Genomic DNA, 52712 nt, shown 5'->3' on the forward strand with positions numbered 1-52712 from the left:
ATATTCAATTGTTTTTACAATACACCATTATTGGTGCATAAAATTATTCGATTCTCAAATGAACCGAAACGGTATATTTTGTGCACTCTCTTTGGTGTAGGAAGTACACCCTGTGGAAAAAAAATTCACCAGACTGCATAAGTGGGAGACGTCATATTTTTCCATGGCAGCCATTTAAATAATGAAGACAGCGATTAATTATTTTACTATAATAGTACTATATCGGCCTAATTATCCCGCATTCTTACTTTTTTTCGATTCGTTTATATTATAATAAGAGAACGCTTCTAAAAAAATGTAAAAACAACAAAAAAATTATTATTTTTGAAAAACTGATTTTTAAAATCAAAAAAAAAAAAATCATTAATTCATTGAAATTTTTGAGGCGCTCGATTTTTAGACGGGGTAGTATCTAAAATCAGTAGATGGAATTTGTTTCGTTCTTTAATTAGGCACTCAAATTCATATTTAATCATTAGTTAATTGTATTGTGATAGAGAATAATTTATTTTCACTTATTTCATAAGAAATAGTTAACATTTTAATTCATCAAACTATTTAAGGTTAAAAAATAAACTTTGGTTCAAATTATAAATCAGAATAATTTAAATGGTGTATTTTATCCATAGATTTATTGTGTATTTTTCAATTTCAAAGGAATAATTTTTCACCAAAAAACAGTTCATTTTTTACACCACTAGCTCTATTTATATACCAAAATCGGTTTAATTTTTTAACCAGCGGAGTTTATTATATACGAGAAAATGGTATATTTTTTATATTCAAAATGCATATCACGAAAGTGCAAAAAATACTCCAAATATTTTGGTGTATATTAGACTTTTGTGCTACTTGAGAGTTCAATAAGCAAACACTCGTGACTTTCTTTTTCTGATAGGTATGCGAAGTGTTTTGGGATGTGATTTCCCCAATTCATGTGCCAGAGTTGAACGCCAGTCAATAAGTTCCCAATTCAACGATCGTTGGAACATTCCAAACTGCGTCGGGACATCCTCCAAATTCAGGTTTGAATTGCATTACTTAATTATTTTTATATGTTTTCAGTGTTTGCTTTTGACTAGGATGCAAATACATAAATTATAAAGGATTTTTCAGTATCGTGCTTCTTGCGGTGTGTGATGCAGATTATAAATTCATAGTTGTGGATGTAGGAGCTTACGGATCTCAAACCAACGGTGGAGTTTTAAGAATTCCACTTTGGCAAAAAAGTTTCTCTTGAAGATGTGCATTTACCACCAGCGAAAAAAATTCCAAACTCCGCAAAAATACTGCCATACTACTTCGCGGGGATAACAGCTTTCCACTGCGTGAAAATTTAATGAGGCCATATCCTGGCATTCTGTTGGATACACCAGAAGAAGTTTTTAACTTCAGGCTATCCAGAGCACGTCGAATAATCGAAAATACATTCGGTATTTTGGCGAATTTTAGGTAAATCGATTGAGTTTCACCCAAAAAATGCCGATAAAGTTATTCTGGTGTGTACCATATTGCACAACTTCATCCAAACTACAGATACTTTGAACAATTTAAAGTCGTATTGCCCAGAAGATTTTTGTGATTCCTATGATAGTAATGGAACCAGAATTGACTGAATGTGGCGCCAGTAAGAGGAAGGGAATTACTTTCCGTAAGAAGATGCGGAAGTAATAACCGAGCAGACGGAGCTTTTGAAGTCCGCAGAAAACTTACACACTACTTCTTGAATGAAGGCAAAGCTTCTTTCCAACCGCAATAATTACACTGTGATAGTTCGATTTTGCAACAGAAGCGAGACACATCGATTCTAGTTAATTCGAGTATGCTGAATTCAGTGGTGGCAACCGTTTTGAAAGTTTGGCTCAGGTTTTCGAGATATTTCGAAAATAAAATCTTAGGTCGGGACTATTAAAATACTGATAATTTCGAATAATTAAGTTTTTTTATGCAGTTTTTAGTTTAGAGAAAAGCTATTCCTGTATATAGCTATATGTTTAACACTATTCCAACCTAGATTGTTATGTTTCGGTCGCTTACAAAGCATTTTATAAACATAAACTTCACTTTTTCAAGTTTTTTTTTATTTTGTTGACTTTCAAAGCCTTTAATATGGATGCAATTTGAGTTTTTTGATTCGGGATATTTTATATTATTTCCATAGCATATAATTCCAAAAATGAATAAAATACTGCAAACCTGAAAAAGTTCACTAGTGAAAATCAGCCTACTATTTTATTTTCGAAATATCTCGAAAACCTGAGCCAAACTTTCAAAACGGTTGCCACCACTGAATTCAGCATACTCGAATTAACCAGAATCGATGTGTCTCCGCTCTGTTGCAAAAAAAAAGTTCTAAAAACTATCACAGTGTTATTGATTATAATCAATAAAAAATAATCAAAGTGTTGAGAATGAGAAGGGGTTAAGTGATATTTTTAAAAATTATTGTCTTTTTTATTGCATTTCATCTAGCGGCATATGTTTAGTAGTTAGCTTTATACCTTTTTATTACATATAAATCTCTATCATTTTCATACAACATTTCTCAACACTTGAATTTTGAATCTTCTGCTAATTATGATGATTTTACTAATAATTATTTTAATGTTGAATTATAATTTTAAGAAACTGTGATTTAGGGCCAGTGTGAACACTTGATTATTTATTTTTTAATTAAGGACTTTCCTTGGAATAATCCTTGATTAAAAGATAATCGAGTGTGAACAAACTGGTCCTATAGAATAAACGAAGCAATGGAATATACAGGGTGTCCCACAGTCACCGCCCCAAACGAAACCATGGATTCCTGAGGTCGAAAAACTTAAGAGGTAATATTCTCGTTTTCGTCCCGTTTTCGAGTAACCACGGTTTTTATGATTTTTGTTCTCTTTTCCCTTATCTGGCTTTATCTTTGCCAAACTACGTTTGATTTGAAAAATTTTTTTAACAACCAATCAAGAATTTATTACAGTTTTAACCCCTTGTAGCCCCATGTGACATTTCTGTAACAAACCGAAAAAGATCACCCAAAAGCTGTAAAAAACATATTTTTATTCTATTAAAGCTTCCTACATAATCTTTAAGAATTGCTTTATCGAAATAATGCGCCATATTTCTAATAAATAGCACCATTAGTTTTTAATTGGCAGTTAATGTTGAAAGTTCGGCTTTTTTGGAAAACAAGCAAATTTATGTAAAAACTACGAAATTCAGAAAAAATATTTTTCGTGCATAAAGTAACGGGGTTTTATTTTTGGATTTTTTGGATGCGCCTTAAAATAAATATTAGATAGCTTTTTGTTTGAATTTTTGCATTTATATACAAAAATAAATTATTTAAACTTTTTTTTTACTGCGTAAATTTCGAAATAACTAAGCAAATAATGAATTTATTGAATCTTAAAAAATACGTGTTTTATTATAGCTAAAGCCCTTTCGATTTACATTATTAATTTTAAAATTTACGATGTTGGGTTACAGGGGTTAATTTGTCTCAAATTTTTTTTCTGCGGACAATCGTTTCTCCACAATTTTGCATCAAACACAATTTTCTTCGTTTTTTAAGTTGTTTTTTACACTTTCATATTATTTAAGTCAAAAAATCACGTTAATGAGTATTAATTTTTTGTGGTCTTTATTAAAGCCCAGTGTATTTTTATAAAAAAAATAAGTTTTATTTCATAAAAAAGGCTACTGAAAGTTCTTAAAAAAAATAAACAAACTGAGTGAATTAAAAAAAAAAATAAAAAAATAGTTTAAATGAATTAAAAACCTTTTCTGAGCTAATATGGTTAAGAAAAGAACAAATAGATAAAGCTCAGAAAAAGTTTTAATTCATTCAAATTAATTTTGTATTTAAAAATAATTTTATTTTTTTTAATTACTTTCAGTAGCCTTTTTTTTTAAATAAAACTTATTTTTTTATGAAAATAGACTGGGCTTTTAAGACTGGGTTCCCTTTTTCAGCAAAGTCAAATCTCATGTAAAAGCATTTGTGTGTATTAGTGAATGTGTTTCGCTCTCTCGCCATCGAATTCTCTGGTTTTTTGCTCTCAGGATGTTGGTTATGGTTTTCATTCATTGTCTCTTTGTGAGATCGCCATCGCTAGGGATGGCGGTTGTTAGTACAAAAACCGGTTTTCGGTTTTTCCGGTTTTTTTCCTTTCATTTAAACCGACCGGTTTTAAACCGGGCCAATAAACCGGTTTTTGGAAAAACCGGTTTTTGGAAAAACCGGTTTTCGGTTTTTTTTTGCTTGATTTATAAAAAGACAAAATTAAACCTAAATTGTCAACCAAAAAAAAAAACTTTTCGAAGAAAATCCCTGAGCAAAGCTTTTTTAGTTTGATTTTTTTATAAGGGCCAATTTATTGACTCTCCATTAAACTTAAATCGCCATTAAAAAAGGGAATTTCAAAATTTAAAACCAAATTCGTTTAATTCAGTCTCTTTTAAGGATTTTTTTGAAGTTTGGCATCATTAACTAATTGAGCATTAAATTTAAAAGTCGTTTTAGTTAAAACACCAAATTCGACCTTTTAAGAGGGATTTTTAGAGCAAACGAAGGTTTTAAACAGGATTTCTATTTATTCACTCTCCATTAGCGTCAAATGTCATTTCATTTATTATTTTATTAAACAAAGTTTTTTTATTTATTTTTTTTTTTTTTATAATTTAACTATATGCCTGTAAGACCTAAGGTCTTTTAAATGCAACTGCACGGCACTAGTTAGAAGGAACAGAAAGATAGGAAAGATTTTTTGTGTAAGTTAACAATTACAAATGAATAAAACATGCATGAATATGGAAAAATGGGATGGTAAAAATGTGTTCAATCAATTTCATAAGACCAACGTTTGGTAATTGGTAATTTTGGTTTACAGAAAAAGTCGTTTTTGTGTTTTTTTTAGTTCAACGACATGTACGTTATAGGAATGAATTGCTTCAGGTTTTGGTCACTACTGGCATTTCTCTCTCGCCAGTATGGTATATAAATTTTTAAATCTATGGGTATGAGAGTTAATGGACAACACTTTATTTGAGATTTTTAATAGACACAAAATTCAAAGAAATTAATTCATTTCTTATCCACTTCACATAGCGCAGAGAATATCTTCACGACTAGTGAAACTAATCAGGGTTGAGATGCTGCGTAATCCTAATTGTAACACCTTCTGTTACGGGTCATCATTTTTGTGTTTTTATATTGTTTATCCTTCAAATCTTCAAATTTAAATATATTTTATTTGACAAAAATGTAGCTTTTGACAGTTTAATTTTTCAAAAAATAACCCTGCCATATTTTTAATGGAGTTTTAAATTTAAAGTTTCCATTAAAAGTAAAGACTTTAACTAAAGCAAAGTGAATTAAATGAATTTTTAATGATGGAAACTTAAAGACGTCAATAGATTAACAAAGCTTTTAACTAAAACGACAAATTTCAAAATTTAATGGAGGCTCAATAAATTGGCCCTAAGAGTTCTTAACTCGCTCTTAATAGGAGTTTTGAGGAATTTGTTAAGCCGAATATGAATGAAAATTTATAATTATATGGTAAGTTGAGAGTGGGAATGAATGTTTTGAGGGGTTTCACTTTTTTGTCTCGTCGGATCTTTTTTTTGTTGGACGTTTTTTTTCAGCCGGTTTTTTTTCGGTTTTTCGGTTTTTTTGTAAAAACCGGTTTAAACCGCGAGGACAAAAAAACCGAAAAAAACCGGTTGACCGAAGCAAAAAAACCGAAACCGGTTTAAACCGGCCGGTTTTTCCCATCCCTAGCCATCGCACTCACGCGTGCGGGGTGACATGCAAATGGATGTAGGTATACTACATAGATCTTTATATGGATATGGTGTTTGTGGACGAAAACTGGTTTGAAATTCAATATTTTCATGAAAGATTTCTGGAGTGTATACCTATTTATTTTTGAAATGAAAAAGAAACTTGTTTCCATGTTGCTGTTGTGGATGGCATTTGAGTTTTTTGTGTATCAGAGAAATTTTTTGCATTATAATAATAAATTATAGTTGTTCTGCGGAGGAGCAGGTAGAGGATGTGTTGTGTGTGCACCAGTGTTGCCGTTATGCGACTTTAGTCGCATTTTGACCCCTTTTTTTGCCCCATGCGACCATGAGACGACCTTTTGAAAAAGTGGCTATTTTGACCCTTTTTTTTAAAATCTTGCGACTTTTTTGACCCCAACTCATCTCTAGAAAAAATGTGTAAAAAAAAATCTATTTCTATTGAAATAATATTGTTTCAGTTCCAGAATTCAACTCGAATTTTTAATTCTGCATGAAAATCTAGCAATTCCTTCTAAGTTGTGAATCGTGATTGTATTATGTACAGTTGTGTTCAAAATAACAGTAGTGCCTGCAACAAAATAACATTTGTTATATTTACGGTGCTTCTATCGTTAAAAATTTAATTTCTTTGATGTCAAAGTTTGTAGCGGTCAATTACTAATAAATGTATCGTAATTTTAAAATAATAAAGAAGGTGCCAATTCATTTTTCATTGATTTTTGGTTGTTCTTTCGAATTTGACCTGTTCAAAATAATAGTAGTTAAAGTTATTTTTTAAGAATTTAAAAGCGGTTTATAACTTAGAATATTTATTTTTGCTTTAAAAGTAAGTACTCATATAATTTGAATAATTTTTCAACAAAAAACAATTTGTTTCGGTTTTAATCTATTTAAAGTTCGAAGAGCAAAACACTGCAGTTCGGATAACAGAAACTTATACGAAAGCTGCTTGAAGAAGGGAAAACCTACTTGGAAATTCAAGTTTATATTAGGATGCTCCCCTACAATGGTAGCCAATGCAATAAAGTCAACGAAAGACCCGAAACGCGCGGTAGAAAAAGAAAAAAGACCGCCGTAGATGACAGGCGTATTGGCCAGACGAGCAAAGTTGAGCCTTCTGCATCGTTGTTTCACATCAAGAAGGCTTTAAGCCTGGATTGCAGTGCAGTGAACATTCGGAGGCGAATGTTAGACACTAATTTGTACGCTTGAAGCCCACGAAAAGTTCAGCGAAACATGTTAAAAAGCGTATCCAGTTTGTAAAAGACCACATAAACTGGCCAGCAAAGTAATGGCGTAACATATTGTTTACTGATGAGAGCATATTTGTCCCCTTTGGTGGTAATGGATCTCCACAATACGTCCGACGTCCACCCAATACGGAATATGTTCCAAAGTATACGACGGAAATAGTTAAACATGTAGGGTCGAAAATTTAAGTATTTTAACACATTTCTTTGATAACAGCGGAACTTTTCGTGGGCTTCAAGCGTACAAATTAGTGTCTAACATTCGCCTCCATATGTTCACTGCACTGCAATCCAGGCTTAAAGCAAAGATCATATACTAGTTATATGATCTTTGCTTAAAGCCTTCTGGATGTGAAACAACGATGCAGAAGGCTCAACTTTGCTCGTCTGGCCAATACGCCTGTCATCTACGGCGGTCTTTTTTCTTTTTCTACCGCGCGTTTCGGGTCTTTCGTTGACTTTATTGCATTGGCTACCATTGTAGGGGAGCATCCTAATATAAACTTGAATTTCCAAGTAGGTTTTCCCTTCTTCAAGCAGCTTTCGTATAAGTTTCTGTTATCCGAACTGCAGTGTTTCGCTCTTCGAACTTTAAATAGATTAAAACCGAAACAAATCGTTTTTTGTTGAAAAATTATTCAAATTATATGAGTACTTACTTTTAAAGCAAAAATAAATATTCTAAGTTATAAACCGCTTTTAAATTCTTAAAAAATAACTTTAACTACTCGTCGCCCGAGAGTTGTTTTGTCGTAAACGCCAAAATGGACTTTTTTAAACTGGATATGTAGTAATAGGTTTTAGAACGTTCTCTTTTCATTTCTGTTATCAGATTTGTCCTATCGTTTACCGTTACTGAGATAATTAGTGTGCATTTTGTCGTATATCCACAAAATAAGCATTGGATTAGCGTTGGTTTGTCGTAAGCGCCAACTTTTGGCGTTTACGACAAAAATTCTATGTATTTTTCAGCTTTTTTTTCTTCAGTATTGGTTTGTCGTACGTCGTACAAAACCGATACGGTAGAAAATTTCGAAAGAAATTTTAAAATTGTTTTTTCTTACATGTTTGTATATATCCGAAATAGAATATAAACAGATATAATATACCTACTAGAAAAGTATTTATTGAAAATAAGGACTTCATGTGCTATAGGGACAACGACTTTAAAAACTATGGGCTGCATTAAGCTCTGCGCTACTTGAGGTTTTGCTTTATTCCTAGAGGTGCAAGGAAGAAAAAAGTGCATTTCAGAGACATCTCAAATGTTGTGTTTAATTAATGGTTCTTGTCGTTTGTTCCTGCCGAAAGTATCTTGACCTCATCCTCGGTCGCAAGAACCGATCTGACACAATATGGAAGTGGGTGTGGCTCATAAATATGTACACTTGTTGATCTTCTATCAAAAACACAAGATCAACAAGTCGACCGTCGGTCGCGGGCGCCACTTCGTTCAAGCGCGCTGTCTTGAAAGAAGTGAAAAAAGGTTGCGGTTTTATTGTTTTATTTTTGTACACTTATTGATCACAAGATCGTTCACGAGCGCTGTCTTCAACGAAGTGAAGTGAAAAAAAGGTCGCTGTTTTATTGTTTTATTGCTCTTGTATCGATCACACAAGATCAACAAGTCGACTGTAGTCATGGGCGCCTCGCCGCCGTGGCGCCTCTTTATTCACGCGCGCTGTCGTGAACGAAGCGAAAAAGGGTTGCTGTGAGTTTTGTTATTGCACCCGCTCGCAAAAACACCTGCTGGTCGAAAATTATTTTTTTAAGGCGCCATTGTTCTTCGCGAAAAAAAGGTCGCTGTTTTATTGTTTTATTGCTGTACACTTATTGATCTTGTATCGAGCACAAAAGAACAACAAGTGAAAAAAGGTCGCGGTTTTATTGTTTTATTTGTTGTTTCTTTCATGTTTCATAGTCATAGAATGGCTTTTAGTTTTTGTTAAAAAATTTTTTTTTTAATTTTTTTTTTTCCATGTTTATGGTCATATTTATTGTTTTATTCTTTGTTTTTAATCTATTTATTTTACTACTATGTAATAAGAAACAATTTTTAAATGTTTAATTAATAAATAAAAACGAACTGTGAAATTTGAAAATTTACTTTTTTATTTGTCTTGGTATTGGAATGTCGTACGTGCGCCTACTTTGTCGTACGTGTATGGGATGGAAAAAAAGTTGATTTTGGTGGCGTTTACGACAAACTGATTTTGGGTAAAAACCCCGATAATTTGAAAGCCAAACTAGATGTGACAATTTTGACAACATAAATATAAAGAAGATATCGCACAAAATATTCTATTAAAAATTGAAAAAAATCTATCGGCCAGTTTTTTTTTTATAGAAGCTCAAACCTTAAAATGCGATTTTCCAAAATTCCAAAATTGGCGTATACGACAAAACAATTCTCAGGCGACGTAACTATTATTTTGAACAGGTCAAATTCGAAAGAACAACCAAAAATCAATGAAAAATGTATTGGCACCTTCTTTTTCATTTTAAAATTACGATACATTTATTAGTAATTGACCGTTACAAACTTTGACATCAAAGAAATAAAATTTTATACATAGAAGCACCGTAAATATAACAAATGTTATTTTGTTGCAGGCACTACTATTATTTTGAACACAGCTGTAAGTAATTTCACCACTCTCCACCAGTGTTGCCACTTCCAAACAAAATTTGCGCAGTAGATCCATAAAAAAAAAAATGCAGTAGATTAACAAAACTCTGCAATTATGTCTGTGTTTGTATGTGTTCGACTGAGGTGAAAATTTCTCCGTTATTTTACTGTTTCATTTGCTATTGCTAGGGATGAGTAATTTCAAGAGTGCATCAACGTTATTTTTTATCAAACCAGAAAATATCGATGATTTTATTAATCGTTTTCTTTTAAGGCATGTGCACATGTTCTGTAACTGAATATAGATGTTTTAAAAAACATTTATCGCCAGTGATAAAGTTAAAGAACAGGGACCCGTTAGTGATAAAAAATTTTCAAAAAAAAACTCTTGCAGAGCATACATTTTTTACAGACGTTTTGTATGGGAGCTGAAATTTAGCTCGATCAGGAAACAAGGCTTAAATCAATCTTAAGTTGTTTGAAAAGTAGTGAAAACCTATTTCAGATTAAATATCTAGCCGCGGGTAAATTTTTAACATTTATATGGATGTGAATACAAATTTATCTTTGGTGAAATTTATACATATGTCTGAATTGGGATTAATTTTACGAGGCTAATTTTTTTTTTTTTTAATCCAAAAAAAAAGAATTAATGCTGTTACAAACACTTATAAATCTTAACAATTTACTCCGGAAACCCGTTCTTCTGTGAATTTCATTTTTGATTATCTACCATTCACTAACAATTTATATTAGACGTGTTTTTTTTTTTCTTCATCTATATAGATTTTGAACAAAAAAAAATGACATCGAGATATTTGAAATCAAAACAATTTACATGTTAAAAGCAGCAAAAACTTTATCTTTATAGATTTTTGTAAAATCCAGATAATTATCCAGTTTTTACTTTCTCTCGATAAAAACAGCAGTGCTAAGGTACTTTATTTGTTGTGTTACCTATAGGTTTTTTGTACAGAAATATATAAAAATATTAACAACAAAAAAAGCGGAGAAAATGGGGTTTGAAAAACGCTCTCATCGAAAAAATAAGCGAAATTTTGTTTGACATGATTGCATTGAAATGGCAATATTTCGAGATATACGCAATGCACTTTTCATATAAAAGTCTTAAATGGATTCTGATAAGATATTTGAACAAATATATACATAAAATTACCAAAGTTTGTTTCGAAAAATTAGAAATAAAAATAAAAATGTTCCCACGTTCGATTTTTAAAAAATCGAAAAAAAAATTAAATATGGCTACCTTCAAACGCTTATAACACAAGAACGGCACAACTAATGTTAATGGTCATGGTCTTAACCATAGAATGCATATATACATATTTGTTTTTTTCAATCTTTTTTTAAAATAGGACATACATTTTAGTATAAGTTAAATAAAAGACATTAGTTCACATTATTAAGTATCGAAAAGGTTAAATACATTTTTGTTTTGTTTTATTTGATTTTTTTTTTTTTAAGTTTTAAAAATAGATTTTATTAAATAATTAATTTTTTGGGCTTAATATACCTATTTCCGATTAATTTTCTTCATACGTAAGTATACATATGTAATATGTAAATTTTTATAATACAAATGTAAATTTTCCACTAGTATTAAATAAAAATATTTTTTTTTAATTTGTTATGTTTCAATAAATAAATAAAAACACTTGAATTGATATTTTCGTTTTCAATTTATATATGTATATTTGGTTTGATTTTGATTCATACACAAAAAAATTTGAAAATGCGACTTTTTTTTCTCGTGACCCCTTTTTTTGCTTTTTTTGCGACCAGCCTAAATTTCCCAGCGGCAACACTGGTGTGCACCCATAGTGCTTGACAGTATCCTTTGTGTAGTTTGTATAAAAATATGAGTAGATGCGCAGAAGGATTGATTTTCAGGTTCTTGCTCACTTTTGAGTTGTTCTTCGTTGAGAAATTTTTTGTCTCGCACACGCGCGTGCCGGCTGACATGGAAATGTATTTACTTACAATATATAGAATGTTTAGGTTCTTATGTGTATGTTGTTTGAGGATGGACTCGATATCAATCCAATTTACTTTCAAAACCTTTTTAATAGAGATTTTTTTTAAAGTCACCAATGTAATGAACTCAGTTCGTAACTGAATCGATTTTGTTTTTTATTTACTTATACCTACATTATTAGAAAACAAAAATAAGGCAGCATTAATAACTTATAAGTTACTTTTTTTTAAACCTTGAAATTAATTTTTCAATCATGTAATCAAAGTTTAGGGAAGTTTTCAAAAATAATTTTCAAGCTCAACACTTTGAAAAACAATGATCTATTTTTTCAAACTGATATTTTATTTATAAATTCAGATAGGCATTAGCTACTTTTTTGCTTCTGTTTCCTCAGTAGGTGTAATTTTAAAAACTTTTTTTTGCTAAGGAAACATACTGAGCATCTTCACCACGACAAGGTAAGTAGTTTTCGAAGATGAAAAAATTGTGTTGTGGGCTTTTTCAATAAACCATATTCAATCTAATAATATCTAATAAATTTGTTACTATTTATCTATGTTAAGAAAAAAGGGTAACAGAAAACAAATTATTATTAAATTAAAACCTTTTTAAAAAAGCTAGTAGGAAGTAAAGACGATTGAGTACAAAAATTCCCTTTGTAACCATACCTATCTAAAAGCTGAAAGAAAAATGATTAGTTGTTATTCTATCTACCTACTAAAACCTTTGCGCTTCAGGGAATAAATTAATACTCGACCATAAGCACCCGATACATGTAAGAACTGAAAAAAAAAAATTATTTGTAGGTTCGACGATTGCGATCAATGGGTCTGAACCTCTGAAGTCTCGTTATAGCTCTCTCCCACTTTGCTGATGATTGATGTTGGTATATATTTTTATGTATTCCAAACTCGCATGTGTCTAGGGATACGAGGATCACATAGTTCTAGAAGGAAGTGGTTGTGGTAAAATGTGCTCAATTTTTCCTTCATTTTCATGTCCCAAAAGTTGTCATCTCTTTTTATTTTAAAAAATACAAAATCACATTTAGTCCAAATTCCAAAAAAGCAGAATTCCTTTTCAGCTATGTGCAGTTGACCTTGTACTTGGTAATAGTAATGATGGTTTTGCTTCAATGCATATGTCTCTCCAATTTTTTCCAAGTATTTAATTTTCTTCTTTTCTATTCCATCGCTGATTATCATATTTTTAATTGATGATGGGCATTTCACTTCACAAATGGCATTTTCTCCTACTAATCCATCAGGTGTTGCGCCAAGATAATGCAATTCTTTGTCTATGAAGAGTCCACATTTTTCTACTTTGATTCCAGCTTCCTGTTCCAATTTTTCTATCGCATTCTTTTCATTTTGTAGACCTCATAACATACTCGACGTAGAACATAAAGCGCTGTAAAAGCATGCTTTGATTATTTTATGGTAACTAGATACACTTCTTACTCTGCAAATTTTTCCAAAATTAGACGCTGTTACCATTTGACGTCTTATTTCAACCCATTTTTTATTATGTGACTGTTCTTTAGTATCTTTTTCTATCTGAATTCTCTGTTTGAAATTCTCTTCAATTATCTGCCTTTTAATTTTTTTTCAATTTCCATATTTTCTATTGCCTTATCCGGAATATCAGAAGGTGTCTCCACATTGCCATAGTGGGAATCAGCAGTCGCATTTCTTTTGCGTTTTCTTGGATTAATCTTGTTTTTGTTTGAAAACAACAGCCTTCTTTTATTTAATGATACCTGCCTCTTCTTTTCTGTCCTTACTAAGAGGTTTTGTTTTGGCTTTCCTCCCGTGTGGTTGTTTGTCTTTATATACTCTGTAAATGCTCTTTTAGTGTTGAATTGGACGACTGCAGCAGCACATCTGTTGGTGTATGACTGCCCTAATGAAAAGTTAATTCTTTTCCCACCCACAAATTGGCATACAACACTGTTAAATTGCTCGCATATATTTGAGTCGTACCCGTGGATTAGGCTAATGGAATTGCGCACCATTCTTTGCAGGAACAAATTAATGCAATCTAACACACCATATTCTTTTAATTGCCCTATCATATCTGTGCCTTCAATTTCATTCCCATTGCAAAAATATTGGGTAAAATTTTTGTGACAGCCAAAAACGTGATATGGCACGTTTTCTATATCTTTTTGGAGCAATTGTCTTTTTTCTTCCAAATTATTTTCGCCTTTTTTCCTATGTTGAACTGCACATTTAATACCTTTAACTATGTTGTCTAGTTTTGATAGAACCGTTTTTCTGCCTAATATGTTAAATTTGGTATTTTTTGTTAATTCTATAAGTTTCTTTCTCAGGTTTCTATAAAGATGGTTGACACATTCTATCTTATTAACTGTATGGTTGTATGTATGTATGGTTTCGCTTCTAAGAACTTTTTGTGGACATTGCTGTCACCATCCGCAATGAAATTGTTGAATATAACTCCATACTTTTCGAAACAGTGTTTGAAACCTTCTACCAGTATATCTGATTCCATTTTCGTAGAAGGTCCCGTATGGTTTTTGTTACATAAATGTTCGGGAATGCCATTACCTTTATTTTCGTTCAGACGACAAATATGGCAGTATTTATTTTTAACACCATAATACAACACCTTTTTTGATTTAAAACCAATGATTGTGGCAATACCAGAAAGCGACGAGAACTTACTACCATATGATCTATGTGACCATGCTCCATCTGTAACCACTGTTAACAAAACTTGACCATCTTTATCAACATCGCCATTTTGAATGGCAATTTGTTTCTCTTCTTCTATTGCTTCCTTCATCTTAATTTCTGCAGTTTCAGCCCAAACTGCTTTGCTATCGTTCTGGATTTTTCTATAAATTTTGGAGTCAATAAACGGAACATTTATTGATTCAAAAACGCGCTTGCACTGTGTAAAACCATTTCCAGATAGCATGGTTCCTGCAACAACTTCTTTATTTATTAGAACTTCTGATTCACGACTAGTATTTTCCTCTTCATGGCATGTAAACACAGACTGGCTTACACTGCACATTTGACATTTAAAAGTCAATTTAGAATTAAGGCCTACAACAAACAAATTGGTAAAAGAATTAAATGTTCAAATATAATATATTAGGTACCTTGCTGTTTTTCATGCGTAAGGAAGAGATTTTTCATAGTACAGCCAAACAACTGACTATGAGAAGATATTTCTTTTAAACTTTTAAGGAAAAAATCCAAGTCCACCACTCTTCGCCCTTCGGGTACAAAATCATTTGTAGCTACTGATTTTTCAACCTCAACTCCTCAACTGGCAGCTCAAAGGTATCGAGAAAATCTTCAACTGGTGCTGTTTCCTCGACAGTAACTCTCAATGCATCGAATGAATGATTTGAGGGCACTTCTACATCGCCAACAATCACTTCCAATTCATCAACAGGTTGAAGCTCAGTTTTTTTACATTTCCTAAGCAAAAGAAGTTTGTGTTTACATGATTCCTTGATACATAAAAAACAAATATGTATATCAAAAATGGATTTTCGCTCGACTTTTATCGCAAATACTAAACTAAACGCAAGTTGAATAATAATTTTCATCAAAAAAAACCGACTTATATGGATCGAAACTGGGATTTATGGGTTTCTCGTGGATTATGTAGTTTAAATTGAACGAAATTGAAATGGAACCACACTGCAGGAACCAGCTTTCAAAACAAAAAGATATATCAAAATTGGTTCGACCAGTTCAAAGTTATGAGGTAACAAACATAAACAAAAATACAAACGTATATTGATAACCTCCTTCTCTTTAGAATTCGGTTAAAAATAATATATTTCAGCACTCTTGGAGGCAAACGGGTTGCATGAACAACTTTATTAACTTCTCATTAAAAAATACAAAAACATTTTAAAAAATAATCACACTTTGCCCCACGACTAAAATGCTAAAAAAGTGCATTTTGACACCTTTCCTTCAAATTAACCGTTCAAACTAACTTCAAATTAAATTTTAGAAATTTTATTGGATTCTCCTAATTTCACTTTATTGTTTTCTTTTTGTTTCATCTAAAAACACTTATAAACGGTAAAGTTATTCTAAGAAGAGTGAGTAAAAAAACATGAAATTACAACAAATTAACGAAGCTTTTTTCCTAATAAAAAAAAAAAATCTGTTTCACGTAATGCATGAAAACACATTTGATCATTATAAAACAAAAAAAAAAATAAAAAGTTTATAAACAACGGTGCCCCAACCAAAATTCTGATTCAATCTAAATTTGCAGGAAAAAAATCATTTTCGACCCTTATAAAAATCGCACAAGAAATGTTTCTAAAATTTAAATATTTAAATATTCGTACGTTTATTACCTTTTCAAAAAAGTACGTTTCATAAGATTATCTTATAAACTGCAAAAGTTATACAACAATTACAGACCTATGATGGTAGCCGATCGGAAAAATTTCCGATCGGAGAAAAGTTCCGATCGGAAGATTTTTGTATTCACGGTACCCGAATTTAAGAAGAAAAATTGACGTCAAACAACGCACTCATTTGACATTTACCAGTTTGCAAAAATATTTGTTTTTATCGTGAAAAGAATCATTTAAAGTGAAAATCAAAATGGATAGCGCAGCTGCTTTTCTCGAAGCTGAAATGTATGAAGAAAGGGAACTTTTTAAACAAAAAAGAATGTGTTTAAGAAATTCAACAAATATTTTCCAAATGCATGATACAGCGCAAGTTCAATTTTGCTTTTACGTATGTACCTACCTCTAAAAATAAACATTTTATTACAGTTTTAAAAAAAATTTCCGCCTTAACAAAGAAGCATTTCATTACGTTTTAAACGAAATAAAATCGAAAATTCAACCTGCTTCAAGATCTGAGGGATTGACCCCTGAGCAAAAGTTAGCTGCATGTTTGCGATTTTTCGGTGAAGGGACATATCAGCATGGTGTTGGCAAGGACTTCGACTCACCTGTGGCGCAATCAACCTTTTCAAAAATTCTCCAAGAACTTTTATGTGTACTCGAAGATACATTGTGTGCCAAATGGATATCCTTGGATATGTCACCGGCTCAAATTCAGGAATCCAAGTCTTTCGTCGAAGCAAGAACAGGTTTTCCAAATGTTAAATTTTGCGTCGATGGAACTCACATCAAAATTGTTGCTCCGAGAGATGACAAACATTTGTTCTATAACAGAAAGGGATACTATTCCCTGAATGTTCTAATTGTAATGTGCATTATGTAAAAATAATAGAGAGTAGATTAAAATTTCTATATTTCTTTAGATTTGCGATTATAAAATGTGGATTCGCGGTTTAAACGCTAATTTCCAAGGGGCAAATCACGATTCCCATATATGGAATATCAGTCCACAAAGATCTCATTTTAAACAGAGATATGAAAACGGTGTCAGAGACGAATATGTATTAGGTATGTAGTATATTACTTCCAAAAATCCATAAATTTTGCCAATTTGATTTTTTTTGCTAGGAGATGCAGGTTATCCATTAGAACCTTGGTTGATGACTCCATTTAGGACTCCGCCACCAAATAGTCCTCTAATGCGTTACAACAAATCCCACTCCAGAGCCCGAAATGTAGTCGAAAGAACAATTGGTTTACTCAATTGGTTTACAGCAATAGGAGAAGTAGAAGTAGAAGCGGGAGCAGAAGCGGGAGCAGCAGCAGCAATTGTTTTGGCGTTTGGGCCGTAAGACTTCGCCCTAACACCGGCGATAGAGCTTCTTAAGTTCATTAAGTTGATTACATTTTCTTCAATTTCCGTAAATGATTTTTGTCGGTACCGACCACCACCTGTTGACTTGTTTTCTGTTTCGTTGGCAGCAAGTTTTCGTTTTATGTGTCTTTTATAGTCGCTCCAAACCTAAAAGCAAAATTAATTTGGAGTGTTGAATTTTCAGATGGATTCGGAGCAAACCTTTTTCCAACTATTGACGTCCCTCACTGGTGGACCAAGTAGGTTTACTTCTTGGGTTAAATTTTCCCAAAAACTGTTGACTTCATCAGGAGGACGAGCAGTAAAATTCCTTGCAATATCAGGCTTCATATTCATGAGGTCTACAAGCCTCCCGTATTGGAATTGGTTTGTTTTGTTCTTTTTGCTACAAAAACAAAACATTAGAAACATAAAAACATACAAAAATTGAAATTACTTTTTTGTTTTGTGCACTCATTTTTGTGTTTTTGAACAATTTATTTGTTTATTATTTCAATTTTTGGTTGTTTATATTTTTTCGGATAACTATTCACCTTTGATTTTCTATCGGGAAGAATCGGAAGGAAAAAAAACCGCAAAACACAACCCGTCGCAAATATTTTGACAGTTCACTGCATAGCATCGCATGTATTTTAAATTTTCAACGCACCTAAGATTTTTTTCGTAGATCTGTCCAATTTTACTGTCGGAAGGGTTAAAATCATATGAAAACTGAAAAATTCGTACAAATCGGATAAAATTTTCTTCCGATCGGCTACCATCATAGGGCTGTTAGTCAACCATCTTCCATTAAAATGCTATGGAAACCCCCCCAATAAAAAGCACACAAAATTAATACTCATTAACGTATTAATACTCATTAAATTAATACTCATTGACTGTGAATGAAAGTGTAAAAAACAACTTAAAAAACGATGAAAATTGTGTTTGATGCAAAATTGTGGAGAAACGATTGTCCGCAGAAAAAAAAGTTTTGAGACAAACTAAAACTGTATTAAATTCTTGATAAAAAAATCATTCAAATCAAACGTAGTTAGGCAAAGATAAGGGCAGTTAACGGACAAGGGATAAAAAATCATAAAAACCCTGGTAACTCGAAAATGGGATGAAAACGAGAAAATTACCTTAAATTAATTAATTAATTACTTAAAATGACCTCAGGAAACCATGGTTTTTATTTGGGGCGGTGACTGTGGGACACCCTAAATATATTCTTTGCTCGTTGAAAATTGGGAGAAATGTGAACTTAATCTTTCTCAACTAATTAAACAAATAAAATGACTATATACCTGCAAAGCAAACAGTTCGGGAACATTTGCGTTAAATATATGGAAAAGATATTCACATAATTGATCGTCCCAATCGGGAAACAATAATTATATGTTTCCCCAACACCAGGCACGATATTTAAAAAAAAATCATTTTATGATGAAAAAACCCAAACCCTTTACAAGAAGAAAGGAAGATAATTGTGGCAGCTGCTGCTGATTCGGGAGGATATCCGATCCATGGTCTACGAAACCGACAAATACCCACCATGTGATAGTTTCACAGAAGGTGTTTAGAGCATGGTCCCTGAAACCTTAAACATCTTGTGGCTATGAGTATGGAGAAAAACCTGAAAGAGCAGAATAACAATAATCATACTTGAAGGCAGGGCTACCTTTGCGCCTCTAAAGAGGCATTTTTCCTCTTTTTTTCACCCAATCCACTTTCCCTCCACTTTTTAAAAATTGCAAAAAAATAATCCCTCTTTTTGATATTTTTTTCTTTTTTCTTAAATTATGTACGTTTGATTAAACAAAATTGACATTTTTTTGAACATCAAGGAAAATGTGACTCATACCGTTATTCCACTTTCAATTATAACGGCTCAGTTGTACAAAAAATATACGTTACTGTTGTTTAGCTCTGATTTGATTTTTATAAGGTTATTTTTGATAAATTTTGTATTTTTCTTGAAGAAATTATGCACAGGTAATGTTTTTATATTATTCTTATTATGTTCATACAATTTTAATTTTAAGCGCAAATGAAGTATTTCCTGTGACTGTCGTGCTTATTTTCTATTTTCACATTTTTTTATTGGGGCCTGTTTTTTATCAAAATCCTCTTTTTTGCCTCTTTTTCAAAATCTACGAAGTAGCCCTGCTTGAAGGAGCTAGTAAAAATGCTAAGTCTAAAGTCTATTCATTAAAAGTGTTGATGAACTAAAAAAGGTGCAGTGCGTAGTGTACTGGCCTCTGAACTCGCTTGGTCTAGGTTCAATACTCAAGTGTGACGGAAAAAGTTTTTTCAAATTAAATGAAAAATTACGAGACTAAGCACCACACACAAATGGAATAAAGGAGTCTGATGATAGGATTGGCATCCGGTAAACAGTACTGTAACTCTTACCATAAACACTTGGTGGTAGCAAATTCACGATGTTGTTGTTGTTCAAAGATTATAACAAAATTAATCAATTTATTCGTGGAGTAGGCCTACCGGGAAAACTACTAAAAACAAAACGCACTGAAGTCTCTACCACCCTCATCCCTGTCTTATTGAATTCGAATATTAGCCCTGTTCCTTTGGAAGGTGGCAAAGTGTGTCTAGTAGTTTACTAGCGATTTTCAATGGAACGCACTTTCAACGAATTCAATACAAATTGTATCTACTCGGGATGAAGAGCATGAGTAGATGATAGTAGGTAGGTACTAGATTAACCAAAACAACTACTATTAGTAGATTACCACCTCCAATGGAACAGGGCTTCGACTTCTGCACTACTTTATTTTTAAGAGAAATCTGCTATCCATCCTGTCATGTTTTGTTGACATAAAATGTCAAAACTCATTTTGGAAAACATAATTCGCTCCCTCGGCAGGTCGCGAGACATGATCGTAACTATTCCTAGTCCAATTTGTAGTCCCCGAAAACTCCAAATTTAAAGATTTTTAATTAAAATCCAAATAAAAAAAATTTATCTCTTATACATACCTAGAGTTGTATTTATAATTTTTTGTTTTAAGTAACGGTTTGGGAGGAATATTGATAAAAATGCCGTAGGGACATTTTTTTTCTGGTTTTTCGTTTGTAACTTACTAGTGCCTGAAAAAAATAACATTTTTTTCGATTAGAAGCACCAGAGACAGTTTTTTTCAGATGGCGGGGGCACCACAAAGTCAATAAATACGCAAAATGAGATTTATACTAAGAAACAACCCCTCTTCAAAACTGCATTCAAACTTAGCTTACGTCACAACTTTTGTCGATTTCATCATAAATAACTCCCCGTTGACTGAACTAAGATTATTACAATCAAAATGTTTTCTTGAGAGGTCTCGTCAAATCACAAAAACCTAAAGTCAAACGCGTTCGTGATGAAAATCTTGGATAAAGGAATGGGAAAAATGTTTAGGTTTGCAAAGAAAACTTTATAAAAACTCTGCAAATAAGCTGGGGAAAAATCTATCGGTACTTATTACGACAAGAGGTATCGGCAGTAATTGATTGCCGTAAAAAAAATCCAAAAAATAAAAAAGATGACAGTGGTGTTATCGCACATATTTCATCTTTCCCAGCTTATCAAAGCTATTACAGCAGGAAAGATAATCCGAACCGAAAAAACGTCGATAAAAATTATAATATTCGCAAAATGTAAGATTTGTATTTCGAAGAGTGTAGGTACCTATAGCCGAAAATTTATCACCAGTGAGCAAAAGTTTTACTACAAAGTTTTTAGGCAAAATTGAATCTACATAATTAAAACTCCCCATAAAGACACATGTAGGATTTGGAGAAAATAAAGATGCAACTATATTGTTGGAAAATCATCCTCATTTGAAAAAAAGCTCAGCAAGCTTATATTAAAATAAGTTTATGTATATTTGAAGAGTTTTATCTTATTAATTAAATTCGTGTCGTTCAATTAACGTGTTATTTGATTTTTATTATTTTCAATCTTTATTTTATCGGTAAATTCATTTGTTTAATTTATTTAATTCAACTCGTTTGAATTATTTTTTTATAACAAAATGAGTCGGTGCTGTTATAAAAATTGTGAAAGCATACGAAGTCGTACTTTGCCTTTTTTCCAAGTTCATACTGATTACAGAAGGCCAATTTTTATCAAATATGGATGTGCTTCTATGTGAAAGACACAGGGCCAAAATCATGGCGAACAAAGATTGTGAAGACAGCCGTGCCAGTCACTTTTCCGTCGGTTGCAAATGTACGGAATTCGTGAAAGATAATTTGAGTTCGAAAATATTGAACGCCGCCGGTAATAAATATACTGCCTCGATATATCAACCTCCGCGACGACCGAATGCTTCGCGACTACCTGTACCTGCACTTCCTATTTCAATTTCACTTGCATCTGCATCTGCTACTACATGTGTACCTGCATTTACTCGTGCAACTGCAACTGCACCTGGACTTTCACGTACACTAAACGCCGGAATAAATAATTTCCACTCCATATCTTGACCTCCAACCCAGTGCCGGATTAACCATGTCATGGGCCCCTAGGCACAGTAATTTTTGGGCCCTTTTCCGATGGTTTTTCAATATCATAAGCTCTTTTTAAGTTAAGTTAGAAATTTGTGTAGGTAACTTACTAAAGACTAATCGGCTATAATCTGTGTCCTATCATGTCATTTTATAAACGTAAACTAAAAGTTTTGTAATAACTATAATAAATATTGCAGCGATATTTCAACATTAAAGCAACTTGATGCTTCACAGATAACTTCGATTAACGATAAGTTATTAGAAAATATTAATATGATGATTTTTCACGAGTCGGTTTTAGCCACATGATATGTCTCACTGCTAAAGTAGTATGGGGATTATCACTTTAGTCGCGTGCGGCTTACCTTCATACGACTCGACTGACGCACATAAGAGTATTCTGGTCGAAAAGCTGGACAAAAGTCGATTTTCTAAAAATCAAAATTTTGAATTAAAGTTTTTACAAAGCGGATGCTAAATATACATGGGATCATACAATGCACTTCTTTTTTTTTGTGGTAAAGTGTTTGGTGTGTCAAAACAAGTTCAAAGTCAGCTGTTTATTTTCTGGAATTTTTTTTGTAATTTTTGCTGATTTGGTGAGTATATTTAGAGATTGATTGTGAGCAAGTGTGCTTTTAAACATTAAATTTTCAAAATTAATTACACGTATAAAATACGTTAAATTTTCATATGAAAAATACAATTGCAGGTATTGAATAATAATTAAAGAGTAGTTATGGAAATATTAATTTTTTTTTGTTTGAGTAAATGACAGTGGGAAAAGAGTATGCCACATATAGATATTTTTATTACTTTTTTTTAAAGTCTAAGTGTTTTGTTATAGTATTCCCTCCTATTCTGCTTCGATACATAGATTTATGATAACTTTGACTATTCTTTAAATTTAATATCAAAAAATTGGGTGCGATTTTTTGCGATTAAAAAAATAATTTGCGAGTGAAATTTTCACTATTAGAAAAATCACTCATACGCCCTACGTTTAATTTTAACTGGTTGTTAACATTTTCCAGAAATTTTTTTATTGATATTAATACATTTGGATTCACTAAGCCTAAAAATCACAATGGTTCCATTCTAGAAGGTCTAATATTTTAGATATTTAATTTTTTTACATTTTGGGTGTATTAAATTTCATACTATTTTTTTTAGTTTTTCTTCTCACAAGCGTTTTCAAAGTTTTGCTGAAAAAAAATTATTTCCTTGCATAAATAATAATTTTTAGCAAAAATAATTACTTTTACTTCAAAAACTAATTTTGTCCAGGTTTTTGATCGAAATACTCCTATGTGTGACGCCGAAAAGCTTCGCCGCACGGCGAAAATCGACTCGTGATAAGTCGGCATTACGGTTTCATTATAAAACTGGAGAGAGAAATCATACCAAAAAGTTTTAATTTTGATTCTATTATTATAGCCCAGGCAAATTAGTCAAAATATGGGCATGAAATCAGATTTTTTCACGTTACAATATTTTTTTCATGCGAAACAGGTTATCCTTATCATAAAAGTTAATTTGTTTGGATGATAGGAGGTCGGGAGCAGCCGCCATCTTGGAAAAGAGATTGGTATCGTTTTTATTGAATAGCTACATTGTTGTTCAAATAAACAAAAAATGACAAAGGTAAGATTTATTAACAATAAAGTTATCTAAAAAATGATATACAAACCAATTCCGTGATTTGATTAAATCTAATATCAATTTGAGTAACTTCTCTGCGTGCACAATCTCACATTTTCTGACGTATCTGATTGCAACATGAAGATCTTGAATGGCACCACCTCGTTACTAAACTGTGGTTCGATGTCGTTGGAATTATATTCGAATACACAAGTAATATTAATTTTTTTTTTTTAAGAAGAGATTTACAGTTTAAATATTAAGGTTGGAGCACATGGGAAGAAGTATTTTTTTTCAATTTGTTATATGAATATGATGAATTTTGATTTTATAAAAAGAACTTTTTTATTAAAACGTGATATATTTTGAGCTGACTGTATTCCCATTTTCTGGGTTGATTTTTCCGTTTTCCCTAATCAAAAATCCCGAAAAAAAATCCCTCAAGCCCTTCAGGATGGGATGGGAGTCATAATTCATTATAAACACATGCATACATATATACAATAGCCCTGTTATATTGAAGGTGGTAGTTTACTCGTGAGTAGAAATCTAGTTCAACAACTACACATTCCTATCTCCGCGAGTAGAAGATTGTGTTATTTATAGTAGGTACTAGATCTACTCATGACTAACCACCTCCAATGGAACGGGGCTAATGTTTTTATGATTTGCAAAAGTTTTTTTATTCTTCTTTTTTTTTTGTTGTTCTTTTTTCTTATTTTTTCAAATACAATGTAATGCTGTTTTTTATTGAAGATACTTTTCCAAGAAATTTTGTTTGTTCGTTGTCAGGGTGAGGGGCCCCTAGCTGAAGTGGGGCCCCTAGGCAGCTGCCTAGTTTGCCTTGAGGCTAATCCGGCACTGCTCCAACCTCTGCAAACGCATCTGTATTTGCATCTGCATCTGAACCGGCACCACTTTTTGAACCCATTATCTCGCCTTGTAGTACAATCAAAGATTATTTTTTGCCTGACGTTGCTCCTTCTTCTGATATAGCTCCCTCACAATTTCCTTCCTCCCACAAACCCTCGTACAAACAAAGTCCGCCGCGAAAGGTTACACGAAACCTTTTTTGAACTCCAACGCGACGCAACGAAATCCTGAGTACCAGTTGCAGAAAAAAGTGGATGCTCAAATGAAAATTTGCTACTACATGTGACAAAGTTCAAACGTTAGTCAATTCACAACTCTTCCATAAACATTGAGCGACCTGGAAACATGAAGAAAAAGATTTATTTCATAAATTCTTCTAAACCTAATAGCGTTTTCGTTTGGGAATTCTTAGAACTGTCCGGGACTGTCCGATCCGGAATGCCAAACGATCAGAGTTGTATACTTTTTTTTGATTCTGAAGTTTGGGTTTCTTTGTATTTGTGAAACATCAAATGCGAACGCTGATGAAAGTTTTGTTTTTTTTTAATTTTTTTTATTATTATTAAGTTATCTATTCTTTTTTTGTTTTCTTCACTTTATTTTAATATAGTTTAAAGTTTGTGCATAGTTAAAAATCTAAAAATTGAGAAATGAACAACAAAGAATGACGTTTTATTACTTTGACGTCTTAAGTGTGAACATGTGTGCGTGATTCTGGTTTTGATTCTGCCTCAAAATTCAGAATCGATTTTCTCTTCTTTTCAGAATTAGAACTGTCATTGAGTGCCAAACGAACAGTTTCAGAATCGTTCGGAAGAATTCCGGACAGTCCCGGACGACCAAACGAAAACGCTATAAGTCTCCAGCATGTTACCAGTTTATGGTGAGTATCGGATTTAAAATGCCATCGGCTAGCACTAATTACCGATGGCATTCGGATATTCATCTAGCCAGAGAGTTAAAGGATTTGTAAAGCCGGCTATGGATAGAAAATGTGTACTGCTCTTTGACGAAATGTCTATAAATAGAGAGTAAAGCTAGTCAAGCGCATTCAATTTTATCAAAACCAAATAATTTAATCACCAGTTGAACGGACAGCGCGCACATAAAAAACTTTGCAAGCAATCAACGAAATAAACCAACATTTATACACAAATTCTAATTTCTATCTCTCTCTTAAATTGAAAGTAAAACAATATAATTTACTGTGTTTATAAAAGAATAGAATAGATACTAGTCCGGTCAATTTAGACATCCGAGTGTACATTAATTCGCAGCAAGCTGAAATTTGGTAGGATTGTTGAAAACACCATCATAATTTAAATCTAAAAAGTCCTCATCGATCCGAGATCTGGAAAAAAATTTACTTGGGGTCAAAAACTGGTTTTTCACGATTTTCACCAAAATGGTAAGTCTTATCAAATATCTTATCAATAATCAGGCCTATTCTGAAAAAAGAACTCCCAACTGAAAAGTTCTTGAAATTTCATTATTTTTTTAGCTTGAATTTCGTTCTTCGATGGTTAAGAATATGGGGAAAGCAAAAAAAAAATTAAAATTTTCACCATTTTTCCGATTGGGACTCTTCTCCCGAAACCATTTCCCTGGGAATTTTTGTTTAGAATAGGTCTGAATATATACAGGGTGTTCGATAGAGAATGGACAACCCTAAAACGGCTGATAGCTACACTTATGACTGTTCTAAAAACAAGTTCTATCGCAACCAGTTCATAAAATATTGGCTTTTTTTCGTTCAGCGTATTTTAAATTTTATCATCTTATGTTTTCGTTCACTACAACCACGAATGAATGAATTTTATTTATTTATTTATTTTATAATTCCCTTAGACGAGAATATTTTTAAGAAAGTTGGCCACCTAGGTTTCTATAGATTTATTTTATACCGCAGGTGTTTAAAATTTTTCATAAAATACTTTTTTTACATTTTGTATCGAAAAACAGATTTCAAATTTTTTTTAAGGAAAATGTGCAATAGTTATGAAATTTTTAAAGTGTTTATGTACTCATCCAATTATTGTAGAAAATTATTAACCAAATTTCTACCAAAACGGCATCGGTGCTTAGTATTATGGATTTACAGACTATGGAGAGTTTGGACAGGAAGAGACAATTGCTTAAATTAGGCCGTGTGTGAATTGCGTTAAATAGTTAACCCCGTGTAAAACTTTTCGCGCTATTGAGGTAAATACAAAAATTTCAACTGTATGGCTTATTGTTTAATATTTTTCTCTGCCAGGTCCCAGAGCCCATTAAATTTTTAACAAAGGCATTCGACATTGTAAACGGGGAAGATGAAAATTCCGAGCATATTTGGGCCCGATATATTGCATCAATCATGTCCAATTATCCTAAAGCTGATGCAGTGCGTTGATTTAAATTGATAGTAAACCGATTGGTGGAGCAGCTCGAGATGGGAGACTTTGATGCACCCTTATTGCAGGGTCAAAACCATGTTATTTTTCAAGATCCTCTCGCTGTATGCAATGACGAAATGCCGGAAAATTGCAGAATATCATAGTGAGCTATTGCCTGATCACAACTTGTCTCCTGATCAAGATACTGAAACCATTGATTTGTCAGTATAAAATAAACGAGCTGTTTTTGCAAATAAAAATAATACCTACTTATCTTTAAATAGTCCTTTTTCAATATATTTATAAATTGCTTTACAGGTTTCATGAATGAACGATATTCGAAATCGTAGTATCTGCTATTCTTAAAATGAATCGGAGACTAACTACTAAAACTTTCGTCAGTGGCCAAATAACGTAGAGTGACTGCAAGGCGCTGACCTGGTGAAATGGCCTTTCGGAATCTGGTATCTTGTTAACTTATTAACGGTGACACAAGTTTGAGAAGCAGATTAAAATCGTCAAAACTCATTCGCGTAAAGTTGTTAAAAAATTACTTTGAATTTAATCTCACGGGCGCGGTAAGATCAATCGATTTTAATTTTTCATATATTTCCTTAAAAAAACAATTTTCTTCTCGACTTAAAAAAAAAATTCATCCTCCCAGAATAGTCTTTTTTGAGTTTTTTTCCTTGAAGTTCATTTTCTATTTTTATTAATGCAGTGGCAAACTTTTTTTTTCTTTGAAAAGAAGTCATACTTCAGAAAACAGTTGCGTGAAGGCAAAAAATGTGCACAAAACTCAGGAAATAATTATGTCATGAATATTTGTATTGCTATCGACATCAAGTTGTTGAACGCGTTGCCCAACAAACAATCCTTGGTTATGTGTACGAGGGTATCAACTCGTCTATCAACTCGTTCAGCAACTACATCGAGAACGCAGTTGATCAACTCGAGAAAAGTATACGAGGCTGTTCAACAATTGAATGAGTTGATCAACTTGGTGTACGAGGGTGTCCAACAATTGATGGAGTTGATCAACTAGGTGTATAGGGCTCCAAACACGTTTTGTTAAATTTTACATCTGCTTTTGTTGTTCAACGTGAGAAAAGTGAGTTGGTGCACTAGTGAACGAGGTTGTAAATTTGTTTATTCAATTGACGAGTTGAATAAGAAGTTTGGTTGAACAAGTTGCGCACGTAGTGTACGACGGGCATTAGTGTCTAAGGAAATAAATTGCACATGGTTCGCCTAGCAATATCTTGTCAAGGCATGTGGTTGCCAAGCCTTAAAGTTTATTTTTCGGTATTTTTGAATACGCGACCCTGCTTATATGGCAAGCCAAAGATTTATACAAAAAAATATAATATAAGCTACGCGTTATGGGCACTATGGGCTGAAAAAGCAGCTAAATTCGTTTACGGGAAAAGGTACTTACTGTTTGAAGTAGGATTGGTCATTTCCTTCCATCTGCTCTTCATTGCAGTATCTAAGTCCTGATGGTGTGGCATATGACGTCGATGAGTTGCAGCTCATCGAAATAAAATCCCCAGCTACTGGCAGAGAGCTGTCAGCTGGACAAGATGTCGTCCAAGGTTTGACATATTTGGACAATATTAATGGATCCTTTAAATTAAAACAAAAACATCAATATTATGGCCAAGTTCAACTTGGCTAAGCAGTGCTGAACCTGAAAATCTGCGATTTCGTTATATTTTCGTCATTTGACAAAAGCTACTTTATGTTGCCAATGTAGAAAGGATGACGAATTTATAGAAAAATATGTTAAATGTCTTTGTCAAGTTTATTTCAATTTTGTTTGAGAATTTCTTTCGTCGAAATGTTTTTTTTTTACAATATCAAAGGAAATAAAATTGAAGTCTTTTGGAATTATTACTTTTTATGTGGCAAATCATTAAAATTGCAAAAAACTTTTATGTGGCAAATCATTAAAATTGTAAAAAACTTTTATGATAAAAAATATTAAGTGGCCCAATATCTCAAAATGGGGGTTATATATTATATTAACAATCCTATTAATTTGATCCTTTTATCACAAACTGCACAATTATTTTTCATACTTTTACTTATGCACCTCACTCCCTGAAAATTTTAATTTGTTTGAAAACTAAATGAAAAAATAAAAGTTTGTCATTAAAATTAAATATTCCATGGTAAATATTATTATATCTCTTTTTATTTTTGGTTCTCATACTATGTATGACATCTATATGCAGTACAAAAAAATGCATACATTTTATATGTGTTGCAATGGTACCATTAAAAATGTGTTCTTTCTTGCTAAAAACAACACCATTTAACCCGAAATATTTTGATGGACATATTTAATTATTTTTTTCTATGGTATATGAAACGTCCTTACAAAATTTTATCAGCCTACCACCAATTACCAATTGGTAATATTCTGATTCTTGCTCTTTAAGTAAAAGACTTCATAATGAGTCCAATAACTTTTTGCATGATGGTCGATACATTTTGGTATTAATTTTATTCGATCGTTCGTTACAAAATAACTCGAAATCATGTATCATATTAATAAAAATGTTTTATTACTTATACTTTGATATGCAATAAAGCAAAAGCAAAACAAAAATACCCTTCCGAATGGAATACAAGGTGGCCCAAAAACTAAGATTTTTTCTTGAAAAAAATCAAGGTATTAATATTTGAGTTGACCTTCTCATTTCTTTTTATTTCGGTCTTTTATTTAACTTTATCATTAAATAACTATCTTATTCTATAAATAAAACAAAATTTTTTAATGATTAAATTTACGATTTGAAAATTAAAATATTTAAATGCATGCGTGCCTTTAAAAAATCAGAGCAGTGACTTAGTACTAGCATAGCCGTAGCTAGGATTTCATTTCGGGGAGGGTTAGCTTAGACCGACCAAATTTTATTTAACATATCGTCGGCACAAAGCCAAAACCGCGACTCTGCATTTTTTGACATTTTCACTTTAATGCGTCATTTAACTTGTTATCGGTCCTTCTATCCACTGCTTCGACTCCAATCATCCATCTGTTGCCTAAAAGCCTAATATATCAAATTCCGTCGCACGAGTTCCCATAAGATTGCATGAATTTCCAAAACTTTGAAGCCGTTTTTCTCAAAACTATAATTTTGCAGATTCGTGGTTTTGGCGTTGTGCCCACGATATTTTTTCATGCGAGCGTTAGCGAGCAAAAAAAATTTGTAGAAGCTTTCCTAAGCCTTATACAAAAAAACTATTTCGTAAGAGACTAGATACAATCAAAGGTTTAAACAGCAATAAAATGAAAAATTGACTCTTACTGATGGTTTTATTTCTATAAAAAGTATCTAGAAATAAACAAAAATTGATGTTCTTGTCTCTTAGCCTGTTTGTTTATTGGGTAAATTATTCAGCCAAAGAAAAATGTTTGGCATCCACACAACATGTATTGAACATTTAATGGATATATTTTTGACGTGGCTTAAAAGTTTTCTTAAGCTGCAAAAAACAGTTTTACAATTTCAAACTCCCAAAACGCGTTGTGGTTTTATGTTTGGTCAACGTTCTTGAATTATTTTTTCAAATTTCTTTGTTTATTTTGAACATTTATTTACAAAAATACACAAATCCCCTTTTATTAAAAATGTATTCTCTGAAGATACAAATTTAATCTGCACCCGGAACAGGATAAATCTTTAACAGCAGACATTTTATTTTTTTAACTCTATAGTGTCTATATCCTTGGCTAAATATTTAACTCAATTCACACACGGCCTTAATATCTAATTCAGATTGAAATCTTCCAGCTCAAATATTTTTTTTAAATTTAAAGTCAATGTAAAATAAATTGTATATCACATGATTTTGAAAAATCGAATTTTTAACCCCTAGTTCCGAAGTTCAGAAAAAATTTTTAAAAAAATTTGTAATGGCGTTAAAGTAACATTTAAGATTTAAATATTCAATATTACCTATAACCTTTAAAAATGAAAGTTTCCAATATTTAGGCTGAAGGAAGAATTTTTTTGCATTTCGTTTCTTGTTTATATTCAGCTGTTTCGACGCAAGCCCTAACATATTATTTAGTATAGATATAGAGCTATTAAGCATGACATTCCCAAATAAAAACAAAAAATGCATATTTTTTGTGCTTATGACGTATTATTTCAAAAGTGAACTCTTCTAGCAAAACCAAATTGTTTAAAAAGAAGATACACTCAATTTATGTTTATCCACTTTTGTGTATACGACTTATACATAGTTACCAATTACACGGTGTTACAAAAATGAGGTTTCAAAATATACGCGGGCGGAGACCTATCAGGTTTTGTAGAGCTAGTCGCACTGATTACGAAACGGTATTTGAAAATCCCCTAACACCCCCAAAATCTGGAGTTACGGGCAAAAAACGGTTTTTTGGACCTTCACCCATTGAAAAAATTCTAGCTTCGGCAATTTTTTACCCATTTTCGATTTTTTTACAGTTTCTGATAGAAGATAAATATACCTTTTCAACAATGTATAAAACATGTAACTCGTTTAAACCACTTAGAATTTATAAGCTGTCAAAGTTCAAAAATTCCATTTTTTTCGTCATTTGCCCAACTTCGGCATCAATTTAAAGTAAATGTTTTCAAAACAACATGCTATTTAAAAAATATATTCTAAAATTATATCTATTTCTCAATCAATCGAGGTATTTTTTATGAAAATCACTTCAAAATTGGCTAAGAAAAAAAAATTTTTCGATTTCAACCCAGATACAGAAATTCGAACTTTTAGGTATAAAACAAAAATGTTGTTTTGGCACGTAGTAGGATAACTTGGGCGCCAGGATTTGATAACGGGTTTTTGTAGAGGAGCTCAATACAAACATTTTTTTCTTTTTGAGGGGGGTCTATCTCTCCCCGTTTAGGTGGGAGGGGCATTTTTCTAAAAAAAATTATCAAAATAAAAAAAAATTATTAAAAAACAACGGCAACACTTCTAATAATAAATGATACCATTTCCGAAAGGAAAAATTGTACATTTGATTCATATTTTTAAATTAATATAATATAACCAATAGTTTTTGAAATAATCGATTTCAAAGTTAAAAATAGGCGAAAAAAATTTTTTAAAACTCATTTTATACTATTTTTGTCCAGACTGTGAATTTCAGTAAGAAAATTACTCACACAGAAAACTGCCTCAATTGCTGCCTTAAAGAACAGTGAAAACTATATGTTTCTATGTCTTCTAGTTTTTGAGAAAATTGAAAAATTATTTTATCAGATTTTTCTTTTTTCAAAATATTTTTTGTTTTTATTTGTTTCTATTTTTCAATTTTCTCATAAACTAGAAGACACAGAAACATATAGTTTTCTCTGTTCTTTAAGGAATCAATTGAGGCAGTTTTCTGTGTGAGTAATTTTTTTACTAAAATTCACAGTCTGGACAAAAATAGTATAAAATGAGTTTTAAAAAATTTTGTTCGCCTATTTTTAACTTTGAAATCGATTATTTCAAAAACTATTGGTTATATTATAATGATTTAAAAATATGAATCAAATGTACAATTTTTCCTTTCGGAAATGGTATCATTTATTACTAGAAGTGTTGCCGTTGTTTTTTAATAATTTTTTTTATTTTGATAATTTTTTTTAGAAAAATGCCCCTCCCACCTAAACGGGGAGAGATAGACCCCCCTCCCAAAGAAAAAAATGTTTGTATTGAGCTCCTCTACAAAAACCCGTTATCAAATCCTGGCGCCCAAGTTATCCTACTACGTGCCAAAACAACATTTTTGTTCTATACCTAAAAGTTCGAATTTCTGTATCTGGGTTGAAATCGAAAAATTTTTTTTTCTTAGCCAATTTTGAAGTGATTTTCATAAAAAATACCTCGATTGATTGAGAAATAGATATAATTTTAGAATACATTTTTTAAATAGCATGTTGTTTTGAAAACATATACTTTAAATTGATGCCGAAGTTGGGCAAATGACGAAAAAAATGGAATTTTTGAACTTTGACAGCTTATAAAATCTAAGTGGTTTAAACGAGTTACATGTTTTATACGTTGTTGAAAAGGTATATTTATCTTCTATCAGAAACTGTAAAAAAATCGAAAATGGGTAAAAAATTGTCGAAGCTAGAATTTTTGCAATGGGTGAAGGTCCAAAAAACCGTTTTTTGCCCGTAACTCCAGATTTTGGGGGTGTTAGGGAATTTTCAAATACCGTTTCGTATTCAGTGCGACTAGCTCTACAAAACCTGATAGGTCTCCGCCCGCGTATATTTTGAGTGTTACACCGTGTTATAAGAGGGTTGAAAATTCCATGCAAATCGGAATTTTATGAAAAAAAAAATACTTTTTTCAGATACTTTATTTTGTTCAAAGCTTTTTGAAACTTAACCGGGACAAAATTGGAAAAGTCTTAAATGGAGATTTTCGATTTAGGTATATACCTAATAAACTAAAATATGAAATCAATCCTTCAAGTTCTGCATACATTATGTTGTACATTGTACAAGTATGTGGTTCGTATTTGTTCAAATTCTTATCATATGATTTTCTCAAAAAAATTTCGGGGGGGGGGTTAAACCCTGTAACCCCTCCCCTAAATACGGCTATGAGTACTAGACAAACTAATAACCTCTGAATTAATCGGAACTACTCGAGACAGTTCAGGATGACCAAAAGAACACTCCAATAACTTCATATAAATTTTCGGTAAAATGATTCAAAAATAAATTGACATAGCATATTTTCATATCCATACCTACTACCTACAGTAGGTGGCCGATGAAAATTTTCACAAATTTTTTACGCTAAAAACTAATTTTGTTTTATTTTTTCTGTACAGTAATTATTATTACGGCTTTCTACTATAATGCTAGAGTGTCACGTACTTCCTAAGTAAGAAAAATTAAAGAATAAACAGGCTTGGTAATTTTCCAGGGATGAATTCCACAAATAACGCTCTTTTGTTATTTTTAGCGAAATGCTGCAGAAAACCTCATACCAACTGGTGGAAAAGCTTAGAGGTGAGCGGCTGAATCATAACAAGCACGGAACAACAGCTCATTTAGGTTAAAATAGAGTTACCGATAGAATACAGGCAGTTTTGCAACAAAAGGAAAACACACGAAATATTGAAAAAATGGTGGTCTCTTCTATCGTCATCAATTTTTTTGACTTTGTTTCTTTAAACAAAAAATTAGTATTGGCATAATGTTTTATACAACCGTACAAAACCTGCACCAGGTAAAATCTCTAAAAAATGTGTTTTTTTGCTTTAGTCAAAAATAGGTACGAATTAAAAATTTATTTTTGAAGTTTAAGTTTATTTCTGTTGTACAACAATTATTTAAAGTGTGCTCCTTGATTATGTGTATAGAGCCCGTTTTTTTGGATTTTCTTTTTAATGATGGTTCAGAGAATACATTCTTCTTGTTCCACAAGAAGTGCTATTGATGTCAAATAAGTAACACTTTTCACTCCTATTCATAAAAAAAGCCAATATTTTGCAGTTTGGAAAACTTCCTAATCATTGAACAGGTCCATTTCTTCCCATCCAAAGATAACCGTAATCTCCATCAGCCAATCTTAAAATTCGTGTCCTTAGTGGGCTGGATTGTCATCTTGTGCGTTATATGAAGTAGCTAATTGAATCAGTGAAATATCCTGGATTGTATCTGGTAAATCATATTGGAGAACCTCCATCAATTAATATTAAAAAACGGGCTCTATCAAGCACACTAAATCAAGAAGAACTTTTTAAATAATTGTTGTTACTAGGTTTTAAACAGAAATGAACTTAAACTACAAAAATAAATAAAAAACACATTTTTTAGAGATTTTACCTGGTGCAGCTTTTCTAAATATCATAAAATCTATGAGTTCTCTGGCAAAAAAAAATTGTTGCACTCATGAAACTTGGCAAAAAGTTTTGCTTTTGGGATAAGAACCAAGTACAAAAAAGTCTATACAAAAAAGTTGGGTGGAAGGGTGTTTTTTCGCGGAAAGGAGGGAGGGGTGAAGGTCAAAAATATACTGAAAAAAATTGTTTGTTTTCAAGGTAGATTGAGCCTCAAAAAATACCTTAAAAACATTCAATATTAATATTTTTACTAAAAAACCCACATAATAAAATCTGGTTCAGTTTCACGTTGCGTCGTCACAAACTATTATTTATTCTTTCAACTTTTTATTCATTCGATTTTTCTAAATAATTTTTTTCCAATATGGTGTATTGCTCTTACGCGGGGTGTGAAGGAAAAAACAGCCTGAGGTGGAGATTCGTTCTTTTTTCCCGCCACCAGATGAAAGAAGGTCAATTTGGATTACATAGGCATGGAAGTTGTACAAACTTACCGAATTTGCCTATAAAATCGTATACATATGTGTCACAAGCATTTCTATGCTAAAGACATAAAACATAGATCTGGACGGAAATGTCGATGATGCTCTGCCAATATCGCTCGTCTGTAATTATACAGAACTTGTCAATGACAAATCGTGCAGTCGAGTAATGGATGAAAGGAGGCTCAACAAAACTGCCAAAGCACCTCGACCACCTCGAACACGAAAACGACCAGCACCAACTACACCAGAACTACCACCATCTGACCAATCGCCCTCGACACCAGCCATTCCGTGTCACCATCATCATCGGCACTTCCGCCCAAACATATGTAAGGCCCGTGTTTCTCTACCATACGTTTCCCCTTCTGTCCCCATAACTCAGGAACAGTTTCCATCACCACCTTATAGTCCTCCCAAAGGAGAGCCTCGAAATATTTTTTTCCCTCTCCAATAAAATTAAAAAGAAGTCGCGAATATAAGTTAGGAGAAGATCTCGAACAACACATGAGAAACTTCAGCCCGCAACTGTTCCATAAAAGTCATGCACCCTGGGCACCTAAACAAAAAGATTAATTTTTAAATCTTTTTTATAATCTTTTTTATACATATGCTGACCGTGGGATTCAAGCTGCCATCGGCATCGGTAAGTAGTGTTTGCCGATTCTATTCGGAAATTCGACTTACAAGCGGACTTAACTCAAGCATAACCGATATGCTTTCGAAAAAATCAAAAGAAATGACGCCCATGGATAAGAAGTGTGTATTCTCTTTGAGGAAATGGCCATCAAAATCCATAAAAGATGACATCATTTATGGATTTAATGATTTTGGAGAGTATGGGGGAAGAACTGACATATTAGCCTTTAAGGCCATGGTTTTCACATTAAGAGGCTTGAATAAAAATTGGAAACAGACAATCGGATAATTCATCGGATCACCAAAAGGAGACATGTTGTGTGAAAAGATTTAAGGAATAATAACCGGTGTTATGAAATGCGATCTCAACATTGTCGCAACAAGTTGTGACCAAGGAGGCAACAACATACAACATGGAACTGATACCATAGAGTACAAACCTTGGGTGGAAATAGATAAGAAGAAGATCTTTGTGCTCTATGATTATCCGCATATGTTTAAAAGCGTCCGAAATAACATGCTCAAATATCAAATATGCTATGGAGAAGACACTGTTGATCGGAAGATCATTACAAAGTTTTATAACAAAGACGTAAAAGGAACGTTTTTCCACAAGCTTACGGACGCCCATATCAACCCAGCAAGTTTTCAAAAACTAAGCGTAAAACAAGCCACACAGGTTTTTAGCGCTAACGTTGCCTCTGGAATAAACTACGCCATCAATGCAGACTGCTTCCAAACTTCCAATCCTAAGGAGAGAAGAAAGTTGCGAGAGATACGGCCAATTTCCTCCAAAAAATGAACAATCTTTTCGATAATCTCAAAAGAGGTCATCTTTACTCGAAAAATCCAATTATCCTTCGAAGGAAGCAAAAATCACAGGCAATAATTTCCCTTTTTCCTACTTTTAGGGTTCCTGAAAGTAAAATTGATGGCATTGTTAGTATTAACACTAATTTTAAAAATCGATTCACTTAAATATATTTGCTTTTCTATTCTTAGAATTTTTCTTCTTATTAAACAAGTTGAAAAATATTAACACAAAGCGACAAAAATGCGAAGGATTTATGGACGAGCGAAAATTCCAAAACTTGAAACCGACGAAACAAATCAAAAAGATCTAGCAGAAGAAGACAAAGAGCTTTTCAAAAATTGTTTGGCGCTGGAGCAGTTAGAAGTCATAAAATCCCGTTTGGCAAAAACTCTTGACTCAAGGAAAACATCACTCTTAAACCCAACTAAAATTTTTGAAAATTACCCACTTTTTTTCTTAAACTCGAACTGGGTACACACATTCATATTATAAAGAAACTTATGGCCATGATCCAACAATAAAAGGTAAACACAAAACCTTATTCCTATATTTTATCTCAAATATTTTTTCGACAGATTTTAGCACAGACATAGCATCGTTTCTAATATCACTGAAACTTTTGCCGTCGCGTCGACTGCACAGGGCCCAAAGTCCAAGGAAAAAAAGGGGGAAAGTTTTACTAATGTTGTATTTTCAGTATTAATTTGTTTCTTTTTTTTTATTCCTCAGATAAATAGGTACTCCAACAGAAGACTATGATATAAACTCCCAACAACCGTTTATAATTGCTTTTGGCCCTAACATGCAGGCCATTTCGCAATATTTTATTGTTATTGGTGGTAGGCTGTTGCAAATAATTTTAAGTTAATTTTAATTTAAAAAAAATTGTTTGTACTTAATCTTCAATAATGAAAAATCTTCTACCAGTGCATGTAGGTTCGAACCAGGCATGTTTTTTATTTTCTTAAAATTCGAAAACGTTTAAAACAATCCTTTATTTATCAATCATTTATTATTTATTAACTTTCACCTTTTTCTTATTCAAACAAAGGTTTTCCAATGTTGGTACTCAACGGTTACCTTTTTTATCAAGACAAAAAACCGATGAAAAGCCGATCTGGCGTTGCGCAGAGCATAAAAACCTCACGTGCAGGGTAATGGTCCACAGTGTTGCTCTCGGAGATACCTACACCACAACGTCAGTCAAGGGCATCCACTGCCATGCTTCCCTCCCACATGAAAAAGAGGTTCACAACGCTAATTAGTTGCTAAAATCAAAGGCGCAAGAAGGATCGCTTCCACCCTCCGTGATAATAAAAAGATACTATTATGACAGTGGATCCAGAGTGCCGCGCGAACCTACCATCAACGGGAGCCCAAAAAATAAAAATTCATCGGGTACGCGCCTCCCGCATAAGAGAACCACAAACACTCGAGGAAATTGATATCCCAGAAGAGCTCCACAAAGTGGACGGTGAAGTCTTTGTTCAGTCAGAAGAGGTGTATGATGGAGGAGTCAACATCTTAATGGCTACAAGGTCCTCACTTCTAGCGCGTTTAAAGTGCTGGATAGTTGATGGAACTTTCAAAGTTGTCCTAATCATTATGGGGCAACTCTTTTCCGTCCACGGTTATATTGAAGGAACAGTTGTGCCATTAGTCTTTTGCTTAGTGAATAAAAGAACCATCGAAGCCTACACAGTCTTCTGGCAGCAACTGGCAATAGCAGCACATGAATACAACATCTTTTTAAGTCCAGAAGTCATACTCTATGACTTTGAGAAGGCCATAATAAGGACCGGGCGAACTCTGTTCCCAACAGCCTCAGCCAAGGGTTGTCTCTTCCATTTTGGCCAAATCATATGGAGAAAAGTCCAATACTTTGGATTCGCCCGCAAAATCAGTCGTGACGAGCCATTCTCGATAGAGATAAGGATGCTGAAGGCAAAGGCCAACAACGTGGAGGAGTACTACGCCAGCCTAAGGCATCCCGAGTCCAGGAGTTTGGCTCGGTAATTTAAAAAAATTATATACGATCACCCGATGGACAGAATTATTATACTCCGGACTTTTGGAACGACAGGAGCTGCCGCTGCTGAAGGAAATTCCCCCTGGAGGCAAAATAGTGTAGAAGCCTGTCACCGACGCCTTAGGGTCGTCGTTGGCCGCCCGGCGTGTACCAAATAATAGGAGATTTGGCCAAAGAATCCGCTTTTGGTCAAATTGACTATTGCGAAAATTCATCGCGGAAGCGGATACATCGCAGAGCCCAGATCCAAAATAGTGAGAAAGAATGAGCGGCTTCAGGTAGTTTTCGGTAGAAGAGCGACTACCAAAAAAAAGTGCAATATTTGAGGAATATTTCACGTAACCTCAATATTGTATAGGAAGCAGGAAAAACAATAATTAACAATTTCAAATATTTTGTCTTGATTTATTATTCAAGAGCTAAAATTTGAAGTAAACAGTTTCTTAGGTAAAAAGTACCTACCTTGCCTGACCCGTTTGGCGGAATCTCGGCATTTGAACTTTAAAATCGAACACATAATAAAGAGGCTAAGAAATAATATATATTAAGGAAAAAAATAAATTTTTTTAAACAAAATCGTTTTTGTTTACCAAAAAATTTTCTTAAAAAAATTAACGGAATCACCTACAATATCATGACCTATCTTTGTGTAAAGCCAAAAACTTCTTCTGTATGTAATGTTTCAAATCAAGTTATTTGAGGAACTAGTTTTGGAAAAATTTATTCTCAAACAAAAAATTAAAAAAAAAAATCAAACCAATTTTTTCGAAACTTAATGTTCTTATGACTTTTTTTTAATTTTCTGTAATATTATCAATTTAAAGTCAAAAACTGAAAAGCAGATGATTTTAGAACAAATACTTTTGAAGAGATAAACAAATATCTGTGTGTCTATTCTATTTTCTATATTTTGTATTAGACCAGTGCCGATGCCTTCAAAAACATTAAAAAGTACAAAAAAATCATAGTAGGATGAAACCCATTGGAAAAGGAGGGGAATATGAAAGGAAAGGAAAAATAAATTACGGGCGAGCCGAGTTCGGGAAGTGGGTGGGTTGAGTTTTTAATGGTAAAAAATGGTGTATCTCGTTTTCCGGCAAAACTACAAATCCAATAGAAAAAAGTTGTATGGCAAAGTTGTAGGTAATAAAAAGATCTACAACTTTTGTATCAACAATGTTTTCACATAACCTCAAAATTTATGTGAAAAATTCAAAAAACCGAGTTTTTGGTTTTTTATTTTTATCTTTTTCAAAAACAAAAATTTTTCTACGAAATTTGGTGAAAACTTACCTTATTATGTCCCAAATACACTGTAATTTATTTGATTTAAAATATTAATTTGTTCACCTTATTTTGACTTAATACCAAAAAAACACCCTAATTTTCAATCGAAAATTCACGTGTCAAAATATCAGCTTTTTTCAAAAAGTCGGTGGGCATTTCGTTCGTTAAAATGTCTATTTTCTGATGGTGTAAAAAAATTTACATTAGTATACTATAGAACATGTTCTAGTAAAATTCAAAAAATGAAAAAAGCTTGAATTGAAAAAAAATTTTCATCATTGTTTACAATTTTGGCCTATTTATTCAAATTTACACTTTAATTACTCAAAAAACGTAAGGTTAATCAATTTTACATGAAATCTTACTTTTTTTGAGTAATTAAAGTGTAAATTTGAATAAATAGGCAAAATTGTAAACAATGATGAAATTTTTTTTTTCAATTCAAGCTTTTTTCATTTTTTGAATTTTACTGTTCAAAGCATTGTTGAAAATATTGTTGGAAATGACGAAAAAAAAATACTGTAAAAGTTTCAGCCCTCAATGTTAACATTTAATACCGCCGCATAGCAAATTTCTATTTCCCATACGATTTGTATGGGAAAGATTGTGTATTTGCGTTTAGAATTTTTTATCTTTTTAATGGTTCATCCAAAAGACTTGACAAAATCATTTTCTTTTATAAAATTGTCCGTTCTACAAAAAAGCTCTTATTAATTTTTTTGATTTACCCCCGCGTTTCGAAGTTATTCAACTTTAAAATATAAAAAGTAATTATTAGGTTTTTCAAATTATTTGGCAAAATTTTCGAATATTTGTATTTAATGTTGTGTTTTGGTTTCACAGACCTTTTTATATAACTCTCAAACCCCTCATACTATCATATTAGATTTCTTCCATAAATTCGAATTATTCATTTTTTCAACTAAAAATTATTTTAATTCATTTTTCGCGTCGGTTTTTTTTTTAATTTTATAAATGCAATTTTGTAGAGCATTCAATTTTAAATTGATTAAATCTAGCCTTCCTTTTTGATGAACCATTAAAAAGATAAAAAATTCTAAACACAAATACACAATCTTTCCCATACAAATCGTATGGGAAATAGAAATTTGCGATGCGGCGGTACTAAATGTTAACATTACTTTTACAGTATTTTTTTTTTGTCATTTCCAACAATATTTTCAACAATGCTTTGAACAAAAAAAAAATGATTAAATCTAGCCTTCCTTTTTGATGAACCATTAAAAAGATAAAAAATTCTAAACACAAATACACAATCTTTGCCATACAAATCGTATGGTACTAAATGTTAACATTAAGGGCTGAAACTTTTACAGTATTTTTTTTTCGTCATTTCCAACAATATTTTCAACAATGCTTTGAACAAAAAAAAAATTTTTTTTGAATCAGTCTAAGGTACATAGTGGAAAATAGAAAGAGTTTAAAAAAATAAAGCATGGGAAAACTTATTGCTGCCAAATTAAAATCTAGGCATGCAAAAATTCTCAAACTTACAGGCCTAATAGATATTTAAAATATGCATGCATGTGGAAAAAGTTAGATTTTTAAAATAATATTTGTGCTCAAAAAAAAGAACGAGGAAGAGAATTTTTTAACCGTTTTCAACAGTTTTTTATTAATATCTTTTTTATTTTGACAGATAGATAGATGAAATTTATACCGTTAATAGATAAAAGACAGAACTATATTTTAACCAGAATTCATATTCAGAATTCGGAGATATCTGTATAAAAATGGCCTCATAAGTCAAATGATAAAAAACTTGTGTCCATTCACTTCGAAATAATCCCGAAAAGTCTTAAATTCAGAAAGCCTCATTGCACTATGTCCTATGTGCAACAAAATTAAAAATTGTCTTGATAAGTTGCTCGACTTCTATAAGAATTTGTTTTGCCGCTGCTTTGGCACCAAGATTTTAGGAATGACAACTGCCTACAACCTAAATAAAACAAACTAGGATTAAGAGATTTTAAAATAGTTTTTACTCCACTAAGAGATCCGTTCATCACTGCCGCATTATCGGTCCCCAATCCAATGAAAGGCTCAAAAGGAATTTTCAATACATTTATATATTCCTTGATAGCATTTGATATTGAAAATTCAATTAAACAAAAAAAAAAGGAATCATATATTTTATTCTGATGCTGGTGTCTTGCAACTAAAACTAAACATTTCTTACAGCTAATGTCTGTAGGTACTTTCATGAACTACTAGCGAGAACTACTTGTTTTGAAGTTTTTGTGCTATATTATTCACAAAATACTTTGAAATTATTTTATTTAAACCCCTTGCCTTCGTCAAACAAACCCTTTATTTTGCTTGTGGTCGGATTCCAAAGAGCGTCGAATAATCCCGGTAGGGAATCCATAATGGTAAAAGGTAGATAATTTCCGATGCAGTACATTACCAAGATCACCTCTTTTTTTTTTGTCAAAACTGTATCCACTGCTGCTTCTTTACTGCTCCTTTCGATTATGTTCGGCATAATACTTTGGTTTTTAGTCTCAGCCACCTTTTTACTATGCATCATCGACCTCTCATGCCTGTTCAAATTCGTGAAATTGTTGCAAAGATTTTTTTTGCACAACTTGCAGTATGCATTTTGGTGCACTTCTTCCATCTTTAGCCACCCTCTGGTGGACTTCCATTCTTTTTTATGTTTTTGGGTGTACTTTTGTTGAAATGTTGTATCAAAGATCATATAACTATAGTCTAAGAGCCAGCGACCTAAAGTTTGCAGGTAATTGCTTAGTATTCACCCCTATGAAATATGTTTAAGGACATCCCCAGGCATGTTACTGCAAAAAAAAAAGTCTCGTGAGACGTGGCAAAAACGGTCTGCCAAGCACTTGAATGTGAAAAAAATATTAAATTAAGAACTCGACCTTAAAACAAAAAAAAAATATTTAAAGAGAACGGCAACACTTACAAAACTAAACGATACCTTTTTTTAAAGGTAAAAAGTTATACTACTTTTTGGTTTTTATATAAATGTTTTTTGATGAATAGTTTTTGAAACAAAAAATTTCAAACACAAAATTTTGAAAAAAAAATTCAAAAAAAGTTCAAACAGTTTTTTTTTTTCATAAAATTTACCCAATCAAGTATTATTTTTTTTTTTGTTTTAATTTCTCTTATATATTTTGAGTCAAACACCGAAAACTAAAAGTCAAAATCTCTTTTACTTTTCGAGAAAACTGAAAATTACCAAACCTTCTATTTTTTCACCAACGCCAAAATTACGGCTATTAATTATGTCTTTCAGAAAGGAAGTAAGATGTTCACGGGTTTTATTGCAGGAATCGTTCAATGGGTTATAAAAAAGATAAAACCGCGGAGTGCTATTAAATGAGAGGGTGGGAACTGGAGATAGGGGTGCAAAAGCCCCCATTTTGGTTTTTTCAATATATCTCGTAAACAAAGCATAATTTTGAGATATTGTTCTTAATAAGTTTTGTAGAGAATAAAATTTCCTATAATAATAATGTTTTTTAAAAATTTATAAAAAAAATTTTCTTAACAAAACAGTCAAAACAAACAAAAAAAAAATCAAACAAAATCAATTTTTTTCTTTTTTTTACTTTTTTGGTTGTGTCTCTTATTTGGGCTGAGATAGACATTAACATTGCTCTAATAAAACATAGAAGATTAAATTTTCTTTGAAATGCTGGTCTCATCAAATTTTTTCATTGAAAATTAACCAAAATATGGCCATTTGAACATATCTTTTTTTCGCAGATTTAGTTTTTCTCAAGTAAAAAAGAAAAATTTGAGGGGAAAGTACTATAACTTAGCAACCAAGAATTGATAGCGGTTTTTTGTAGAAGGGTTAAATACAATCATTTTTTACTATGGGAGGGGGTGTCTATCTTCCCCCGTTTAGGCGGAAGGGGTTATTAAAAAAAAGAAAAATACTTAAAATCAAAAAAATTTATTAAAAAACAACGGTAACACTTACAGTTATGAACGATACTTTTTTCAAAAGCTAAAATTATACACTTAATTTAAATTTTTAAGTTAAGTTATTTAAATCAGTTGTTTTCAAAATAAATGAATGAGCCTGGTAAAGAAAGTAGTTTTTGCATTTTTTAATTTTTTAAGGAAAACAAGAAGGCATAGGAACATAATGATTTTCAGTTTTTGATAAGAAATCAATTGAGGTTGTTTACTTTATGGATAAACTTCGTATTGAAACCCAAAGTCATTCTTAAAATAGTAATCAACGTGTTTTTTAAACTTTTTTTTCTAAAATTTTGACTTTGAAATCGTTTATTTCGAAATAGTCGGTTTAAATAACTTAACTTAAAAATTTAAATTTAGTGTATAATGTTAGCTTTTGAAAAAAGTATCGTTCATAACTGTAAGTGTTACCGTTGTTTTTTAATTAATTTTTTTGATTTTAAGTATTTTTCTTTTTTTTAATAACCCCTTCCGCCTAAACGGGGGAAGATAGACACCCCCTCCCATAGTAAAAAATGATTGTATTTAACCCTTCTACAAAAAACCGCTATCAATTCTTGGTTGCTAAGTTATAGTACTTTCCCCTCAAATTTTTCTTTTTTACTTGAGAAAAACTGAATCTGCGAAAAAAAGATAGGTTCAAATGGCCATATTTTGGTTAATTTTCAATGAAAAAATTTGATGAGACCAGCATTTCAAAGAAAATTTAATCTTCTATGTTTTATTAGAGCAATGTTAATGTCTATCTCAGCCCAAATAAGAGACACAACCAAAAAAGTAAAAAAAAGAAAAAAATTGATTTTGTTTGATTTTTTTTTTGTTTGTTTTGACTGTTTTGTTAAGAAAATTTTTTTTATAAATTTTTAAAAAACATTATTATTATAGGAAATTTTATTCTCTACAAAACTTATTAAGAACAATATCTCAAAATTATGCTTTGTTTACGAGATATATTGAAAAAACCAAAATGGGGGCTTTTGCACCCCTATCTCCAGTTCCCACCCTCTCATTTAATAGCACTCCGCGGTTTTATCTTTTTTATAACCCATTGAACGATTCCTGCAATAAAACCCGTGAACATCTTACTTCCTTTCTGAAAGACATAATTAATAGCCGTAATTTTGGCGTTGGTGAAAAAATAGAAGGTTTGGTAATTTTCAGTTTTCTCGAAAAGTAAAAGAGATTTTGACTTTTAGTTTTCGGTGTTTGACTCAAAATATATAAGAGAAATTAAAACAAAAAAAAAATAATACTTGATTGGGTAAATTTTATGAAAAAAAAAACTGTTTGAACTTTTTTTGAATTTTTTTTCAAAATTTTGTGTTTGAAATTTTTTGTTTCAAAAACTATTCATCAAAAAACATTTATATAAAAACCAAAAAGTAGTATAACTTTTTACCTTTAAAAAAAGGTATCGTTTAGTTTTGTAAGTGTTGCCGTTCTCTTTAAATATTTTTTTTTTTGATTTAAGGTCGAGTTCTTAATTTAAAATTTTTTTCACATTCAAGTGCTTGGCAGACCGTTTTTGCCACGTCTCACGAGACTTTTTTTTTTGCAGTAACATGCCTGGGGATGTCCTTAAACATATTTCATAGGGGTGAATGCTAAGCAATTACCTGCAAACTTTAGGTCGCTGGCTCTCGGTCTACTAGTAAAGATGTCGCACGTAGAACAAACTTCTGTGCTTGAAATTTTCTACCATCAGATTTTACCCATAGGTCCAAAACATGTATCCAAGAATTAAATTGTTGAGAAACATTTTAAAATTTTTCGATGACTGCGTAGAAAAGAGAGGGTTGATTTTTATAGATGAATTTATTTAATGGGAGGAAGCGAGATAGTAGTTAAATGTTGATACGAATAAGGAAAAGAAAAAAAATACATTTGTCTGCGAGAATGTACCTATGAAATAATTTTTTTTTTGTTAAATTATTCAGGAAACTGATATTAACACATGATTCAAAATAATAATTTAAATAAGAATAATTTTAGAAATATATTTGACAAGAGTGTATGAGCAAAATTGTGTGAAAATGAATTTCAACCCTCAAATTGTCAATAGGTCCAAATCATAATAAAGCAGAAATCCTTCGCAACATTAAAAAAAAGTTCTTATAATGAGTGGGAAAGAGAGAGTTATTTTTAATACATTTCTTAAATGTGAAGGACCGAGATGTAAGTTGAATAGAAACAAAAATTAAAGCAAGCAGGATCGTTTTGCCGTGTGGGTATATATTTTTTTTCACAACTGGATTGCTTCGCACAAGCAGGGCGAAGACGAGATGGCTAGTTTTAAAGAAAAAAAGAAGAAAAACAACTTTTGCAAGTGACTGGTGTGCTGGTGGGTAGGTATACATACGTGTAAGAAGAAGAAGGTTGATAAGATTTTTTTGGTTTTAAATTTTTTTTCGATGGTAGTTAGATATTTAGGTATTTTTTTAAGAGGAGGGTGGTTTTCTGTTTCTATATTTTTGTTTCCTTTTTGATTAATCGCAAGGCACAGGTGCATTGCTTTTAGGTGTAGGAACACACGTAATATGTAGGTAGGTTTTTTTTCCTTTGCGACAGCAATCGTCCTTGAAAAATGTAGTTCATTTTATTTTGGTCGGAAAAAGAAATTCAAACAAGTGGTAGGTAGGTAGGTAGGTAGGTAGTGATAAAAATGATCATTCTTGGTTTTTTGTTATTTTCTTTAGTGAGGTAGGTAATGTATCTATTGACATTGAAAAAGATTTATTTAGTGTGGATCTATTAAAAAAGGCAACCAAAAATATTTTGCATAAAAAAAATTGTGAAAATGAATTTCAACCCTCAAATTGTCAATAGGTCCAAATCATAATAAAACGAGGATCTATTAGAATTTATGCCTTTTTTTTAACTTTTTAGTGATCATGAAAAAAGAATCGTTTTGCTGTGTGCATAGGGATAGCTTTTTTTATTTGGATTGCATCACATAGGTAACAGGTGCCAAAATGGCTAGATAAAAAGAGTAGGTATACAAAAGGACAAAAATAGCTTTTATTGGATTATAAGTGGTAAGTTTATTTGTGTGTTTATTTGTTGGTAGGTAGGCTAGGTACGTACTTACATAGGTTTAAATAATAGGATAAAATAAGGGACGGGGGAAACATTGTTTGCGTTTGAGTGCGATATTTTTGGTGAGATAATTTTTGTACAGACATTAAGTTAACTATACATATGTTTTTCTTCGTTGCTTAATCGTTGTTCTATGGATTTTTCTTTTCTTTTTTGTGTTTCAATAGGTAACAAAAGTAGGTAGGTATCTTGTACCTATAGCACAAAAAATATAATAGGTATAAAAATGAGAAAAGTTTTTGAAAATAATAAAAAAAAGTTGCGCTTTGCTTTGTAAAAAATAATGTGTAAAATGCAGACTCAAGAAATGCATTCAAAGTTAAGCAATGCATTCAAAGTAAGTAACGAGTAAGGGAGCTGTTAATAATCAAAACTAAAATTACGATTATGAAGGGTTTCGTCATGACTTCCGACGGTATGTGCGTACCTATGTGTATGTTTTCGTTATACCAACCTATGCATGGTTGTTTTTTTTTTTTTTTGTGTAAATCTTATACAAGATTTTTAAGTAGCTGGGGAATTGCAACTTTCTTGAAAATAGCTCTAACGATTTAGATTAAATTAAGTTTTCTTAGTGCTGTAAGTGATTCTATTAAAACTGCATTTTTATTTTTTTCTCAAAAAATGTGGATAGTGGAATTATGATTAAAAAAAGAAAAGGAAAGGTCAGCTCTTCCCCAAATCCTCGTCAATGGTAAGATCAATTTTGTTTAAGATAGGTATATATGTACATTAGGGTGGGTCAAAAAAATCGAAATTCTTTTTTTTTTAATTGGTACTCCGAAAAATCGATTGCTGGACCCCTCTAGAATATACACACCAAATATGAGCTCTTTATATTAATGGGAAGGTCCTCCGCTTTGCAATTTTCCATTTTTACATCAAGCTTCTACTAAAAATAAATAATTTTTTTATTACTTGACTTTTTAGCAAATTTCTTTTCATATTCTTATAGGAAATTGAACGCTCTACAAAAAAGGCCTTATACACTTTTTTCGTTTATCTAGCCGTTGAATAGATATTTGGGGTCCATAAATCGAGAAAATCTTTAAAAATTCATATTTTGTTTTTAATTTTGTAACAAATGGAAAAATTATAATGATCAAACGCGCAGGACATATTCTTGTTGGAAATTGATTGTTCCACAAAAAAGGTCTTATTAAGTTTTTTCGTTTATCTAACCGTTGAATAGATATTTGAGGTCCAAAGTTAAAAAAAAATATAAAAACATTTTATATTTTTAAAAAATTTCTAATTCACTGAAACTTCATTATTTTCAAATTAGCAAGATATATTCTTGTAGGAGCTTAAACGTTCTACAAAAAATCCCTTGGAATCAAATTGATTGCTTTAACCGTTTAGAAGATATTCATATCCAAACTAATGCCCACTGATTTCAATAGGTTTCTTATGACCCGTATGCATTGCGATTTGGATATGAATATCTTCTAAACGGTTAAAGCAATCAATTTGATTCCAAGGGATTTTTTGTAGAACGTTTAAGCTCCTACAAGAATATATCTTGCTAATTTGAAAATAATGAAGTTTCAGTGAATTAGAAATTTTTTAAAAATATAAAATGTTTTTATATTTTTTTTTAACTTTGGACCTCAAATATCTATTCAACGGTTAGATAAACGAAAAAACTTAATAAGACCTTTTTTGTGGAACAATCAATTTCCAACAAGAATATGTCCTGCGCGTTTGATCATTATAATTTTTCCATTTGTTACAAAATTAAAAACAAAATATGAATTTTTAAAGATTTTCTCGATTTATGGACCCCAAATATCTATTCAACGGCTAGATAAACGAAAAAAGTGTATAAGGCCTTTTTTGTAGAGCGTTCAATTTCCTATAAGAATATGAAAAGAAATTTGCTAAAAAGTCAAGTAATAAAAAAATTATTTATTTTTAGTAGAAGCTTGATGTAAAAATGGAAAATTGCAAAGCGGAGGACCTTCCCATTAATATAAAGAGCTCATATTTGGTGTGTATATTCTAGAGGGGTCCAGCAATCGATTTTTCGGAGTACCAATTAAAAAAAAAGAATTTCGATTTTTTTGACCCACCCTAATGTACATATATACCTATCTTAAACAAAATTGATCTTACCATTGACGAGGATTTGGGGAAGAGCTGACCTTTCCTTTTCTTTTTTTAATCATAATTCCACTATCCACATTTTTTGAGAAAAAAATAAAAATGCAGTTTTAATAGAATCACTTACAGCACTAAGAAAACTTAATTTAATCTAAATCGTTAGAGCTATTTTCAAGAAAGTTGCAATTCCCCAGCTACTTAAAAATCTTGTATAAGATTTACACAAAAAAAAAAAAAAAACAACCATGCATAGGTTGGTATAACGAAAACATACACATAGGTACGCACATACCGTCGGAAGTCATGACGAAAACCTTCATAATCGTAATTTTAGTTTTGATTATTAACAGCTCCCTTACTCGTTACTTACTTTGAATGCATTGCTTAACTTTGAATGCATTTCTTGAGTCTGCATTTTACACATTATTTTTTACAAAGCAAAGCGCAACTTTTTTTTATTATTTTCAAAAACTTTTCTCATTTTTATACCTATTATATTTTTTGTGCTATAGGTACAAGATACCTACCTACTTTTGTTACCTATTGAAACACAAAAAAGAAAAGAAAAATCCATAGAACAACGATTAAGCAACGAAGAAAAACATATGTATAGTTAACTTAATGTCTGTACAAAAATTATCTCACCAAAAATATCGCACTCAAACGCAAACAATGTTTCCCCCGTCCCTTATTTTATCCTATTATTTAAACCTATGTAAGTACGTACCTAGCCTACCTACCAACAAATAAACACACAAATAAACTTACCACTTATAATCCAATAAAAGCTATTTTTGTCCTTTTGTATACTCTTTTTATCTAGCCATTTTGGCACCTGTTACCTATGTGATGCAATCCAAATAAAAAAAGCTATCCCTATGCACACAGCAAAACGATTCTTTTTTCATGATCACTAAAAAGTTAAAAAAAAGGCATAAATTCTAATAGATCCTCGTTTTATTATGATTTGGACCTATTGACAATTTGAGGGTTGAAATTCATTTTCACAATTTTTTTTATGCAAAATATTTTTGGTTGCTTTTTTTAATAGATCCACACTAAATAAATCTTTTTCAATGTCAATAGATACATTACCTACCTCACTAAAGAAAATAACAAAAAACCAAGAATGATCATTTTTATCACTACCTACCTACCTACCTACCTACCACTTGTTTGAATTTCTTTTTCCGACCAAAATAAAATGAACTACATTTTTCAAGGATGATTGCTGTCGCAAAGGAAAAAAAACCTACCTACATATTACGTGTGTTCCTACACCTAAAAGCAATGCACCTGTGCCTTGCGATTAATCAAAAAGGAAACAAAAATATAGAAACAGAAAACCACCCTCCTCTTAAAAAAATACCTAAATATCTAACTACCATCGACAAAAAAATTTAAAACCAAAAAAATCTTATCAACCTTCTTCTTCTTACACGTATGTATACCTACCCACCAGCACACCAGTCACTTGCAAAAGTTGTTTTTCTTCTTTTTTTCTTTAAAACTAGCCATCTCGTCTTCGCCCTGCTTGTGCGAAGCAATCCAGTTGTGAAAAAAAATATATACCCACACGGCAAAACGATCCTGCTTGCTTTAATTTTTGTTTCTATTCAACTTACATCTCGGTCCTTCACATTTAAGAAATGTATTAAAAATAACTCTCTCTTTCCCACTCATTATAAGAACTTTTTTTTAATGTTGCGAAGGATTTCTGCTTTATTATGATTTGGACCTATTGACAATTTGAGGGTTGAAATTCATTTTCACACAATTTTGCTCATACACTCTTGTCAAATATATTTCTAAAATTATTCTTATTTAAATTATTATTTTGAATCATGTGTTAATATCAGTTTCCTGAATAATTTAACAAAAAAAAAATTATTTCATAGGTACATTCTCGCAGACAAATGTATTTTTTTTCTTTTCCTTATTCGTATCAACATTTAACTACTATCTCGCTTCCTCCCATTAAATAAATTCATCTATAAAAATCAACCCTCTCTTTTCTACGCAGTCATCGAAAAATTTTAAAATGTTTCTCAACAATTTAATTCTTGGATACATGTTTTGGACCTATGGGTAAAATCTGATGGTAGAAAATTTCAAGCACAGAAGTTTGTTCTACGTGCGACATCTTTACTAGTTATATGATCTTTGGTTGTATCCTCCTCCTCGTCCTCGCAATCGAGTTCACCAACTGCATTATTATCCACAGCCATTTGTCTACAAAATTAAAAAAAAAAAACATTATTTATTAATATAAACACATACAGTGTTGCCGCAGGCTTTTTCAGAAAAGTAACAAAATTTTTCAAAAAGCGTAGCAAATGGGAAAAAAGAGTAACAAATTAAAAAAAAGCCATAAACCGAATCTTATCTTATTTGAAAGCAGGGCCGGTTTTAGGGGGAGGCCGTCTTGGGCCGTCGCCCAGGGGCGCAAGAATTGAACTTTTACAAAAGTTATATAAATAACGAAGTCTATCCAATCGATGTTTTATTTATTTTTACTTCCACAAAGGCGCCCCCAATTTTTTTCTATTTTACTTTTTCAACGGCGCTCGTACTGTTTGTCCTAAACTTTTTGAAGAATGAAGGCGCCCCCCAATTTTGAGTTAATTTGTTTGGCTTCCGGAAGGGCAATGGTGTCGAAAATCTTCGTTCATCTTTGAAGAACAAGGCGCCCCAATTTCTTTTGAAAGACTAAAGCAATCCTAATATTCCTCCTACAAATTTAATTTTTGCAAAGGCGCCCCTATATATACATCACTAAATCATAGCTGGTAATATCCAGACTGTAATAATGAATAAGGAAACAGAAGGGAGACGGACAGAATCCCGAAATTAAAAATTCAGAAAGCCCAAAATCCAGAAAACCCAAAATTCCGAAAACCCAAAAACCCAAAATTCCGAAAACCAATCCCAAAATCCCGAAAACCAAAATCCCGAAAACCAAAATCCCGAAAACCCAAAATCCAGAAATGCCATAAATTGGCAGCTTCATTTTTCATAAAAACTACGTTTGTGTGTGAGAATAAAAAAAAATAGGTCTGTTCGTTGTTCCCCCCTCCAGGGCACTCAAAGTCATGTCAATTAACTGTCAAAACAATCAGAGTTTCTCGGGTTTTCATTTTACATCGAACACCTCAGAGCTTTAGTTTCATCAGCGAACATCGAACACAGAGGATATAACTCTGGTTGAAAAAGGAGCTACAAAAAACGCTTGACAACGAATTCGGAGCGACCCAGAGTGCCCTAGAGCTCACAACGAACAAACCTAATACTTATAAAGGTATGTCGTTTTCGATTGGCCGTCCGGAAGCGCTTGGAATCATTAAGAAGCGTGCTGCAAGTTTTTTATTATCCTATTGATTTTTCACCAATACAGATATTAAATTTTGGAATTGGGTGGAAGCGATTCAAAGTTTTTTATTGGATTTCGAAAACGACATTAATGTACCTAATTGAAAAAGTTTTTGAAAAAGTATTGTTCAAATAAAACCAAATATACCTACTCTTTAAATGTGTTTAAACAAAAAATTCAGAGATAAAGGTAAACTTGTCAATTGAGCCTAAATGACATGAATAATTAATTTTGTTTTAAGATAACCTTATG

The 52712-nt window shown here is 31.9% G+C and overlaps 2 protein-coding genes and 1 long non-coding RNA gene across 3 annotated transcripts; 2 read left to right on the top strand and 1 right to left on the bottom strand.

Annotated features, from left to right (window-relative positions):
- Positions 1-12875: 12875 nt before the first annotated feature.
- On the bottom strand, positions 12876-15749 carry LOC129906574 (uncharacterized). Its single transcript, XM_055982385.1, has 2 exons — positions 14808-15749; positions 12876-14751 (listed from the first exon to the last, which is right to left on the bottom strand). The coding sequence occupies exons 1-2, from the start codon at positions 14842-14844 to the stop codon at positions 14036-14038; spliced, it is 753 nt and encodes a 250-aa protein (XP_055838360.1). The 5' UTR covers positions 14845-15749; the 3' UTR covers positions 12876-14035.
- Positions 15750-15855: 106 nt separating this feature from the next.
- On the top strand, positions 15856-21199 carry LOC129906576 (putative nuclease HARBI1). Its single transcript, XM_055982388.1, has 3 exons — positions 15856-16902; positions 16961-17105; positions 17166-21199. Exons 1-3 carry the CDS (start codon positions 16735-16737, stop codon positions 17387-17389), a joined length of 537 nt encoding a protein of 178 aa, XP_055838363.1. The 5' UTR covers positions 15856-16734; the 3' UTR covers positions 17390-21199.
- Positions 21200-24968: 3769 nt separating this feature from the next.
- On the top strand, positions 24969-27716 carry LOC129906583 (uncharacterized). The gene is made up of 3 exons (XR_008770829.1): positions 24969-25831; positions 26465-26625; positions 26681-27716. It is a non-coding gene; the product is annotated as an uncharacterized LOC129906583 (long non-coding RNA).
- The last annotated feature ends 24996 nt before the right edge of the window (positions 27717-52712 follow it).

Source organism: Episyrphus balteatus, chromosome 1 (genome assembly GCF_945859705.1).
Source record: "Episyrphus balteatus chromosome 1, idEpiBalt1.1, whole genome shotgun sequence".
Classification (NCBI taxonomy): domain Eukaryota; kingdom Metazoa; phylum Arthropoda; class Insecta; order Diptera; family Syrphidae; genus Episyrphus; species Episyrphus balteatus.

Coding starts and splice junctions, on each gene's coding strand:
- LOC129906576 (XM_055982388.1), top strand. CDS start 16,735: ATGTCACCGGCTCAAATTCAGGAATCCAAGTCTTTCGTCGAAGCAAGA. Junction 16,903..16,960: donor ATTCCCTGAATGTTCTAATT/GTAATGTGCATT, acceptor ATATTTCTTTAG/ATTTGCGATTATAAAATGTG. Junction 17,106..17,165: donor CAGAGACGAATATGTATTAG/GTATGTAGTATA, acceptor TTTTTTTGCTAG/GAGATGCAGGTTATCCATTA.
- LOC129906574 (XM_055982385.1), bottom strand. CDS start 14,844: ATGAAAAATCTCTTCCTTACGCATGAAAAACAGCAAG. Junction 14,752..14,807: donor TACGCATGAAAAACAGCAAG/GTACCTAATATA, acceptor TGTTTGTTGTAG/GCCTTAATTCTAAATTGACT.